Genomic DNA, 52,161 nt, shown 5'->3' on the forward strand with positions numbered 1-52,161 from the left:
CCTCAAAATAAAATAAAAGCTCTATCTAATAAGTCTATTTGTTCTTCGAATTGTAAAATGTTTTCATGTCAAATAAAGGATGGATAATTTGAAATCTTATAAACTGCAGAACGTATTTTATAGACTAAAAGCACATGTAATAATTACTACTCACAAATTTAGAGTAAATTATTTTATATTCTCGTATTATAATATACTTATATTTTGTAGAAGTTTTAACTGTAAAAAAATAAATAAGGATTGGAAAGTTAAACTTTCTTATCAATGGAGCGAATACTTACATAATAAATGAAGCATATAACTTCTAAATTAAAAGTTATGTTATATTGATTCAATTTTCAATTTTTCTCAATAATTAAGTCCTTCAATATAAAATACATCATTTGTTAGTTTAATAGCTAATGCGTGGGAATGATAATTTCTTTATATAAATGAAAAAAGTCATTTTACTTTATGCATTGATTTCACAAACACAAGTAATTCCTCTATTTCTAATTTATTTGAAATTGACTTTTCTTTTCTTCTTATTTATCCCTAACCTAATAAATTACTTAATAAACATTTGAATAGATTAAAATAATTTATTTGATTAGTATATTTAAGTAGAAAAAATAAAACAATTTTCTTCTGCCACACGGTACATAACATTCATTTTAAGAAAGCGTAATAATTAATAAGTTAACTTTTTATCTTAATTGAAATGGTGTTAAAATCATGACAATATCGTACATTTTATTTGAAAATCTTCTGCCGATAAATTTTTGTCATACCAAAAGGATCTCAGGACCAAATTTAATTGCACATTCTGTATCACATTATAGATTAAGCATCATGGCAAAGCTAATTTCTCTTGTCCCGTGTATTTTCTTTATTAGAGACAGGAGAAAGGAGCATAATGTTAAAGACCATATAGATTTTCATATAAATGGGGTAACTAATTGAAAATTTAGACCAACCTTTGCACTATCTACAAAAGAACATCCTCTCGGCATATCACACTGAGGGATTAAAAGGTGGAAGAACCACACATCTTTTATCTCCTATAAACTTGTGTTGAATCACACCAAAAAAAAAAATAATAAATAAAAAATGAACATTATAGACAATCAACATCCTTCAACACTAGCCCTCCTAGAGGCTGAGGATGATGACTTGCGGCTTTCTTGCCTATCAAGCTCCTCCAAAGAAAGAGTTGAAGAACAAGCACGCGGCGGAAGGACAATTGGCACTCCAGACCATCTTGGAGGAGAAACAGATACTGGGGCTGCTGATGGTGGTGATGGAGAGAAACTCAACCTAGGTGCAGGACATATGATACCATTAAGACTTGGTGATCTTGACATGTGTTTTCCAGAGATTGATGCTGGTTCTTTCAGAGGGAACCTGCAAGAGTACTTCAAATCCTGTATCATTTTGAGATGCTTAACAACAGTTCTCATTGTTGGTCTTTCTGATGGCTCCTTTTGAAGGCATCTTTGTGCAATGTCAGCTATTGTTCTTGCTGCTTTAGAAGGAAAACGACCTTTGAGTTGAGGATCCATTATCAATGACAGACGATACTCATCAGCTAGGAAAGGCCTGCTCCACTTCACCAAGTTCCTCTCTTCCTTGGGGTGACGGCTATCAAGATTCTTTCTTCCTGTGAGTAGCTCCAGAAGAAAAATTCCAAAGCTCCATACGTTGCTCTTTGGAGTGAGCATTCCTTTCTCCAGTGTCTCCACTGATAGGTTTCCAACAGCCTGGACAATAATATATTCTTCAATATAATGAATGGGAACAAAAATTATGGAATAAATATTCATGTAAAATATGAAGATAAGGTAGATGATATTAGCTGAATATAATAAACATTAGAATAACACAAAACACTTTTAAGTTGAAGAACATACAGATGAACTGCTCGAAATCTCTTCCTCAGGAATATGTCCCACACAACCATATCCTGAAAGCTTTGCACTGAAATCTTTGTCAATCTGAATGTTGGCTGTTGAAAATTCATTATACATTGCCTGTAGATATAAAGAGGTATATCAGCAAACATTAAAATGTACACTTAATTGAATTCTAATGTACTAAAGGAAGGTCAGTGGAAACAAAGCATCTAATCATGACATCGTTCAACCATATTATGAAAAACACAACGACTCAGGTCCTTTAGCACCACTCACTTGGTGAGATCTAAAGTCCCCATGCAAAAAGGAAGGGCAGACATGACAACACGAGGCTTCTTCAGTTTAATATAATTTTATGCTAATTACCTGAAAAGGCCCTTCTTCATGCAAAAAAGTAAGTCCTTGTGCAGCACATATAGCAATTTTCATTCTTGTATTCCAATCAATTGATGGTCCATCAGATCTCCCATACAATAAGCGGTCCAAGCTTCCGTGATATAGCCTCTCATAAACCAACATTCTATGTTCCGAATTATCACGAGCATGGAATCCTAGCAATTTACAGAGGTTTGGATGCTGTAAAGATGCAAGAGTATTAACCTCATTTATGAATTCCTTCAAACCCTGAAACAAGACAGAAACTTTTAAGACCACTTCAGAAAGTTCTCAGGTGATTTAGAATATTTTAATGAGAGAAAACATAAAAATCACAACATATAATTATGTTTCAATCAGCAAGTATGCAACCGATAACAGCTTTTAAGCACTTCAATTTGCAATGGTTTGACAACATATTCATACGAATGGAGACATAACAGAGTAAGGAGGATAGGAAGTAGAACAGGCATTAGACACTGATAAATAGCAAGTTGAATGGCACCAGTTGAAATACTTGAAAAACATTTTGATGCCTGCCGTAATTCCTTTGAAGCATATATCGGTTCATTCAAAATAACAGAATATAAAGCTTACCTATAACACATCTTATATATTATAAAACACATAAAAACATTGAACTCAAGCCATTCTAAGATAATAAGTCATTGCTTCGGTATATTTAGTAAGTGTCCACTATTAAGAAGACCAGTCAGCAATTTCTATGCACATGAGGATATCAACAACTGAAATTAAAGTAATGCAATACGGAGAAAAGTACCTGAGATGATGGGTGGAGGCGGGTGACAGTAGCTTCAAATTTCTTTGAACTTGAAGCATCATCACCAAAGGAAGCTTTATATATGGTGGACGAAAGACATTCTGACATGCATCGATCTGAAGAGAAATTGTGGCAAGCAGCAGCAATTTCCTCATACACAAAGTTCCGGAGTGACCCAGTAGGAGGAAGCGGCAAAGGTCCAGAAGCATATAGAGGACCAGTAGATGTCCCCAACTTAAAGCTGCCAACAGCCTTCAATGCAGCACCGCCCTGGGGAGATGGAAGCGGTAAAGGTTGTGGACTAGATGAACGTTGTTCCTTCATTGATCCAGTTCGATGTTTTGACTCTTCTTGTTCCTCATACTCAATTGAGGCCAAAGCATCTTGTTCTGCTGCATCAAGAGTTGATGGAGCAGATAATGCTCGTGCTCTATTATTAGTGATTTTATTAACGGGCTGAATGGGTTTCACTCTGGTCCTAAAACTAGGAGGTGCAGATTGGAGTGAGCGAGTATGAATTTGAGGTTCAGGCAGTACTGTAGGTATATGCTCGTTATGGGTTACACGTTTTGCATGCACGATCTGATCAGACTTTTTCTTCTTGCTCTTCAATACAGTGAAACACCCCATCCTTTGTACAAAATTTGGTTATTGTAGAGAAATGTTTATGTCTGCAAAAACAAAACAAAAAAGCCGCATAAATAAAAATTATATCTCAAACAAAGTTAGTGTAGTTAAACACGCCATAGTTTGACAACCCAGAAGAAATAATGCTAATATGTGTTTCCCAAAACCATAGTTTGACACCTTGATTTGATTCTCATTAATATAAGGTAGGCACTTGTTAGAGTTAAGTTTGAAACGAAAAACAAGAAAACAAGGGAAAATGGTGCATAATTTTCTCTCTATCAACATTAATTACTAGATAATTGCGACAAAACCCAGAAGCCATTTTGCAGACCTCTGTGCCAATGGGATTCCGGCCACACCCACCCATCACTGCCTTGGATCGTTGCTCCATAGTTTCTGCTTGGATCCTGTCCCTCTGACATACGTACCGTTGAAACACAACGGGATTGACACTCCAATGATTCCGGCACAATTCCAGCGATTCAACATGTGATTCCAAATACAAAACAAACCTCCATGTGATCTGTATCAATGGAGTGAGGAATCGAATCGAATCATGATTCCTGTGATTCTGATCACCATGTGCCTAACTAGTAATATAGGTGCATCGTCGTTTCGTTGTTTAATTTTGAGTAAATGCCCATTTTGATCTTCAAAAGATTTTCAGAACAACAATTTAGTCTTTGAATGACGATTTTGGGTCATTGCACAACATCAATTTGGTTTCAGTAAACAACAAATTTTTGGACTATTTTGATGTAATATATATATCATTCAAGAACCAAATTGACGATCTGAAAATCTTTGGAGGACCAAATTAGCTGTCTAATCTATAATTTTTCTGAATTATATCTTCTCCACTGAGCACAACTTAAAACAATAAAACATAAACAATCTTTCCTTTCTTCTTATTTTCATTTCCCTTTTCATTCCTTGCACCCAATTGTTCTTAAGACTTCATGTTCACATAGGCACCAGCCACAGTAAATTGAATGGAAAACAATACAACTAATCAATAATTGATTAACTGATTGCCTTATAAACCTCATTTCCAACTTGTGTACATCACATTTCCATAAAAAAGAATAATAAAATTACTTCAATTTTCCCATCCCACTTTCCAATTTCGACAACAAATATATATTTATTTAAAAAAAAAGGGGGGCTACATGCTTTTTTACAAATGAGGAGAACTACTGAACTTCTAAAGACTAACTCCACATACACAAAGCCCTGAATCTCCATATATTCAACTACATGAAAAGCAATTCAGATCCATAACATCAAAGAGATTTTACAAAAACCCATTTATTCCATTTAGTTTCCAAATATTAATAAGGTAAAAAGGAAAAAGAAAAAGGATTTTCCATGCCTTAAAACTTCGTTCCAACCAACAATTTTCCAAATAAAATGAAATAAAAAATAAAATCAACAAGAAAATGAACAACGAACTGGCGAATGAATCAGAATGCAAAACAAGCCCATAGCAAATTCCCAAGAAAATTTGCATCAGAAAACGCTCAAAATTACACGAATCGAAAGCAAAGGAAGAAGATTGAACGAACCTGCGGAAGAGATGGCAGCTCATGCAACTCAGAGTGAAGCGATCCAGCGGCGGTGAAATGGGTAAAAATCGAAACTTTTTGTGGTTTTGATTTGTCCACAAAAACCCCTTTGAGTCAAAGAAAGCAGATTAGAAAAAGCTGAGAAGTGAAGATTTTAGAGAGAGAAAGAGAGAGAGGGAGAGAGAGAAAAGTAGGGAAGAGTTATTTAGAATTGTAGAGAGAGAAAGAAAAGGATGATGAGAGAGAAAATGGAACCCAATGAGCATTGAGCAGTGGTCAAACTTAACCAAAACCCACATTTAATTTATGTGATTAAAGTAATATTTTCATTAAACACAAAACGTATCCATTTTCCTCTTTCCCAACTTTGCCCTTTTTTTGTTTTTTTGTTTAATTTGGCTTCTATTTTTGGGTTTACCTTGAATGCCCCCTTTGTATTAAACCACAAATAAATGTATTTTGAATTTGGTTTTGAATTTTGACTAATTCAATTTTTTAAGAGTTCATTTTTTTTTACCGTCAATTCTTTAAGATTTGGTACACTTTGCTATAGTTTTTACTTTTTATTATATGTTTTTTATTGCCGTACTGAAAATTTTGTTACTACAACATTCATTACTTCAATCCTAACATTCTTATCCAAAAATTCACATTTTTTAACTTAGTTGAAGATAAAGTGACGCATTTTTAATCTGTGATACAATTGTCTTTATAGATTTTTTTTTTGAAATAATAATGTTTCTATATCTATTTCAAGAAAGGATTTTCATTGCGGTAATAATTATATGATAAATCATTTTACAAATTATATATATATATATAAGAAAAATATTTTCTCATGTTGCATGACAATTGAATTCTCATACAACATGAGAAATGAGTTCTCATATTGTGATCTTTCGATTTACGTGTAAAGTTTTTTTTTCTCTTTTTAATAAATATAGGACTCACCATTAATTGAGTCACAATATGAGAATTCAATTATCATGTAACATGAGAAAATCAAATTCCATATATATATGAGTTTGCTTTTTTTGCAGTTACTGCAGATAAGTTATCTGCAGTAAGTCAATACGACGCCGTTTTGGGACGGAAATCATGGTGTTTTTGTAATTTTAATTTATTTTAGGGTTATAACAGTCTTTATATTTATAATTTTTTAAGATTTCAATACTAAAACGACGTCATTTTGGGAATAAATATAGATAACTTCTCTGCATTAACTGCAAAAATATTTTTCCCTATATATATATAACTAGTCGATATTGCTAATTTCTTTTATAATTATGGTAATTTAAATTAAACTAAATAAGAAACATACAAGAATAAAAAAATTTATTATCATGTTTCTTAGAGAGAATGACCTTATGAACCAACTATTCTTATTGGTAAAATACCTTTTAACAAACTTTAATTCAAATTCTACTTTGCCCTATATGGTCAATTGATCATAGGTAAAGGGTAGTTCTTTGTTTTCTATATTATCAAGGACGAAGGACCTCTTGGACATTTCATAGTTCAAAGCACACCAAAAAAAGTTGAAACTTAAAAAGAAAAATGGTGGTGGGTCCATGGCATGTTTGGTAATTTCAGAGTGCTCCACGACTTTCAACGAAGTTCACCTCGATTGAGGGTGACAGCCCGGTCAAAGTTGTGAATTTTTTTATTTTGTTTTCTAATAATAATTAAAAAAGAAGAAGAAGAAGAGCATGCGTTGGTCAAACAGAGCCATCAAGTAGGTCTTTGACTCTAAACTTATGCCGTCCGATTCGGACTAAGAGCTCAGATCAACGGCCTTTAGAACTTCGGTGGGTCCTTCCTGACATCAACCTATCTGTCTTTCTACGCGCTGTGAACGCGTGGCATGGATTTTCTTATTCATTTCAATTATCAAATTAGAAGTGTGGGTCCCAGTCCAAACCCTCAAGTGCCCAACTCAACAACTAGCCTTTTGTTGTTTCGTGTAATCAAGAAATATGGACCAAAGTTTGACCACCTTTAAACCAAAAAAAATAGTATATACAATGGTTGTTATTATATAGGGTTTTTTCATTTTTTTATAAGAATTTGAATTCTTCCGTTGTGACTCAATTAGTTGTGGGATTTATACTTATTAAAAATAGAAAGAAAAAAAGAAGTTTCGTATGCAAATTCAAGGGTCTCAACATGAAAACTTATATTAAATATATCTCCGGTCATCCCAAAACTACGTCGCTTTGTTTATTTATTTTCTTATATTAATTGATTCACCTTTGAATGGTTATGATTCCCTTTTTCTCTCTCTTCCTTTATCACCATCGATCAATCTTTTTATGGTTATGATTTAGTAGCCGGAGATAATGTTATATCAAACAGCTTGAAAAATATTTTTTCATATATATATATATATATATATATATATATATATATATATGTATGGGGTAGGATCCTTTGATACCAGTGTCAAAATTAAAGTTTGACACCAGTGTCAAATTTAAAGTTTGACACCTTATCTGAGAGCCGTTACATTAAAAAAATCAACGACTCTGATTTGGAAGCATGTGATACCATTGATCTTTTTTGATATAACGGCTCTCAGATGAGGTGTCAAACTTTAAATTTGACACCGGTGTCAAAGGATCATACCCCTATATATATATAAGGATTAATATTTCTCATATTATAATAAATAATTATATCTCCTATATACACATAAAAATATAAGATTCATGTTTTCTTTTTCTCTTTATTATCTTCATATGGCCCCACATGTGCTCCACACATTTTATATATGTGTAGGAGATAAAATTATCTCCAATAACATGAGAGACATTAATCTCATATATATGGATTTAATGTCTCTCATGTTGTAAGAAATAATTTTATCTCTTATATACACATAAAAATATGTGAAACTCATTTTTTCTCTCTCTTTTCTCTTCACGATGCCCTACACAGGCTCCTCACATTTTTATGTGTATGTTAAAAATAATTTTATCTCCTATAATATGAAAAATATCAAATCCTATATATATATATATATATATATATATATATATATATATAAATAATTTTAATGTTGTAATGCTATGTGTAATGTAAAATAACACTTTTAATATAAAAAAATTAATGACATTTATTCATTAATGGTGAATTAGATATGATATTCATTGATTGGACAGAAAAAAATGGTTATCGACGAGGTGACTGTCAATCCCACTTTCTATTATTACTAGATCGTAATCGGCTGAAGATAAGTATTTTGTTCATTTCAAAAAAAAAAAAAAAAAAAAAAAGAAAAAAAGAAGAAGAAAGAAGTTAAGTATTTTGCTACACTAGCTCTCAATCTTGTGGAGAAACAGCAAATCCTAATCTACCATAAAGGTCCATTTCACCGCTAAAGCCGGTGATAACTATTAACTAGAACATTTTTGATGCAATTGCAGTAGATAACTCTTTTATTGAACAACTGATATTTGGATAAAAAAATATTTTTCTTTTTTATGTGTATAAATATCACAGTCATTTATAAATTTTTATTGGATGATAATATCAAACAAATATTGCGACATTAGTATATTAGATATTTCTGGTGACAAGATGTCATTTCCTCCTCCTTTCTTTGTTAAGATCTAGACGTTTTAGAACGGTAGCAAAAACTAATCGCCCAACAAAGATTCTATATGGAATACCAATAATAACTTACGGTCTGTTTGATTTTTGTTGTTAAAAATAGTTTTTTATTTATATTCAGAATAATAACATAAAAAGATATTTGATAAAAACCTATTTTGTAAAATTAGTTCTAAAAAGCTATACCTGTTTTTTAGTTTTTAGAATTAAATTTAGAAAATATATTTGAATTGTTTTGTTTTGTGTTTTGATTTTTAACTTTCAAAACAAAAATAAATAAATAGAAAACACATATTTTTTTTTAACTTTTCTAATAAACAATTTAAAAAAAAATTAAAACACAATCAAACAAATCCTTAATATTAAGCTTATGTGTCAAAACATCGATGTGTACTTCATGATTAGCAATTACACACATATATATATACGTGTGTGTGAGAGAGATGTTATAGTTACTGCATCTTATTCTTCATATCTCTCTTACTACTATATCTTAACCGTTGAATTGCGTCAATCTAACGTTTATAATTTATTGGAAATTAATAATTAATTAATAAGCATGACCCAATAAATTATAACAGTTAGATTGATAGAAATCAACCATTGATTTAATAGTAAAAAGTAGTAAGAAAATGAGGTAGTAACTATAATCTTTCCCTATATATATATATGAAAAAAATTACTCTTATGCAATATAAGAGTAGTTTCATCTCCAATAGACCCATCGAAAACCATGACAGTTTTTTTCTTTTTTTGTAAGGCAGACCCTATCTATCACATGTGTGTCTACAACATGAGATTATATGAAACCATATATATCTATATATATGGGAAAAGTGTTTGTCATTTTAAATGACATAAAGTTATGTCATTTTAAGATAGAGATAGACACAAGAAAATATTTTTTATTTAAAATTTAAATTAAAAAAAATCACTCACTTTCTCTCACATGATTTTCATTCGTTGTGTTCATCTCTCTCTTAAAATGACATAACTTATGTCATTTAAAATGACAAACACCAAACCCTATATATATATATATATATATATATATATATATATATATATATATATGAGGTAGGATCCTTTGACACCGGTGTCAAATTTGAAATTTGACACCTCATATGAGAGCCGTTAGATAAAAAAAGATCAATGGTGTCACATGCTCACAAATCAGAGTCGTTGATCTTTTTTTATCTAACGACTCTAAGATGAGGTGTCAAATTTCAAATTTGACACCGGTGTCAAAGGATCCTACCTCTATATATATATATATATATATTTATATAGGGCTTATCATTTCTCAAGCTGCCGCACATAAAGTTATCTCCGGCTGCTAAATCATAACCGTACAAAGATGGATCAATGGTGATAAAGGAAGAGAGAGAAAAGGAGAATCATAACCATTCAAAGGTGAATCAATACATATAAGGAAATAAATAATCAAAACGACGTAGTTTTAGGGTAACCGGAGATAAATTTATCTCAAACAGTTTGAAAAATATTTTTCCCATATATATATAAAGGATATGATCATTTTATATAAGAATAATAAGCTTTACATCAAATCTTAACTATTAATTTTCGTGTATCTAACGATTATAATTTATTATAAATTAATAATTAATTAATAAGTAAGATCCAATAAATTTCAACAGTTAGATATATGGAAATCAACGATTAAGTAAATTTATCTTATATATATATATATATATATATATATATATATATATAGACACAAAAAAAAAAAGATGTATAGACTGTTAAGGGTGGAACCCTTAAGAAGAGAAGGAAAAGGAAAAATTGAAGAGAAAGAACTCTGATTTTATTCAAGATACCTCTGAAAAAGCATTCGATACATCTTTATACTCAACTAACTACTAACCACTAATGCTTTCTGTCCATACACGTGTCACCTAATCCTACTCTCCTGGTTATTTTATTAACACGTAATTATACGAGCACAATAGGTGCCAATGCATCAGTAAATTCCTAAACCACTAAGTGATGAAATCAGCTAAAAGCACCGAGTCTCTTCTCTTGCGAATGGAACTCCTTCTGGTTGTAACATTCCCTCGCTCTTCACAATTGACCTTGTCCTCAAGGTCAAGATTGGGATATCAACGTTGGAGATCTTCTTCCTTCTCCCAGGTAGCATCTTCAGGCACTGAGTGGGACCATTGGATGAGGAATTCACGAACTTGCTTGTTGTGAGAAGTTACAATGCGTGTGCTTAAGACAGCAAGAGGGACCTGTACTGGTTTGTTGTCAACAACAAAGGATGGCAAGGGATCGGCGTTGATTTGCTGAGTTCCCACCCAAGGTTTGAGCTGTGAAACATGGAAGACAGGATGAATTTGACATCCAGATGGTAACTTCAATTCATACGCAGCAAGCCCCAAGAGACAGAAGATTTCAAATGGACCAAAGAAACGTTTACTAAGCTTATGATTAGCTCTACGTTCCACCGTAACTTGACGGTAAGGTTGTTATCGGACCCATACCTGATCTCTCACTTGAAAGGTTCTCTCCTTGTGGTGTTTGTCATATTGTATCTTCATTCGGTTTTGAGCTCTCTATAAATGCAATTTCAGTTGCTTCATGATGTCATTTTGCTGTTGTAACATAGTGTCAATGGCTTCGATTTTTATGAGCCCCCTTGGATAAAAAGGAATCAATGTAGGAGTCTTCCCAAATACTGCTTGTTAGGGGGTCATGCCAATAGCAGAATGAGTAGCTGAGTTATAGTGGTATTGAGCCAAAGCCAGAAATTGAGACCATAAGCTTGGCTGTTCATAACAAAAGCAGTAAAGGTATTGTTCTACGTACCGATTGGTAACTTCGGTTTGGCCATCCGATTGTGGATGATAAGATGAAGTAGTCCTCAACGTGGTACCACTTAATTTGAACAAATGGATCCAAAACTGACTAAGAAATATACTATCTCTGTCAGTCAAAATCGAAAGGGGAAAGCCTTGAACACGAACAATGAGGTCACAGAACAATGCAGCAACCTTAGCAGCTGTATAAGCTGCGGGTAAACAGCCAAAATAAGCAAACTTGGAGAGTCTATCTACCACTACTAAGATGGTGGTGAATCCCTTGGAGGCTGGTAACCCAGTAATAAAGTCCTTAGACAACTCTTCGAACACTCCTTCTGGTATAGGTAAAGGTTGCAACAAGCCAGAGGATTTGGAAGTCTCATATTTAACTTGTTGACAAATTTGACATTCTCTAACAAATTGCTTCACATCCTTGCGCATAGTTGACCAGTAGAAGGTAGCAGAAAGGCGCAGGAAGGTGTGTAAAACTGCCTTTGAAGAACATGATTCCATCTCGAACCAAGAATTCTGGGTTAGCATTGGGGTTGTCCTTAAACTGCTGATGATGTTGTAAGAGGTGTGGAGCTGTTGTGTTCTGTTTCTGGATCTCAGTAACTATGTCAAAGTCTGGTTATGACAAAATGGCATTGAGATGACCCTCTTCAAACTTCCTAGATAAGGCATCAGCAACCAAATTTGTTTTTCCTTGTTTGTACACAATACGAAAAGTATACCGCATTAATTTCCAGAGGTATTTTTGCTGCTCCTCCGTGTGAATTGTTTTAGTGAGAAGCTCCTTGATACTTCGATGATCAGTGCGAATCACGAACTTGGAGCCTAATAAGTACTGATGCCATCTTTTAACAGCAACTGTGATGGCATATAACTCCCCTATGTATGTTGAATCATTTGCTAAACGAAAACACAATTTCTTACTAAAATAAGAGATAGGTTGTTCATGTTGGAGGAGGAAAACACCGACTCCACTACCTGAGGCATCAGTTTCAAGCACAAATGGGTCTTCAAAATTTGGCAAACGTAACATAGGAGTTTGAGTCATGGCAGCCTTGAGTTGTGAGAAGGCTTCATCAGCTCTATCTATCCATACAAAAGTATCTGATCCTTTAAGAGTTCTGTCAGTGGGAATGCCAAAGTAGCATAGCTCCTAACAAATCTTCTATAATAGCCAGTGAGGCCCAAAAATCCCCTCAACTGCTTAAGTGTTTTAGGAACAGGCCACTCCACCATAGCAGATATCTTCTTAGGATCAGCAAAAATACCATTGGCATCAACCACATGACCCAAATACTCTATTTTTCGGGTGCCAAAGGAACACTTACTGAGCTTAACAAAGAAACAATGTTGTTGTAAGCAGCTTAATGTCATTTCAAGATGCTGAATATGTTCTTCCACGGATTTGTTGAATACTAATATATCATCAAAGAACACAATGATGAATTGCCGAAGGTCCTTGAAGAGATGATTCATGACTGCTTCGAAGGTAGTATGAGCATTGGTCAAGCCAAATGGCATGACTAGGAACTAAAAATGACCATCATGAGTGCGAAAAGCAGTCTTGTGTACATCATCTGGAAGCATTCGAATTTGGTGGTACCCTGCTCTGAGATCCAGCTTTGTAAACACAGTGGAGCCCCCTAATTCATCCAGGAGTTTATCAATAGTTAGAATAGGGAAACGATCCTTGATGGTGACTGCATTGAGGGCTTTATAGTCTATGCAAAGCCTCCAAGAATTATCTTGCTTCCTAACAAGCAAAACAGGAGAGGAAAATGGGCTTTGTGAATGTTGAATAAACCCAACACTTAACAAGTCAGATACCTGCCGTTCAATCTCTGACTTTTGGCTGTGAGCATATCGATAAGGCTTGACATTAATTGGTGAAACATGATCTACGAAGTGAATTGAGTGATCCAAGCCCCTAAAAGGAGGTAGGCCACATGGTATTGAAAACACATGTTGGAATTTGACCAAAACTGGCCAAATATCATTGGAAACCGAATCCTTCAGGACTAATAATTCGGACCCAATGGTATCCTGCTCTTGTAGTTTGGTTTCAACCTGCAGAACATCACAAATTCCCCATTCAGAATGAGCAATATCAGGGTCTGTTATGTGAACAGAACCAAGTCTATGGCCTTGTAAACATTTTGGTTGCCCTTCCCAAAAGAATTCCATGAACTTATTAACATAATAATGGGTGACCTTCTCCAACTTTTCCAGCCATGGCATGCCTAAGATGACACTCAAATCTGCCAATTCCAACACCCATATATCGCAAACAAAACAAGTACCTTGAATCACCAAGGGTACCTTCAAACACTTTTTGTCAGATATCATAACCTCACCATTTCCCAAAAAACACGAATTTTATGACTATGGGACATAGGTAAAGAAAGTTGAATAGCCAATTGCTTTTGTATGAAGTTGTGGGTACTACCTGAATCAACCAGTATTGAGAATTCCATACCCTTTAAGGTAGATAAAAACATCAAAGAACGATGATGATTTCCATCATTCAAAGCATGCAGAGAAGCATCTCGTGATTCCCCACCTGGATTGTCAGCTTTCCAGACAATGTGTTCCTCCTCCATTTCTGGATCCGGGTCAGATTCCTCACCCACTAACAGCATCAATTTATTTTTAAGATATGCTTTGAGGTCCATTGTTCATCACAAGTATAACACAGACCCATATCCCTATGTTTTTGAAAATCAACATGAGAAAATCGTTTGCCCTGGTTAGGGGCAGGAAGGGCCAATCGTTGTGTTGTAGACACAGGAGGTTGGGAAACTACCATAGTAGTAGGAGAATATGCAGTAACAGGGGTAGTATCAGCTGCCGAATTATACCGAGAAGCAAATTTCCGTTGTGTACCTTGAAAAGAATTCTTCAACTCACCGAAATGATCATCGTAAGCCATGGCAAGCTGGATGGCTTGGTGCAAGGAAATAGGTTCCCGTAATTGAACCGCACCACGAAGCTCTGATTAGAGACCCGAAGTGAATTTTTTTTTGAGAAGGCCATCATCTAAATCTGGAGTTTGATTCACTAATGCCTCAAATTGCTGAATGAAATGGCGAAGAGAAGATGTTTGGGTCAATTTAGATAACGACCCTTTCAAATTGGTAAACCCAGGAATGCCAAACCGATGACGAAGTGCAGCACTGAAATCACCCCAAGAACGAACGCTACCTGATTTGAAGGTCCATTGAAACCACGAAGCAGCCATCCCATCCATCTTCAACCCAGCTAATGGCACTTTAGTATCCTCCGGAATCGATTGAAGAGTGAAGAAAAGTTCATCCTTAAAGATCCAATTATTGGGGTCATTGCCATTGAACAGAGGCATCTCCATGCGAACCCCTTTGAGTAAGGAACGTGGATCGGTGGAATCTGGACGTGAAAGAGGCGAAGATGAAGCATTGCCATTGGAAGTTTCACGGCGAGGAGAATGGGTAGCACGCACCACCTCCTGGAGTTGTTGCATCTGATTAACCAGCAAGGAAATCTGGTTGCGGGTGTTCGTTGCTTGCATCGTTGCTTGCACACGTAATTCGTCAAATTAGGTGTCTACACGTTGCTGGAAAGAATGGAGCTCCTCCGACAATTCTTGAACCCTTGTCATGGCGTCCAGAACAGTGAAAGTGTAGAATGAAAGCACCAATGTTAATGGTGGAACCCTTAAGAAGAGAAGGAAAAGGAAAAATTGAAGAGAAAGAACTCTGCTTTTATTCAAGATACCTCTGAAAAAACATTTGATACATCTTTATACTCAACTAACTACTAACCACTAATGCTTTCTGTCCATACACGATTCATCTAATCCTACTCTCCTGGTTCTTTTCTTAACACGTAATTATACAAGCACAATACGTGCCAATGCATCAGTAAATTCCTAAACCCGTAAGTGATGAAATCAGCTAAAAGCACCGAGTCTCTTCTATTGCGAATGGAACTCCTTCTGGTTGTAGCATAGACCCAAGAACTTTATTAGCAAGGTGATCGTCGATCCCACTTTCAATTTCTAACAAGTTCCTGTTCAGTAGAAGATGGGGATTTCGCAGCACCGGCTCTCACTCTATCTCAGAAACCTTTCAAAGAAACCAGTGAATCTCAATCAGCATAAAGGTCTATTTCACTGCTACAACATGTGACAATGTGTCGCTTCCTACTCCAAAGTGGCCAAAGTGTCACTGTTGGCAAAAAAACACACCAAAATGCCATGCCAACAGTAAATTTTGCCAAAATACCACGTGGCATATTTCGCTACACTGTGTAGAGAAATACGTGTGCAAATAATTCGCTACACGGTGTAGCGAAATATGCCACGTCAGAACCAAAAATGCCACGTGTCAAACAAGAAGAATTTCGCTACACAGTGTAGCAAAATTCTCCCTGTCTGACACGTGGCATTTTTGGTTCTGTGCATTCTGATGCGGCATATTTTGCTACACCGTGTAGCGAATTATTTGCACACATATTTCGCTACAGAGTGTAGGAAAATATGCCACATGGCATTTTGGCAAAATTTACTGTTAGCGTGGCATTTTGGTGTTTTTTTTTGCCAACAGTGGCACTTTGGCCACTGTTCTCGTTTTTAAAGGGTAACAGAAACAAGCCACGCAACAAAGATTCTACATGAAATTCTAACAACAAATTAATATAAAACTTAAGTGTCAGAACGGTGTTGTGCCATTCTGAATTTGGTGCGACAATTAACAAATTTTTTTATATAATATAAATGGGAAGCATTAAATTTATAAATTTTTTATTTATAAATTTTTATCAACTATATTATGTATTTTGAAAAATACACTCACTTAAAATGTATTTCACAAAATACATAATATAATCTGTAAATAATTTTTTTTATAAATATAACATTCATGTATAAAAAAAACATTATTTCACGTGATGATGTAGGGTTTTAGAATGTTTTTAGAGAGGAATGAAGAGGGGTAGCGAGAGAGAGAGGGGATAAGAGAGCTAGAGAGAGAGATTGTGAATATTTCTGACTTTTCATTACTTTCCACTCCTATTTAATTCAGTACATAACAAACTTAATAAAATTAAGATGGTCTGAAATAAGAAACTATAAAAGCAACAGAAGTTAAGAAAATATCCAACAATTCCTCTACTGGGCTAAGTCCTTTCTGCATAAAGATACTTAGTTAAATAATCCTTTAGATGGGCTGGTTTCCTTTTGTTACGTGTTGCCTCGTTGCTGCGAAATCTTGATTGGTTTGCTCTTTGTCCCAATTGTGTTGCTTGGGTTGTGGATTGGTTCACACAGGTGCCTTGCCTGGTGAGTGTTGACATGGAATAACTTCTAACACACATAACTTGACCATATCGATCGACAAGACAATGCCATATTGGCATTTTGTTACTATTTTGTATTTTATAGGTAACCAAACATTGGCTTAAAAATTATTATGATTTTTTAAAGTAGTAAAAAATATATAGAAATAAAAAAATTATAAGCTCCAAACTTGTTACATATATAATCTATTCAAGGACCCCTCAAGGACTCAATAAAGACATTTCTTAGTTAATCATTTGAGTTGACAAGCTCTATAACTATCTCCCCTGATAAGATTTTCTCTCTAATGAAGTGACAATCTATCTAAATATACTTAGTTCTTTCATGAAATACTAGATTGGAGGCAATATGCAAGGCAACTTGATTATCACAAATGAGAGTTGCTGGCTCAGTGTGACCAAACTTCAATTCCTTGAGCAGTTGCTTTAGCTAGACAAGTTCATAAGTGGCTGTGGCTATGGAGCGATACTCTGCTTCAGCACACGATATAGCTACCATGCTCTAGTTCTTACTTTCATAGGAGACTAAATTATCTCCAATAAACACACAATATCCATAGGTGCATCTCCTAACATTAGGAAAACCTGCCTGAGTATCCCACGACTCTAGTATGACCTTTGTCCCATAGAAGAGACATTTCCTTGTAGCTGATTTGATGTGCTTGAGAATATGAATTGTTGCATTCCAGTGATCTACATAAAGAGAGTTAAGGAACTAACTCACTACACAAATCACAAAAAAGATGTCTGGTCTAGTGACAGTGAGGTAGTTTAGCTTCCCAAATAATCTTCTATACCCTTATAGATCAGAGAATGACTTCCCTGATTTGGTAAAAGTTTGACATTTGGATCTACAAGAGTTTCAATTGACTTTGCATTCAACAGAGTTGTTTTCTTAAGAATATCCACAACAAACTTCCTTTGAGATATCACAATACCATCCTTAAACTAAGCTACCTTATCCCTAAGAAATATTGAAGTTTAGCAAGATACTTTGTCTGAAAGTTATGTCTCAGATGTTGTTTTACCTGAGTAATGCCATGATGATCATTACTTGTAATGATAATATTGTCAACATAGACCATCAAATAAACGGATCCTGAAACTGAGTGACGATAAAATAGTGAGTGGTCATCTTTACTAAGCGTCAAACCAAATTGTTTAATAATAATGATAAATCTCCTTAACCAAGCAAATGGAGAATATTTGAGACCATATAGAGATTTGCAGAGGCAACAAACCAAACCAAACTTCCCCTAAGCAGTAAATCCTTAAGGTTGCTCCATATAAATTTCTTCTGCAATATCTCTATACAGGAAAGCATTCTTAATATGCAACTGATAGAGAGGTCAATGATGGATAACATCTATGCTAAGAAAAAGGCAAATCAATGTCATTTTTGCCATAGGGGAGAATGTGACCCCATAATCCAAATCAAACACCAGAGTGTATCCTTTAACCACCAGCTGAGCCTTGAGACGGTCCACCTGACCATCAGGACCAACCTTGATTGTAAAGATCCACCTAAAGATGTTTGATATGGGAATAATATGTCTGGTGAAATATTCCATGAGATGCAAAAAATATTTGAAATTGATGAGATAAATATTGACTGGCATTATTGCTATGAAACATGCGACTAAAAACACCAAATTGAGTAAATATTTTATTAAAGAAAAAAGAAAAATGGAAAATATTTCAAACCAATTTTTCATTAAGGGGGTGTTTGGTAAAAGAGATATTTTTTTTGCCGAGGAAATTTTTTTTCTAAGAATATGGTGGGAAATTTTTTTCCCCAAAAAAGTAACAAAAAGTGTTTGGTATACCAAAATTTTACTGGGCAAATGAGGTTAATTTTATTGATGGGATGTTTGGTTGATGGTAGAATATTGATGGGAATCTCAACAAAAATTACTAAATTACCCGTAATTTTTAAATTTTGTATCTCTGTATGTTCTTTTTGTGCCTTGTTTCCCTATGTCTAGGTTGAAATGGTTGTTTCAGAAAATCAGAGAAATCACCCTCTTCCTCCATCCGGTCGAGATACAAAACCCAAACCATAAAGGAATGATTCCATTGGTCATTTATTTTTTTATTCTTGTGTGAGCCGTCGTTAATTCATCGTTTGTTCGGTCTCTTACAAGTTTTTTGGCTCTTAGGATAACCAAGTCACCATCACCAAACTCCTCCTCCAAGCTCCAGTTACTGGGGTGTTGTTTTTATCACTGGCAAATGCGCTAGGCTGCCTTGTGTCTCCGTCATCCACACCATCTGGTTGTCCCCCATCTTTGCACCTATCCTTGTATTTCCATACTTAAGATCTTGGTCTGTTAAAGGTTCCATCAATATTCCACAGTCGGTGGTTGTGAATTCGATAAACATCCATAAATAGAATCAGAGGGCATTATCGTCTGAATTCGCTAGAATCACAATTGGAGTACATGGGGAAAAAAATACCATAGGCTGATGGGGATTCTTTTTTTTTTTTTTATGCTCAGTGCAAATGTGGATTGACTGGAGATTTTTATGCAGGGACTAAATCAAGATACCTCATACCAAAAATGGACAAAAAACATTCCCCACTTCCCCATCATTCTAAACAAAAGCTTCATACCAAACACCCCCTAAGAGTAGTCATGCACATCTAGGATAATCATCAATAAAACTCAAAAAGTACCTAAAACTCATAATGGATGAGGTACGACTAGTACCCCAAATATCTGAATGAACTAAAGTAAATGGAGACGAAGATCAATGATTGACTCGATCGAGAAATGAATTACGAGTGTATTTTCCTAATTGACAGGTCTCACAAGATAAGCTAGATAAAGTAGATAAATCTGACACCATCTTTTGAAGTTTACCAAGGCTTGGATGACCCAACTGAGCCTGAATAATAAGCTGAAAATCCATAGCAGAGCACACTGATGATGAGGTGGAAAGCTAAGAAAGGTCGTTGGACTCAGATTCAGTGCCAATCATCCTTCTTAAGTTCCAATCTTGCGAAATCACAAAGTCTTAAGCGAAGGAAATAATACAAACAAGAGATTGGGTTACTCGGCTAATGAAAATAAGCTCAAAAGGAGAATTAAGGAAATAAAGCACATTATCAATAGAAAGAGAGGGAAAAACTAGAACTGTGCTAATCCCACAGGGATAAACCAACGAACCAGATTTGGAGAGAAAAGTAAATAGGGACTTATTACCTAAGATATGATTGGATGCACAAAAGTCTAGAACCCAAGGAGCATGTGATTGCGGTTGATTAAGACCAACAAAGGAATCACCCATATGTGCAATAGGGGCAGTGGAACATGGGACGTGATTCTCCTCATACCATTTTCATGAAGCCAGTGAGAATAATCGGAGGTGGTGCAACATATAATTGAGAATTAGGAGAAACTTGTGCAACCTGAATCGAGTAGGGAAGGTGTCCATGAAGTTTCCAACAATGATTTATAGTATGGTCGAACTTGTTACAATGAGAATGACCTTTGGAAGGTTTACGGCCATGACCATAACCCTTTGATACATGCAAAGGAATCAGTTAGAGGGGGAACATAACCTTTGGAAACAAGTGTAGATGAATTCGCAGGTGACAGGGAAAGAGCCACAGGTTCGGCGAGGTGCTTAGGTGGAATCCGTAGCAATGTAGACCAAATAGAGGTTAGTGTCAGCATTGTGGTAGATCCCAGAATCTGGTCATGATTGGCTAAGTGCTCCTGAGGCATGCAATAAAGAGCCAACAACATAAAAAAGGTGTTTCGTTGTTCAAGATCCTTAATACGATCCTCAGTTAGAGGAAGAAGCTCATTAAAGTCATGGACCATGCCATGGATCTTCCCTAAGGATGCAGACATATGGCCATCAAAATGCCAGGGTTATATAACATTCATCAGGTTTTTGCACACACTATAGAGACATTGAGTGTCATTAGTATACAACTCCTTAACCTGATGCCAAACAAATTGACATGTAACATGAGAACAAAAGATCTGCTTAAGGGTATGGTGAATAAAGGATTTAATGACACTGTATAATTGGGCATCAATCTTCTTACACCTAGGGCGCAATGCAGTAGTTACAGATTCAACAGTGATGGCGAGATGGTCAGTGTAATCATGTTCCTTAAGCCAAAGTTTAATGCCAGATGCCCAAAATATTGGGGTGTGTTCCTCTATTTAATGCTTGGTGGATAGGAATGCACCACGTTTAAGGGTGCATGGATCAATATCTGCTCAACCACCTCATTATCGATTAAGATTCTAGAAGAAGGTGTGGGGACTCTCTAACCTTTATAAGCTTAAGAAAACCTTTGTAATAGGTCAGCCTAGGTGAAGATAATTTTGAATGAAACCTCTGAAGAGAAGTTTGAGTGTACCTCTAGTGTGACTAGAAAAGTTTGAATTTGTAATTCTATTATTCATAGTGGAAGACTTGTTGGACTAGCGTCCCATGGTTTTTTCTCATCTGACTTAAGGGAGATTTTCCACGTTAAAATTTGTTTCATCTTTCTCTTTATCTCATCTCTTGCATTTTTTTGTTTTCTGCCTCTTTTGAATTGATGGTGACTTCAGACAATTTGCTTGTGTTCGCCTATCAGTAAGCTTATAGTGTCAACCAGTGACCTTGTAGTGCAGAGCGGCAAGTTCTAACTACCAATTGGGAAACTGCTTCAGTGTGAACTGTTTGAGGGGCCTCGTCCCAACATAAAAGTCATAATTAGAACCGTCCAATTTGTCCATGCATAATGGAACATAAACATAATTCTTGAAAATGGGTGCCTCGGGCTTCAAAACATCAGAGGACACATTACTTGAGTAAAAGGCAGCCATGGAAATAGATAAAGGCAACAAAAGCATACCAGAAAGTCAAAAAAATGTGTGCGGTCAAGGGCGTGTACCACGAAATAATCTCCGATCAACACGTAAACTACAGATTCAGGACAAGGAGAAGAAGGTGAGCACATTTATGAAAATCGCATGGCGAACGGAGGCTCTAAGCATCACCACAAGAATTTGGAGTGCCGCGACTTTCTTCGACACGTGAGATGACAGCTAATGGTGAGACTGACAAAGATGGTCGTCGAGACGAGACAAGTCGAACGGTATATGGTTCGGTCCATAACCTTGGAGGAAAAGGTAGTGGTCGACGGCGGATGTCGATAGTGGCAAGATAGGAAATGAGATTGACTGAGATATTAGGCATTTGCAAATATGGAGAGATCGAAATATGAGGGGACGACATGGTTTTCAAAAAATTTGGAAAATGTTTCAACATGTTTTAATATCATAAAACATTTTCCTAGAGCCAATTGCAGGTTTTCATGATGTTAAGAACTTGTTTTAGATGAAAAAAATGCATTTATTGCCAGTTCTAAGTTTTCTTATAGATCGAGATAAATCAAACACGTATTAGAATATAGGTCATGATTTATTTGTATAATTTGAGGAATTTATCCGAATAAATTAATATACTCGGATAAATGAAATGATTACAATATACATATAGCGGCTATAAACTACTTGTTTTCAATTGAAACATTATACAACCATTTCTAACAGCTCTAAAAGATTTATGGGGCATCATTGTTACACATCTTAAGCACATTTTGAAAGTATTTTGATCGTTATTTACATATCATACAACCTTTTACAATGATTAGACATTCTCGAGCTCATTTTATGAAAAATCATATACCCATAGTTCTTCAAGTTGAATATTCACACTTTGAGAGTGTAAATTTATTTCCTAAACACCGCCATATTGTAATCTTGTATTTGAAGGTAGTGAGACCCATAAGTCAAAAGGTTTCCAAGCACCCATGAAACTTATAGGTTATACGGTTACCAAGTATCTAAAAACTTGGTGGTTATAAGGTTTCCAAGCACCTGAAAGCTTGGAGGATGTAGCAGTTTATCAAGCACCCATGAAGCTTGATGGACAGTGAAAGATTTGATCGAACGACTTCAATCTGGACGTAGATGGAGGTGACTGAATTGGGATTAATCTTTGTTTACAATCTCTCTATCCTTTAACTCTTTTATTCTTTCATTTATTTCATTTTTTATATGTTGTATGTCCTGTTGTAGGTTATTTAATTGTAAGAAATTGTGAATCTTGATTTTTTTGAATGTGTTGAAATTTTTTTCAAATATCAAAGTAGCATGAAAAGGTAAATTGGAAATAAGAATGAGGTATTTGCAAAAAATTTATAATACTCAATTCACCCCCACTTTATTATAGTAGTCATATTCCTAATAAATGTTTCTTTTGTTATCCGAGATAAAATTATCTCTTCCATCCTGAAAATAATATGATAATTAAAATACATGACATGAGGTTATAGAAACACTTTTCTCTCAATATATTTAACTCTATTTTATCATTGATTATATATATATATATATATATATATATATATATATATATATATATATATATATATTATCTCACTCAATTGAGACTGAATCTAAGTAATCTAGTGAGGTCCACGTAGAGGGAAATAATTTACATAATAGACTGAATAATAATCATCAAGTAATTCAAAAATGCATAATCCAATAATAGGGTGTGTCCTTAAGAAAAAAAAAATGCAAGAATAAAATATGAGGGTATGTTTTGAAAATACTTTGCCATTTCTATGTTGCGTAAGAGTGGATGACAATTATCTCGTGTGATGGAACAAATTGCCTTTGTTTGTTGATGACATTTTCGTACAAACAGCCACATAAACTCAACCTTGATCGATTTGGTAAACGAGGAAAACGAGAAAAGTGATCGCTTTATTCTTATTTCCTTTGGTATTTATAAATCATGCATAGCCGCAATGAAAGGTCTTTAATTGTGTCTGCTGGGCAACCAATCATCACTTCTCGATAAGAATTAAATAAAAAAAAATATTACTTTCATTTTACATTTTACATGAGGTAACCATCTCATGTTATTTTACTTTAAAAATTTTACCCACTCTTTTTCTTTTTTTCTTTTAATAGTGAGTCTCACATGACTTCTCTAACTAACATGAGAGAACTACTCTTATGTGAAATGGGAGTAGCATTATCCTTAAATAAAATACCATGGATATTATGGATAAAAAAATAATAATTAATAAAAGATTGTTTTCGAGCAAATAATGTGCATGTGGTGGACAAGTGTTGCATAAATCCTCCCTTCTTCACAAAATTGAGATGTCCCAAAGGAAAATATAAGGGAATGGGGTTGAGGATTATGAAGCCCCTCTCACCTTCCTCTTTGTCCAATGTCAACTTCTTCCTTTTTACATTCAACTTCTTATTCGTGACATATGCATAAAGTTTTTAACACTAACCATTAACCTTAATAATTACACTTATACTATGCGTTGATAAAATGAAAGACTCCAACAAATGAAAAAAGAGGAAAAAATAAAAAATGTAAAATTAACCAATCAATCTACGCAAAAACATAATACTTTATTCATCACTCTTTATTAAGAAGAGAAATATGCAAGAACAACATTGAGTTCTCACATCCATTTGTAATAATAATATATAATAACATCATACACAAACTTTTTCTAATTATTTATTCCACGGATAACAATCAGATTTCTCCTCAGATACTCTACATGGTTTATCTTGCTTTATAATCCAATCGCAATCATCGCATGCAGAGTAATCCCTATCTACTGTGTATATTTCAAACCAGTGAAAGGCACCTTGCCATTGAAAGGAACAATAAAATAGCGTTGACCGAAAAAAGTTGACTGAAAATTTCCATTCAAAAGAAGCACCTGGATGGAGAAGTTGCACTCCAAGATCATCATCTTTAGATTTGCAGTGAAGGGTTAGATCTAGATTTCCTTCCAAAGAATTTGTGACCTTCACATGTGTTTTTTTTCCAAAAATTGGTGTTATAGCACTTGTGGTTGAAACCAACGTAAGCACCCATAGTAAGAGAATACATTTGACAAATAGGGCCATTGCACCTTTGTTAGTCTTTTTTCAATATTGAACCTTTGTTATATATAGGGTGAAACAGAGGAGTTGGGGTAATGTTGGAGGGAGAATTAAGCATATATTTATGAAAGATTTTTAGGTAAAAATAATACATAAATATATTATACCTAAAAAACTGTGTAATTAATTTGACAAAATCTTTTTCATAAAAGTTAAAATTTAAATTGTTTAATACTTTTAAATAACCTTCCCAAAAATATTTTTAATTAGCTAGATCAATAAAAAGGTAAAAAGTTATTGAATAGATACGTGTTTTTGCTTAAAAAAAATATTAAATTTCTATTATAAGAAAAAAGATATTACTTACCTTTGCCTTTTAAGTCTTTTACTTATTTTTTTGAACAATTTTATATTTGGTTAGGATTTTGATATAGTAGGTTTTACAAATTGGGGTAGGATATTATAACAATCAACTAGTGTTACTATTAATGTTACTACCAATCAATTTCACCGTTAGATCGATTATGTTGATCCAACGGTTATATTTATTTCCATCTTTGTATGATTATGATTCCTCATATTTAATACTTTATATTTATTTTCATCTTTGTATGGTTATGATTTTTTATATTTAATGCTTTCACATTAAATATGGGGAATCATAACCATACAAAGATGGAAATAAATATAACTGTTGGATCAACATAATCGATCTAACGATGAAATTGATTGATAGTAACATTAGTAGTAACACTAGTTAGTTGTTACAATATCATTCCCCTTAGAAATTAGCTTAAATTATGGATGAAAATCTTTGTTTAGATATATATAAAACTAGAATTAATTTGATTTTGAAATTTTTTAAGTTAAGTTGTATGTATATCTAAATTCACTCAAATAAGTTATAAAAAATAGAGATTTTTTCTTTAAAAATATTAAATTCTTTATTACCAAGAAAAATATATATTAAATGCCTTAGTCATTTAAGTCTTTTATGTTATTTTCTTTAAATCTTTTTTACAGTTAATTTGGATTTTGGAAGAAGAAATTTTAGGAATTAAATCAAATTCTAAATGAAATCATATGTTTATGAAGTTATAAATCTAGAATTAATTTGATTCTGAAATCTTCTTCATTCATGTTGTATGCTTGTAGAAATCCACTAGAGTAAATTATGAAAAATATATATGAATTTTTGCTTAAAAATTATGAAACACCAGTTAAAACAATAAAAAAGAAATTAAATGTCTTTGTCTTTTAAATATTTTTCTATCTTTTACAATCAGTATGGATTTTGAAATGAAATTTTTTGGAATTAATTTAATTCATAAATATTTTTTATTTTGTTTGGAAAGTTACAAAATTTGAGTTAATTTGATTTTGAGATTTTTTTCATTTAATTGTTTTTTATTTTCAAGGATATTCTTATAAGAGGAAGGTTATACTTATAACTTTTTTTTTATAACCTCTTACAATCATATATCATAACCGTTGATTTCTGCCAATCAACGATTGTCATTTATTATGAATTAATAATTAATTAATGAGTTTAATTTACGAAAATCATAACCGTTGATTAGCGAAAATCAACGGTTATGATATATGGTTGTAAGAGGTTGTAAAAAAAAAAAATTGTAACTATAACCTCTCCCTTCTTATAATAAATGAAATACAAATTTCCCATAAAACGGTGCTCATCAATTCATCATTTTTTTATTATCCTGTCCCTAATTATTCTTTCTAAGAGGGTGTTTACCTTTAGGGGGTGTTTGGTAGAAGAGAATTTTTTTTTTATTTTGGAAATAATTATTACTGGAATGTATCGGGGAATATATTTTACTGGAATATAACTAAAAAGCTGTTTGGTAGACTCATATTTTTCCGGGAAAATAAAATTAACTTTACTGAATTTGTGTTTGGTTGGTTATGAAATATTAGTAGGAAAGTGAGTTTATTTTACCAAAATAACCTCACTTTACTTTTTCCATGCACAACCTTTTCTATTTGTGGTACCTTTTTGCTTTTTGCTTAAACCATAAACATAGGGTTAGCTTTATCCACTTGTTCTTGCATTGATTTTCCCTTCCATGGGATGCGAACAATTCCATTTTATATTTGGAATTCTGATTTCACATTCGGTATCATATTTATCAAATAAAACCATTTCCCAGAATGAAATGTAGCCCAAAAAATTTAATTGAATGCGTATAAACGTGGTGTACATATTTCTCCATCTCAACTTTCCCGTTCTTTCTCTGAGAATCCGCATACCAAACGCGCTGTTAAAGTAAATGTAGGGAGGCATGGCGTGATAATCCCTATATGTAGACAGTGGATAGTATATATAAGCTATTTGAATAAATTTATAATATTATCAAATAAAATAAGTTAAATCAGATTAATTTAATATTTAATTATTTTTACGTCAAAACTAATCTAAAATTGATTTGATTCTCACATTTATGATTAACTTTGTGTCTATTAGGGCCCGTTTGGATGAGCTTTTAAAAAAATAATATTTTTTAAAAGATAAAATTATTTTACGTTTGGATGTATGATCTGAAAATCACTTTTATATAAAAAATTTATTTGGATGTTAAAATAAAAAAAAAACACTTTTTATATATAAAATTACAATAAAGGAGAGATAAAATAGCATGATCGTAGGATAAAGAGATAAAATAGGTATGATATAATAAGATTAAAATTGTATTTTAAAAATGTATATTATTTTTCTTTCAAAAAAAATTTATATTATCTTTTAATTTCTGCTTTTTTTAAAAGCAACCAACTACTGGCTATAAAAAAAGCAGCATTTTAAATTTTTTTAAAATTTTTATTTTAAAAAATTGTTATCCAAACATCTAAAAATTCTCAAAAAGACTTTTATTTAAAAAAAAAAGCAACTTTTTTAGTAATAAAAGCCCATCCAAATGGACACTTAGTCTATATACACACAAAACAGTGGTTAGAATCGGTGACACCTGGTTACATGTTGTTTGTTTAAAATAATTTTTTATATCATTTATGAAAAATTATCACTTTCAATAATGGTGCATCACTTAATTATGATGTTTCCAACTTATTATTTATATTCACTGTGGTCATAACATTTATTACTTGATCCCCAATGCATTTGTATCACTTGAGTGAAATCCAATTGTACGCAACATCACCGGCGCAATTGTTTTGAGCGTATAGTGTTAGTACCAAATTTGCCAAGTGGGTATTTTTGGATGGATTTTTTTTTTAATAAAAAGAGCTGTTTTTTTAAAAAGTCCATTTGAGTCATTTTGTGGGAAGAATTTAAAAAAAAAAAATTTAAAATAATATTTTTTTTAGAAGCCATGCTTCCTTCCTTATGAAAAAAGTATAAACCAAAAAGTTAAATAATATTTTTGAAAATTCAATTTTATCACGACTCTAATCCAACTACTCCACCCACTACCATCATTATTAGCATATATATTTTTTTTCATAATTTTATATATAAAAATTCTTATTAATCTGAATATCTAAATAACTTTTTTATTTAACAGTATTTTTTATGTATTTCATCCGAACGTAAAATACTTTTTAACTTAAAAAAAAAAGCACTCTAAACAAACAAGTTATAAATTTTTTTTAAAAAAAAAGTCCATCCGAACTGACTTTAAGGCTAAAATTATAAAGACATAATAATAGAAAAAAAATTCTTATCATAAACCCAAATTTAAATTCAAGTCCATTTTGTTTCTTCGGCCTAAGTTCTTTTTCTCATTCTCATTTAAAAATCATGCAACCTAATTTAAAAATTATAGCAAATATAGAAAATTAAGAAAATGTGGCTTTATAGAGGAGGCCATCACATAATTAGGAAGTGAAGCTTTTGGTCAAGAAGAGAAGATTTTTGATTCATATGTTTTATCAACACACCTCTTTAATATGTGATTATTTGGTTCTAAATTATGTTATCTAGCATCAACCAATTCATTGTACTTAGGTGTGTACATGAGCCAGACAAGACAAACTTTAGTCTAAATAGGTTAGTTCTATGTTTCAAGCTTGACTTGGCTTATTAGCTTGATGTAAGCCAAATTATAAATTTCACTTAAAAGGCTCGGTTCAATCCCCATCAATACAATTTTGGGGAGAGGCAGAAGATCTTAATCCTGGACTAGCTCCGCACTCAGATCAGTCTCATAGACAGCTTAAAAAGTTGAAGTTTACGGGAATGCCCGGAGGAACCTACTCGCTTCAAAGAAATAATTAGGGTTGGTATAAAAAAATAAAAATACAAGACTTGGTCTGCCCTATCAACCCTAACAAGCATTCAAAAATAATATATCGCAATCTGTGAATTATAGGTTATAATTATTTTGTACAATAGCTGAACACAACCAAAAATATTGATAATTTAAGGACTTTGTTGAAAATAAAAAACAATCAATCGAATCAAATTGTATTGATTTGTAATTATAACATTAAATTTAATTTAGTTTAAAATAAATTAAAAGTTTATACATGCACATGTGCACACACATACACACATGCACATGTGTGTGTGTGTAGGCTTTAATACTTTTTACGTTGCTGCAGATGAGAAATTTTGCATCAAAAGCCAGGATTCGCATGCGGGTCCTAGTATAAATATGTTTGCTGCAAAATTTCTCATCTGCTTTGCTGCAGAAGTGGCGAATCTATGTATATATATATATATGTATGTATGTATGTATGTATGTATGTATGTATGTATGTATGTATGTATGTATGTATGTATCGAGAAATGAAAGTGTTGAGAACTTATACATCTGTAACAGTAAGTCTAATTTGTCGATACTGTATAGGGGATCAAGAAGATATCTTACAATTTGTTGTTTATTTACGTTAAAATCTTAAGGTAATGCTCAGTTGATAAAAATAATTTAGATTTATCTCTATCTTCTTATAAAACTAAATGATGGTAATGATACTATGGGGAATATATATGATATTTGCTATTATGTTTAAATTTCTCTCTTTCACGCTTTCTTTTAAATCTTCTCAACCCTCTTCTTCTTCAATACAAGAACATCAATTAAAAAAATCCTCAAAAAACATCTTCAAGAAGGAAATCTCCTTTGAAAACATCTTCAAGGAGGAAATCTCCTTTGAAAACATTAATCAAGATTTGGATAACTGGGAAATTCCCAAAATTGCAACCAATGAATTGTACAAACCCGAGGGAAGATTCTTTAGAAAATCTGATTACTTAGTCATATCGGTAGAAAGAAATATTCCTTTGGACATTGAATTTGAAGAATTCAGACTCCTTTCAAACTCATCAATCAATGTTCACAAACAAATAATAATTATTTACACATCGAATGTGTCCAATTGGCCATCAAACCCCTTATTGGAGAAGGATTAAATGCATATGTTCTCTTTTGTCTGAGAGACACAAGACATAATAAATTTTCAGACTCACTGCTAGCAACTGTTAAAACTAGTTTAAGTAATGGTCCAATCTTCTTCAATTTGTTCCTGCTTCAATCTCCTAATCGTATAGTCAGTCTTCAAGATAGGAATATCTTAGATGTCTTAGTCTTAAACATCGAGATGCATGGTATGGACATGAAACCCGAATTTGTTCCTGCTGCTCTAATCTACAGAATTCAATACATGGTGATGAATTCTTCAATCTCTAGGGTTCTTAAACCTAGAAAACTGGAGAGACAACTTTGTTTCTCACTTATATGTCTCGTGCAAACGTGATTGTTCCTAAAACAATCAGATGGACAGACGTAGTTCTTCCAGAAAAGTGGCAACTAGAGAAGGCAACTCCTGTTCAACCTAGGGTCACTCCAAACTTCAGAGAAATCAAGTAGTATCCTTCTAGTGCTATTGAAATCATTTTTGACAAAAGAAATTTTTTCAGTTCTGCGAGTTCTTCCAGATCTGTTCAAACTCAAGATTTTAATTCTAAACATTTCCAACCAGCTCTCTCGAGAAGATCATTCTCTACAATATCTGAACCTAATAGTTTTAATTTTCATCCTCAAGGATTAGACACTTCTTCTTCCATTCCTAAACCAACTTACCAAAAGGACGAAGAAGCCGAAAAAAATCCATTCAATCTCCAACCTACTCCTCTATGAATGAACATTATGATGTTATCTGAGTTCATAATAGATAAAAGAATCCCTTAGGAAAAATTTCATTTTGAGTATCAATCTCCTCAAATAAAATGGCTTTTCCAAGATTATAAGGAAATTAACAGAAAACTAATTCAAGAAGAATTTTATAACTTTCTTAACAAAGATGCGTTAAATATTCCTTTTTTTGATTGATTTCAAGCTTATTCTGTCCAATTGGACATTGTCAAATCTGAACTTCTTCCAATTGTTCCTTTTCAACTCCCAAATGCTCGTGACGACAAACATAGATCTATCTATGCTTCGCTTTAAAAACTAAAGATGAAACTGAAACAATCTCTACAAAAGATATTAAAAATCTTGTGGAAAACCATCAAATTATCCTAATATGTATCTTTAATTTTTAGGTGAAAAACTTAATAATTCTGTTAAAGGTGAATCTTATTCTTCTGACAATGTTTTAGAAAAACCTTTATTCAAACTTATCAAAATGACTAAACAACTTGATAAAGATTTTGCAAAATTAAAATCTTTTCCAACAACCAGTCAAACTCAATCTCAAATTGAATTACTAAAATAGATTGATGAGAAATCCCTGATACACCCCAATCTTCTGAGCAAGAGACTCAACAGTCTCATAAAATCATTACAAGACAATCTTTCAAACAAGTCAATACTTTGAGTCAATGTGATGAATATCTTGAGTCAGATACTAATTATGAAATTAAAATTAATCTCATAACTGGTATTAATAATTGGAGAAATTCGTCCAAACTCTATTATCAAAAGGTCACTGCTTCTGATCTTCTACTTAAAGAAAAGAATACAAACTTAAAAAGTTTCAATGCCAACAATGTCTATGAATGGAACATAGATGGTCAATCTGAGTATACATACTCAACATTCTGCAACACATGACTATGGTTGCGACTGCCTATCAAAATTCTCACGACTGTTCCGAGGAAATCATCGTCAACATTCTTGTCTCTGATGTCTTTGATTTCTCACGACTGTTTCGAGGAAATCATCGTCAACGTTCTTGACTCTAATTTTTGAAGAAGAAAAATTACAATTCTTGCTGCCATTAAAATTGATTCTGATGGTAGTCTAATCACAATTGACGAAAAACCTATTCATGATGTTGTCAATCAATTAATCTTCACCATTGTTCAACATTTCATTGGTGATCCTACCTTATGGAAAAAATTATTCTGCTGAACTCCTATCAAATCTTTAGTGCTGAACCTTAGCTGACTTTCATTGGTATAAAGATACCTTCCTAACTAGGGTTTACACTCGTGATGATTGCCAGCAACCATTCTGAATAGAAAAATTCTTAGTTGGTCTTCCAAAATCCTTAGGAGACAAGGTTAGGGACAGAATCCGTTATCAATCACCAACTGGTGATATTCCTTATGACTATAAGCAATTAAGCTATGGACAATTAAATGCTTGTATCTAAAAGGTCGCTTTAAAAATCTGTCAAGATGGCAAAATCTAGCCTCAACTTGCCAAAGAAAAAGCTCAAACTCATAGAGATTTAGGATCATTTTGTGAAAAAATTTGGTCTTCCTTGTGATACGATAGCTCAATATTTGGTTTAGGACTTTCATTTTTAAACCTTTTATTGTAATTAGATTTTTTTCAGAAATTCCTAAAAGTTTTAACCTCCTTAGGCTCATGTTTTTTTTTATGTTTTTTAGTTTTCATAGCACAGGGAAGACCAAATTGTTCACAAAAAGATCCTAAGTCTTTACAATTTTGAGCTTTTTCTTTGTTAATTTGTCGTTGGATTTTATCATCTTGACAGATTTTTAAAGCGACCATTTGGATATAAGCAACAAGTTATCCATAACTTTATTGCTCATAAGAAATATCACCAGATGGTGATTGATTGCGAATTTTATCTCTAACTTTGTCTCTTAAGGATTTTGGAAGACTAGCTAAAAAAATTTCTTTCTAGAATGGTTGCTGACTATCATCACGAGTCTAAACCCTAGTAAGGAAAGTATCCTTATACCATCTGAAATCAGCTAGAGTTCAACATTTAAGATTGAATAGGAGTTCAGCAAAACGATCTTTCTAGAACGATGGATCAGCTGGTTGATGCGGGTTGAAGAATAATGTCTTTTGTTTAGAACTTTCAACTTCATCCTCTTAGAGTAATTGAAGAATACTTTGTAGATTTTTTACAACATTTTCCTTGCTAGTTGATGCGGCTAATGCTGCTGTGATTTGAGCCTACTGATTCAAGAAAATGGGAGGTTTCTGGATCAGCTGGCTTGATATATTTTGGGTGTTTTTTGAACCAGAGCTTGACATTTTCTGGGTAAGCTCTTGAAGCATCAAATTCTTACCACCACTTGACGAAAGCTTGTCGCCTGAGTAAAGGAAGTCTGGTGCCTGTTTTCTTGTCACAGTTGTACTATCATGCAAATATCCATGCCAGAGAGAACTTTGAGAAATAATGTAGATCTATTGGAAAGGGATATGCTAATATGTGAATTTTTTTGGAAAAAATTGTCATTCCTTCAAAAACCTGTGGAGGAAGGATGTCTATGATTGGTCCAAAATAATCCCACCATTTATTAAACCATTGCGGGAAATTATATTGAACATTTTGTTTGAAATAAATTAACCATGAATGTTTTTTTTTCTTTATTTTGCATGAAGAAGACATTGGTCTAAGCTAATTCATAGTCCCAATAATTATATCCGATTTGATCATATGGTTGGGAAATTTTGGTGATTTTGTTTGGGTTTCCATATTCTGCTGGGGTGATTATCTTGAGAATCTGGATGGTTGAATGAGTAATAAACTCACAGTCTTTTGGATTTTTATAGTGTTTGAATCAAGTAGAATAAACTCATAAGTTTTTGGGATTTAGATGAGAATGTGGTTTGAAATGAAATTGGCGTCCTTTGAAGTCTTTAGGAAAAATCTTCGGAGGTACCTTGGTTGGTTTATATCCCAATAGGATGGTTCCATTTGGATCACATCTAGAAACTTGTTCTTTGAGACGTACAACGTTTGAGGTTTTGGTTTCTGGATAAAAACAGGTTTGGATTTGATTTCTAAGGCTTTAGATGGAAGATTAGAAATCTTTTTATTTTATAAATTGGATGAAGCTAAAAGTTCTAAACAGAAGACATGTTCTCCCTCTCCATCCATCTCCTCTTAAGTAGAAGACTTCTACCAAAATGAAGACGATTGTTTCGGTATAGACTTGGCAGAAGATTGTTGAATATGATCACTGTAGCAGAGCTGATGACATAGTGACATGAGCATGATGTCAGCAAAAGTGACGCAACTAGTGATGCAATTAGAAATGTCGGCATATACTGTAGCAAAAAGTCTTGTAGCAGTTTACTGTAGCAACACGTGGCAGTTACTGTGCACTCAAACCTGCCCTATTGAAATAGTTTCGGTCGTGTGACCTATACTATAGAAATAATGTTTTTTCCATCTATATATAAGACTCCTTCAGAACGTTGAAGGCATCCCATAATTTTCTTATCTTTTAGAGAGATAGATTAGAGAGAGAGACTGCGAGGTACTTCTGAGTTTTCTCTTTTTCTCTTAATTTCTGTTTCTTTCAATCTGTAATTTCAATCTTTATGCTTTAAATAAAATTTGTTTCCATATCTGCATATGTAAAATCAATCTTTCTCTTCTCATCTCCTCACGCTAGTGGAATTACCCCAACGTTCACCTTAAATTTATTTTTATAATCTTTATTTGAATTACCTGTTGTTCATACATATATGTAAGCAGTTCGTCTGCATCCTACTTTCCTTTCCTGCTTCTTGGTTCTTCCCTTTCTCCCTTTCCTTTTCCGCACCCCTTCTGACTTCTACCAATTGAAGACGATTGTTTCAGTGTAGACTTGGCAGAAGATTATTGAATATGATCACTGTAGCAGAGTTGATGACATAGTGACATGAGCATGATGTCAGCAAAAGTGATGCAACCAGTGATGCAATCAGAAGTGTCGGCAGATACTGTAGCAAAAAGTCCTATAGCAGTTTACTGTAGCAGAACGTGGCAGTTACTGTGCACTCAAACCTGCACTGTTGAAATAGTTCCAATCGTGTTACATGTACTGTAGAAATAGTGTTTTTTCTTGTTCATACATATATGTAAGCAGTCTGTCTACATCCTACTTTCCTTTCCTGGTTCTTGATTTTTCCCTTCCCCCTTCCCTTTTCCGCACCCCTTCTGGTATCAAAGCCTAATAGGGAAGTAGGAATATATGGGTGGATCTAAATTACCTGTTATTTATTTGAGCTTTATGTTAACATTGTATGATTGTATGATGAGAAATGAAGGTCTTGAGAACTGGTTCAGATGTAGCAGTAAGTCCTGTGTGTAAGGGCAGTAAGTCTAATTTGTTGTTGCTGGATCGGGGATCAAGAAGGTCTCTGACAATCTGTTGTTTATTTACGTTAAAATCCTAAGATAATGCTCAGTTGATAAAAGTTAATTTAGATCTATATCTATATTACTATGGAACTAAATGAGGGTAATGATATATTGGGGAATATATCTATTTTTGATATTATGTTTCAATCTTTCCCTTCCAAGTTCTCTTTCAAATCCTCTCAACCATCTTCTTCTTCCATCCAGAGGGATCAAGCTAAGAATCCTTCAAAAATATCTTTAAAGAAGAAATCTTTTTATAACAAACGAACTTTATGAAAAATATCAATCAAGATTTGGATAACTGGGAAATTCTCAGAATTCCAACAAACGAATTGTACAAACCCGAAGGAAACTTCTTTCGAAAATCTGCCTACATCATCCGAACAGTAAAAAGAAATATCTCTCTAAACTCTGAATTTGAAGAATTTAGACTCCTTTCAAACTCATCTATATAAACTCATAAACAAAGTTATAATTATCTTCATATCGGATGTGTCCAAGTGGCTATCAAATCCCTTAGAATTGAAGGGCTTAATGCCTCTGTCCTCTTATGCCTCCGATACATAAGGCATAACAAATTCAAAGATTCTATACTTGGAACTGTTGAAAAAAGTCTAAGTAATGGACCAATCTTTTTCAATTGCTATCCTGATAGAATGGTCAGTCTTCAAGATAGAAATATCTTGGATGTCTTAACATTGAACGTTGAGACAAGTGGTCTGTACATGAAATCCAGATATATTCCAGCAGCTCTACTATATAGGATTCAGTATAAGGTATTGAATTCTTCCATCTCTAGGGTTCTTAAACTCAAGAAAACTGGGGAAACAACTACTTTGTTCCTCACTGACATGTCTCGAGCACACGACACTGTGCCCAAAACTATCCACTGGACTGACGTAATACTTCCAAAAAAATGAAGCCTCGAGAAGGCAACACCTGCTCAACCTAGAGCCGCTCCAAACTTCAAAGAAATCAAGCAGTTTCCAAATGATGCTGTTGAAATCACCTTCGACAGAAGAAATTCTTTCAGTTCTGCGAGTTCATCCAGATCTGTTTAGACTCAAGATTTTTTATCTAAAGATTTTCAATCTGCTCTTTCAAGGAGATCTTTTTCTACAATCTCTGAACCTAGTAGGTTCAATCTCCATCTTCAAGAATTGGACACCTCTTCTTCTATTCCTAAACCATCCTATACCCAAAAAGAAGAAGAAGATGAACAAAACCCTATCCAATCCCCAAAATCTATTCAATCTCCAACCTATTCCTCTATGCATGATTCTTATGATGTTATCTAAGTTCATTATAGATAAGGAAACCCTTAAGAAGGACTTTAATTTTGAGGAACGGTCTCCTAAAAAAGAATGGTTCTTCCAAAATTATAAGGGAATAAAAGACAACTAATTCAAGAAGAATTTTATAACTTTCTTAACAAAGTAAAGTTAAGCATTCCTTTTTTTGAATGCTTTCATGCTTATGCTGTCCAACAGGACATTGATTATCCGTTCAAAACTCCTCAATCTGCAAAAGTCATCACTGTTTGGCACCTGAAAGAAGGAGAAATTGTCAAATCTGAACTACCTCCAACTGTTCCCTTTCAACTTCGAAAGGTTTGTGACAGACCTGTCTTTGCTACTCCTTTCAGATCTAAAAATGAAGCTGAAGGCGTAACTTCAAAAGATATTAAAAATCTTATTGATTAATCAAATTATACTAGTAATTATCTTCAAACTTTAGGTGATAAACTTAACAAATCTGTTAGATATAATCCCTCAACTTCATCTTCACTTTCTTCAAAGAAAATCTTAGAGCAACATTTATTAAAACCTTCAAAATGACTGATCAACTAAAGAAAGAGTTTGCAAAATTAAAACCTACTCAATCTCAATCTCAGGATGAATTTCTTAAGAAAATTGATGAGAAATTAAGTTCTTTAACCATTCCTGATACTCAGCAACATTATGATCAAGAGACTCAATAGTCTTATAAAATGAACACTCGGTCTACAAAGCATGTAAATATTTTGAGACAATGCGATGAATCTCCTGAGTCAAACAATAATTCTAAAATTAAAATTAATCCTATAACTAGTATTAATAATTGGAGAAACCCATCTAAACTTTATTATCAAAAGGCAACTGCTCCTGATCTTCTACTTGAAGAAAAGAACACAAGCTTCAAAAGTTTCAATGGTAACAACGTCTATGAATGGAACATAGATGACCAATCAGAGTATAACATACTCAATACCCTACACCGTATGACTATGGTTGGAACTACCTATCAAACTTCTCATAACTGTTCTGAAAATATCATTGTCAATATTCTTGTCTCTCGCTTCTCTGGTCAACTAAAAGGTTGGTGGGATAATTATCTTTTTGAAGATGAAAAAACTTCAATTCTTACTTCCATTAAAGTTAATCTTGATGGCATTCCAATCACTTCTGACGAAAAAATGATTCTTGATAATGTTAATCAACTAATCTTCACCATTGTCCAACATTTCATTGGTGATCCATCTTTATGGAAAGATCGTTCTGCTGAACTCCTATCCAATCTTAAATTTAGAACTTTAGCTGACTTTCATTGGTACAAAGATACCTTTCTTACTCGGATTTACACTCAGGATGACAGTCAACAACCATTTTGGAAAGAAAAATTCTTAGCTAGTCTTCCAAAATCTTTAGGAGACAAAGTTAGGGATAAAATTCGTCATCAATCACCAACTAGTGATATTCCTTATGAGCAATTAAGTTATGGACAATTAGTTGCTTATATCCAAAAGGTGGCTTTAAAAATCTGTCAAGATGATAAAATCCAACGTCAACTTACAAAACAAAAGGCTCAAAATCGTAAAGATTTAGGATCATTTTGTGAACAATTTGGTCTATCCTGCACTACTAAAACTAAAAAAAAATAAAAAATAGGAACACAAGCATGTTAAAATTTTTATGAATTCTCGTAAAAAACCTAATTACAATAAAAGGTTTAAAAATGAAAATCTTAAGCCAAATACTGAAACAAATAAATCACAAAATACTTCCAAACCAATTAAGCCAACAATTTGCTATAGCTGTGGTAAACCTGGTCATATTAGTAAATATTGTAGGCTTAAGAAGAAACGAAACAATTTAAACTTAGATCCATCTGTTGAAGAACAAATCAATAATCTTCTAATCCAAACTTCAGATGAGGAATCTGAAAAAGAATCTTCTGAAGACTTATCTTCTACTAAGGATTAACAATCCTCGCAGGAAATTAATGTCTTGACTAAAGAACAAGATCTCTTGTTCGAAGTCATAGATTCAATCCCTGATCCTCAAGAAAAGAAAGCTTACCTAGCTAAGTTAAGATCTTCTTTAGAAACCAGTTCTTCTAAATCTAAAGAATTGTTGGTTCCTAATAAGTTTAATCTTAAAGACACCCTTAAAAAACTTGAAAAGAGTATTACAATCAAACCAATAATCATTCAAGATCTTTAGCATGAGTTCAATCTTCTCAAAACTGAAGTTAAACAAATCAAGGAACATCAACAAACTCATCATAATATCTTTCTTCAATTACAAAATAAAGAATCAATAGGAACGACTACAGAAAATACTCTTTCGAAACAAGATAAAGATCTTAAAGATGAAGAATTTTTAGGTTTAATTAATCAATTAACAATTCAAAAATTCTACATCCCAATCAAGCTTAATGTAGGTAACTTTGACCTTGAAATTGAAGCTCTGTTTGACACAGGAGCAGATTCAAACTGCATTAAAGAAGGTCTAATTCCTACTAAATACTTTGAAAAAATGTCTGAACGTCTTAGCACTGCTAGTGGTTCAAAACTTCAAGTTAATTACAAACTTCCTAAAACAATCATAGAAAATGATAATTTAAAAGTTGAAACACCGTTTCTTTTTGTTAAAAATCTGAAAAATGGAGTTATTCTTGGTACTCCGTTTATCAAATCTCTCTTTCCTCTAACAATTACGGATGAAGGTATAATTACTTATCATTTGGAAAACCAATTCTTTTTAAATTTCTTAAAAAACTCATCATAAGAGATTTGAATTTCATTAATTACAAACAAAAACAAATCAATTTCCTTAAAGAAAAAATTTCTTTTAAAAATATTGAAAATCAATTAAGACATCATGAAGTTCAATAAAAAATCAAAGTCTTGTTTGAACAAATCCTAAATACAATTTGTTCTGATCTTCCAAATGCTTTTTGGGAAAGGAAAAAACATATCGCAGATCTTCCCTACGAAAAAGACTTCAATGATAGGTAAATTCCAACCAAAGCTCGTCCAATTCAAATGTGTGGTGGACTTCTTGTCTTCTATCAAAAAGAAATTGCTGATCTTTTAGCCAAAGGTCTCATTCGAAAAAGTAAGAGCTTGGTCATGCTCTTCTTTCTATGTCAACAAGCAATCAGAAATTGAGCGTGGTACACCCCGCTTAGTTACCAACTATAAGCCTCTTAACCAAGCCCTTCAATGGATTCGCTATCCGATTCCAAATAAAAAAGATCTTCTCAATCGTTTGTACTCAGCAAAAATCTTTTCTAAACTTGACATGAAATTTGGGTTCTGGCAAATTCAGCTAAATGACAATGAATGTTACAAAACAACTTTTACTGTTTCGTTTGGTCAAAACGAATGGAAAGTAATGCCTTTTGGTCTGAAGGATGCTCCCTCTGAGTTTCAGAGAATCATGAATGACATATTCAATCCATACTCAACCTTCACCATCGTCTACATCGATGATGTTCTCATCTTTTCTCAATCTATTTATCAACATTTCAAACATCTTCATATTTTTGCAGATGTAATTAAGAAAAGTGGTAATTAAGAAAAGTGGTCTAGCTCTTTCCAAATCAAAAATCAATCTTTTTCAGACAAAAATCAGGTTCCTCGGTCATACTATTCATCAAGGGCTATTACTCCAATCTGTCGAGCCATTGAATTTGTTGACAAATTTCCAAATCAAGTTATTGATAAAACCCAATTACAAAGATTTCTTGGTTGTTTAAATTATGTAGCTGACTTCTTTCCTTAGCTTAGTAATCTAATCAAGCCTCTCCATAATCGTCTTAAGAAAGACCTTCCTCCCTAGACTGATGTTCATACTGATGTAGTCAAACAGGTCAAAGCTAAGGTAAAAGGAACTTCCTTGTCATTATCTTCCCAATCCTCAAGCTTTCAAAATTGTTGAAACTGATGCCTCACACATAGGTTATGGTGGCATTCTTAAACAGAGAGCCTCGGACAAATAGCATATCATTGCATACACTTCAAAGCATTGGAATTCAGCACAACAAAAGTATTCCACTGTAAAAAAAAAAAGTTTTAGCAATTGTTTTATGCATTTCAAAATTTCAATCTGATTTATTAAATCAAAAGTTTTTAATCCGTGTTGATTGCAAATCTGAAAAAGACATTTTACGAAAGGATGTAAAGAATTTAGCATTTAAACAAATTTTTGCTAGATGGCAAGCAATCTTAAGTGTTTTTGATTTTGAAATTGAATATCTCAAAGGAACCTCAAACTCTGTCCCTGATTATCTTACTACTGAATTTCTGCAGCGAAGATAAACAGTGTTATGAAATGCCAAAATCGGCAAAATCAACCTCTTCAAAAGATAGGAAAGGAAAGCTAATCCTTGCTGGGTTAGCTAAAAAATTAGATAAAACTGGGTCTCCAGCCCTACAACAATCTGGGTCATCCACCCAACCCCAAATTGGGTCATCTACTCAAAGAGTTGAGGATACTTCCTCTTCTAAACAATCCAAGGCAGACTATGCAATGCCATTCCAAACCCTTCAAGCCTTCCAAGACCAAGATTTGACCCATCTCCCAAAGGAAACTTAGGCTGAAATAGCCTCAGAAGATGAGCGGGAAAAATTAAACCTTTCTGTTTTAATTTCCAATCTAAAAAATATTCAAATTTCTAACCTTCCATCTAAAGCCTTAGAAATCCATTTCAAGCCTGTTTCTATACCCAGAAACCAAAACCACAAACACCATACGTCTCAAAGAACAAGTTTCTAGACGTAATCCAAAAGGAACCATCCTACTGGGACAATAAACCAACCAAGGTACCTGCGAAGATTTTTCCAAAGACTTCAAAGGACGACAATTTCATTTAAAATCACATTCTCCAATTATATCCCAAAACTTTTATGAGTTTATTCTACTTGATTCAAACTCTATTTCCATCAAACAATATAAGAATCCAAAAGACCCTGAATTTATTACTCATTCAACCATCCAGTTTCTCAAGGTTATCACCCCCGTAGAATATGGAAATTCAAACAAAATCACCAAATTTTCTCAACATTATAATCCAATTAAATATAATTATTGGGACTGTGAATTAGCCTGGACCAATGTCTTCTTCATGCAAAATAAAGAAAACAAACATTCATGGTTAATTTACTTTAAGCAAAATATCCAATATAATTTCCCGCAATGGTTTAATAAATGGTGGATTATTTTGGACCAATCCTCCACAAGTTTTTGAAGGAATGACAATCTTTTCTAAAAAATTCGATAATTTAGCATATCCCTTTCCAATAGATCTCCATTTTTTCTCAAAGTTCTCTTTGGCATGGATATTTGCATGGCAGTACAACTACGGCGAGAAGACAGGCATCAGACTACCATTACTCAGGAGACAAGCTTTTGTTAAATGGTGGATAGAATTTGATGCTTCAAGAGCTTACCCAGAAAATGTCAAGCTCTGGTTTAAAAAACATCCAAAAAACATCAAGCCAGCAGAAAATGTCAAGCTCTGGTTTAAAAAACATCCAAATAACATCAAGCCAGCTGAACCGCCCTTTTCTTGAATCAAAAGGCTCAAATCACAACAGCCGCATCAACCAGGAAAGAAAATTTTGCAAAGAATCTACAAGGTATTCTTTAATTACTTCATGAGGATGAAGCTGAAAGCTCTAAACAGAAGACAGGTTCTTCCTCTCCATCTATCACTTCTTCAGCATAAGACTTCTACCAAAATGATGATGATTGTTTCTGAAGAAAATCACTATAGAAGGCTGTTGAAGAAAATCACTATAGTGGTTCTGATGGCAAAATGACACGAGCATGATGTCAGCAAAAGGTGATGCTTGAGCAGTGATGTAATCAGAGTGTCGGCAGACACTGTAGCAACACACGTCATTTACTGTTCACTCAACCTGCACTGTTGAAATAGTACCGATCATAGAACTTGTACTGTAGCAATAGTGAGTTTTCAATCTATTTAAATGGTTTCTTCAGAATGTTGAAGGCATCCTTTCATTTACCAAGTTTTAGAGAGAAAGTCTGGAGAGAGAGACTGCGAGGTACTTCTAAGTTTTCTCTTCTTTTCTGTTTTCTCTTTAATCTTTCAATCTTTAACTGTAATCTTTATGTTTTGAATAAAAGTTGTTTCCATATTTGTATATGTAAAATCAATTCTTCTCTTCTCCTCCCTTCACGCTAGTGGAATTACCCCAGCGTTCACCTTAAATTTTTTTATTCATTTAAATTCTGCATTTTAATTTACTGTTAGTATTCATGTAGTAGTCCATCTTCTTTCCTGCTTTCCATTTTTGCTCTATTTTACTTTCATTCCCCCCATTTCACTTTATCCCTGGTATCAGAGCTCAAGTGGGTTCCGTAATCAAAGTCAGGGATAAAGTGAAAGGGGGAAATGAAAGTAAAATAGAGCAGAAATGAAAAGCAGAAAAGTAGACAGACTACTATATTAACAGTAAATTAAAATGCAGAATTTAAAGGCATAAATAAATTTAAGGTGAAATGTTGGGGGTAATTCCACTAGCGCGAAGAGAAAAGAAGAGAAGAATTGATTTTACATATACAGAAATGGAAACAAGTTTTATTCAAAACATAAAGATTAGATTAAAGAGAAAACAGAGAAGAAGAGAAAACTCAGAAGTACCTCGTAGTCTCTCTCTCTAGACAATCTCTCTAAAACTTGGTAAATGAAAGGATGCCTTCAACATTATGAAGAAATCCTTTAAATAGATTGAAAATTCACTATTGCTACAGTACAAGTTGTAAGACTGAGACTCTTTCAATAGTGCAGGTTGAGTGACAGTAACTGACGTGTGTTGCTACAGTGCCTGCCGACACTCTTATTACCTAAATCCTAAACCCTAAAACCCTAAAAAATAGACAAATTTCTAACCTTCCATCTAAAGCCTTAGAAATCCATTTCAAGCCTGTTTCTACCCATAAACCAAAACCTCAAACACCATACGTCTTAAGGAACAAGTTTATAGACGTAATCCAAATAGAACCATCCTACTGGAACAATAAACCAACCAAGGTACATGCAAAGATTTTTCCAAAGATTTCAAAGGACGACAATTTCATTTAAAATCACATTCTCCAATTATATCCCAAAACTTTTATGAGTTTATTCTACTTGATTCAAACTCTATTTCCATCAAACACTATAAGAATCCAAAAGACCCTGAATTTATTACTCATTCAACCATCCAGATTCTCAAGTTTATCACCCCCGCAAAATATGGAAATTCAAACAAAATCACCAAATTTTCTCAACATTATGATCCAATTAAATATAATTATTGGGACTGTGAATTAGCCTGTACCAATGTCTTCTTCATGCAAAAATAAAGAAAACTTCATGCAAAAATAAAGAAAACAAACATTCATGGTTAATTTACTTTAAGCAAAATATCCAATATAATTTCCCGCAATGGTTTAATAAATGGTGGGATTATTTTGGACCAATCATTGATATCCTTCCTCCACAAGTTTTTGAAGGAATGACAATCTTTTCTAAAAAATTCGATAATTTAGCAGATCCCTTTTCCAATAGATCTGCATTTTTTTCTCAAAGTTCTCTCTGGCATGGATATTTGCATGGCAGTACAACTACGGCGAAAAGACAGGCATCAGACTACCATTACTCAGGAGACAAGCTTTTTGTTAAATGGTTGATAGAATTTGATGCTTCAAGAGCTTACCCAGAAAATGTCAAGATCTGGTTTAAAAAACTTCCGAAAAACATCAAGCCAGTTGATTCGCCCTTTTCTTGAATCAAAAGGCTCAAATCACAACAGCCGCATCAATCAGCAAAGAAAATTTTGCAAAGAATCTGGAAGGTATTCTTCAATTACTTCATGAGGATGAAGCTGAAAGCTCTAAATAGAAGACAGGTTTTTCCTCTCCATCTATCACTTCTTCAGCATAAGACTTCTACCAAAATGATGATGATTGTTTCTGAATCAACTTAGTAGAAGGTTGTTCAAGAAAATAACTATAGTGGTGCTGATGGCAAAATGGCACGAGCATTATATCAGCAACAAGTGACGCAAGCAGTGATGTAATCAGAATGTCGGCAGGCACTGTAGCAACACGCGTCATTTACTGTTCACTCAACCTGCACTGTTGAAATAGTACCGATCATACAACTTGTACTATAGCAATAGTGAGTTTTCAATCTATTTAAAGGGTTTCTTCATAATGTTGAAGGCATCCTTTCATTTACCAAGTTTTAGAGAGAAAGTCTAGAGAGAGAGACTGCGAGGTACTTCTGAGTTTTCTCTTCTTCTCTGTTTTCTCTTTAATCTTTCAATATGTAACTGTAATCTTTATGTTTTTAATAAAACTTGTTTCCATATCTGTATATGTAAAATCAATTATTCTCTTCTCCTCTCTTCACGCTAGTGGAATTACCCCACCTTAAATATATTTATGCCTTTAAATTCTGCATTTTAATTTACTGTTAATATTCATGTAGTAGTCCGTCTACTTTCCTACTTTCCATTTATGCTCTATTTTACTTTCATTTTTCCCCTTTCACTTTCGGAACCCACTGGTATCAGAGCCCAAGTGGGTTCCGTAATCAAAGTCAGGGATAAAGTGAAAGGGGGAAATAAAGTAAAATAGAGCAGAAATGAAAAGCAGAAAAGTAGACGGACTACTATATTAACAGTAAATTAAAATGCAGAATTTAAAGGCATAAATAAATTTAAGGTGAAATGCTGGGGGTAATTCCACTAGCGCGAAGAAAGGAGAAGAGAAGAATTGATTTTACATATACAGATATGGAAACAAGTTTTATTGAAAACATAAAGATTACAGTTACAGATTGAAAGATTAAAGAGAAAACAGATAAGAAAAGAAAACTCAGAAGTACCTCGTAGTCTCTCTCTAGACTATCTTTCTAAAACTTGATAAATGAAAGGATGCATTCAGCATTATGAAGAAATCCTTTAAATAGATTGAAAATTCACTATTGCTACAGTACAATTTGTAAGAACGGTACTATTTCAACAGTGCAGGTTGAGTGAACAGTAACTGACGCGTGTTGCTACAGTGCCTGCCGACACTCTGATTACCTAAACCCTAAACCCTAAAACCCTAAAAAATAGACAAGTTTCTAACCTTCCATCTAAAGCCTTAGAAATCCATTTCAAGCCTGTTTCTACCCATAAACCAAAACCTCAAACACCATACGTCTTAAGGAACAAGTTTCTAGACGTAATCCAAATGGAACCATCCTATTGGAACAATAAACCAACCAAGGTACCTGCGAAGATTTTTCCCAAAGACTTCAAAGGACGCCAATTTCTTTTAAAATCATATTCTCCAATTAAATCCCAAAACTTTTATGAGTTTATTCTACATGATTCAATCTCTATTTCCATCAAACACTATAAGAATCCAAAGGATTTTGAATTTATTACTCATTCAACCATCCAGATTCTCAAGGTTATCAACCCCTCAGAATATAGAAATCCAAACAAAATCACCAAATTTTCCCAACCTTATGATCCAATTGCATATAATTATTGGGACTATGAATTAGCATGGACCAATGTCTTCTTCATGCAAAATAAAGAAAACAAACATTCATGGTTAATTTATTTTAAGCAAAATATCCAATATAATTTCCCGCAATGGTTTTATAAATGGTGGGATTATTTTGGACCAATCATTGATATCCTTCCTCCATAAGTTTTTGAATGAATGACAATCTTTTCTAAAATTTTTGATAATTTAGCATATCCCTTTCCAATAGATCTGCATTTTTTCTCAAAGTTCTCTCTGGCATGGATATTTGCATGGCAGTACAACTACGGCGAGAAGACAGGCATCAAACTACCATTACTCAGAAGACAAGCTTTTGTTAAATAGTGGATAGAATTTGATGCTGCAAGAGGTTACCCAGAAAATGTCAAGCTCTAGTTTAAAAACATCCAAAAAATATCAAGCCAGTTGATCCGCCCTTTTCTTGAATCAAAAGGCTCAAATCACAATAGCCGCATCAACCAGCAAAGAAAATTTTGCAAAGAATCTGCAAGGTATTCTTCAATTACTTCATGAGGGTAAATGGAAGCTCAAAACAGAAGACAGATTCTTCTTCTCCATCTATCACTTCTTCAGCATAAGACTTCTACCAAAATGATGATGATTGTTTTGGAATCAACTTAGCAGAAGGCTGTTGAAGAAAATCACTGTAGTGGTGCTGATGGCAAAATGACACGAGCATGATGTCAGCAAAAGGTGATGGAAGCAGTGATGTAATCAGAGTGTCGGCAGGCACTGTAGCAATAACACGCGTCATTTACTGTTCACTCAACCTGCACTGTCGAAATAGTACCGATCATACAACTTCTACTGTTGCAATAGTGAATTTTCAATCTATTTAAAGGGTTTCTTCAGAATGTTGAAGGCAATCCTTTCAATTACCAAGTTTTAGAGAGATAGTCCAGAGAGAGAGACTGCGAGATACTTCTGAGTTTTCTCTTCTTCTCTGTTTTCTCTTTAATCTTTCAATCTTTAACTGTAATATTTATGTTTTGAATAAAACCTGTTTCCATATCTTTATAGGTAAAATCAATTCTTCTCTTCTCCTCCCTTCACGCTTGTGGAATTACCTCAGCGTTCACCTTAAATTTATTTATGCCTTTAATACTGCATTTTAATTTACATTTAATATTCATATAGTAGTTCGTCTACTTTTCTGCTTTCCACTTATGCTCTATTTTACTTTCATTTCCCCCCTTTCACTTTATCCCTAACTTTGATTACGGAACCCACTTGGGCTCTGATACCAGTGGGTTCCGAAAGTGAAAGGGGAAAAATGAAAGTAAAATAGAGCATAAATGGAAAGTAGGAAAGTAGACGGACTACTACATGAATATTAACAGTAAATTAAAATGCAGAATTTAAAGGCATAAATATATTTAAGGTGGGGTAATTCCACTAGCGTGAAGAGAGGAGAAGAGAATAATAGATTTTACATATACAGATATGGAAACAAGTTTTATTCAAAACATAAAGATTACAGTTACATATTGAAAGATTAAAGAGAAAACAGAGAAGAAGAGAAAACTCAGAAGTACCTCGTAGTCTCTCTCGACTATCTCTCTAAAACTTGATAAATGAAAGGATGCTTTATACATTATGAAGAAATCCTTTAAATAGATTGAAAATTCACTAATTCTACAGTACAAGTTGTAAGACCGGTACCATTTCAACAGTGCAGGTTAAGTGAACAGTAACTGACGCGTGTTGCTACAGTTCCTGCCGACACTTTGATTACATCACTGCTTGCGTCACCATTTGCTGACATGATACTCGTGTCATTTTGCCATTACATTGATTTTCTTCAACAGTCTTCTGCTAAGTTGATTCCCAAACAATCATCCTCATTTTGGTAGAAGTCTTCTGCTGAAGAAGTGATAGATGGAGAAAAAGAACCTATCTTCTGTTTAGAGCTTTCAGCTTCATCCTCTTGAAGTAATTAGAGAATACCTTGCAGATTCTTTGCAAAATTTTCTTTGTTGGTTGATGCTGCTAATGCTGCTGTGATTTGAGCATTTTGATTCAAGAAAAGGGATGTTTCTGGATCAGCTGGCTTGATGTTTTTTGGGTGTTTTTTAAACCTGAGCAGAAATGGAAAGCAGGAAAGTAGACGGACTACTACATGAATTAAATGACTGAAATTAGAATGCAGAAATGAAAGACATAAGATAAATTTAAAGTGAACGCTAGGGTAATTCCACTAGCGTGAGGGGATGAGAAGAGAAGAATTGATTTTACATAAGCAGATACAGAAACATATTTTATTCAAACATAAGGAAACATAACGATTACCGTTACAGATTGAAAGAGAAAACAGAGAAGAAGAGAAAACTCACTCAGAAGTACCTCGCAGTCTCTCTCTCTAGACTATCTCTCTAAAACTCAGCAAATGAAAGGATGCCTTCAACAATCTGAAGAAATCCTATATATAGACTAAAAAAAACACTATTTCTACAGAACAGGTCATGCAACCGGAACTGTTTCAACAGTGCAAGTTTGAGTGCACAGTAACTGTCAGACACTTTTGAGATTTTTCGACACTTTTGATTGCGTCACTGATTGCGTCATTTCTGCTGACATCATGCTCATGTCATTCTGTCATCAGCTACTTCAACAATCTTCTGCCAAATCTATGCCAAAACAATCATCTTCATTTTGGTATAAGTCATCTGCTGAAGAGGAGATGGATGGAGAAGGCGAACCAGTTTTCTGTTTAGAATTTCCAGTTTCTTCCTCTTGAAGGAGTTGGAGGATGCTCTGCAAATTTTTTGCAAAGCTTTCCTTGCTGGTTGAAGCAGATAGTGCTGCTGTAATTTTGGCCTTCTGATTCAGGAAAGTGCAATTTTCTGGATCAGCTGGTTTAATATATTTTGGATGTTGTTTAAACCAAAGCTTGACATTTTCTGGGCAAGCTCTAGATGCATCAAATTTCGTCCACCATTTAACAAATGCTTGTCGTTTAAGTATTGGAAATTTGGTGCCATATTTATCTCCATAATGATACTGCAATGAAAATATCCATGCCAGAGTAAATCTAGAGAAAAAGTGCAGATCTATTGGAAACGGATCTGTCAGTTTGTCAAATTTTTCTGAAAATATTGTTAATCCTTCGAACACCATAGGTGGAAGGATATCAAGGATTGGTCCAAAATAATCCCACCATTTGATAAACCATTGAGGGAATCTATATTGAACATTTTGTTTAAAATAAATTAACCAAGAATGTTTATTTTCTTTATTTTGCATAAAGAATACATTAGTCCAGGCTAATTCATAATCCCAGTAATTATAACCGATTGGATCATAAGGTTGGGAAAATTTGGTAACTTTGTTTGGGTTTCCATATTCTGATGGAGTAATTACTTTCAAATCTGGATAGTTGAGTGAGTTATAAACTCAGGGTCTTTTGGACTTTTATAGTGTTTGATTGACATAGAGTTTGAATCAAGTAAAACAAACTCATAGAAATTTTGGGATTTATTTGAAGAAAGGGGTTTGAAATGAAATTCATTGCCTTTGAAGTCTTTGGGAAAGATCTTCGCAGGTACTTTGGTTGGCTTATTATAACAGTAAGCTGGTTCCATCTGAATAACTTCTAGGAACTTGTTTTTTGGGATATATGGTGTTTGAGCTTTTGATTTTTGGGTAAAGACTGGTTTGGGTTGAATTTCTAGGGCCCTGTTTGGACGGTTAGAAATCTGCATATTTTTTAAGTTATCAATCAAAACAGAAAGACTTTCTTCCTCTTCATCTTCAGAGGCTATTTCAGCCCAGGTTTTCTTTGGTAGATGAGTCAAACCTTGGTCTTGGAAGGCTTGAAGGGTTTGGATTGGCATAGCATAATCTGCTTTGGTTTGTTTAGAAGAGGAAGTATCCTCAACTCTTTGGGTGGGTGACCCAGTTTGGGGATGGGTTGATGACCCAGATCGTTCCTGGGATGGAGACCCAGACTTTTCTGATTTTTTAGCTAACCCAACAAGGATTAGCTTTCCTTTCCTCTCTTTAGAAGAGCTTGATTTTACCAATTTCGGCATTTCAAGACACTGTTTACCTTCCCTGCAGAAATTCACGAGTGAGATAATCAGGAGAGAGTTTGAGGTGCCTTTGAGATATTCAATTTCAAAATCAAAAACACTTAATATTGCTTGCCATCTAGCAAAAATTTGTTTAGATGCTAAATTATTTACATCCTTTTGTAAAATGTCTTTTGCAGATTTGCAATCAACACAGATTAAAAACTTTTGATTTAATGAATCAGATTGAAATTTTGAAATGCATAAAACAATTGCTAAAACTTCTTTTTTGACAGTGGAATATTTTTGTTGTGCTGAATTCCAATGCTTTGAAGTGTATGCAATGATATGTTCTTTGTCTGAGACTCTCTGTTTGAGAATGCCACCATAACCTCTGTCTGAGGCATCAGTTTCAACAATTTTGAAAGCCTGAGGATTGGGAAGATAAAGACAAAGAAGTTCCTTTACCTTAGCTTTGACCTGTTTGACTACGTCAGTATGAACATCAGTCTAGGGAGGAGGGTCTTTCTTAAGACGATTATGGAGAGGCTTGATTAGATTATTAAGCTGAGGAAAGAAGTCAGCTACATAATTTAAACAACCAAGAAATCTTTGTAATTGAGTTTTATCAATAATTTGATTGGGAAATTTGTTAGCAAATTCAATAGCTCTACAAATTGAAGTAATAGTCCCTTGATAAATAGTATGACCGAGCAACCTGATTTTTGTTTGAAAAAAATTGATCTTTGATTTAGAAAGAGCTAAACCACTTTTCTTAATTACATCTACAAAAATATGAAGATGTTTAAAATGTTGATCAATAGATTGAGAAAAGACAAGAACATCATCAATGTAGACGATAGTGAAAGTTGAGAATGGATTGAAGATATCATTCATGACTCTCTGAAATTCAGAGGGAGCATTCTTCAGTCCAAAAGGCATTACCTTCCATTCGTATTGACCAAACGGAACACTAAAAACTGTCTTGTAACATTCATTGTCATTGAGTTGGATTTGCCAAAACTCAGATTTCATGTCAAATTTAGAAAATATTTTTGCTGAATACAAACGATTGAGAAGATCTTTCTTATTTAGAATCGGGTACCGAATCCATTGAAGAGCTTGATTAAGAGGTTTGTAATTGGTAACTAACCGTGGAGTTCCACGCTCAATTTCAGATTGCTTATTGACATAGAAGGCAGAACAAGACAAGGACTCTTGCTCTTCCTGATGAGACCTTTAGCAAGGAGATCAGCAATTTCTTTTTTGACAAAAGGCAAGAAGTTCACTACTCATTTGAATTGGACGAGCTTTGGTTGGGATCTGCCTTTCATTAAAATTCTTTTCATAGGGAAGATCTACGATATGTTTTTTCCTTTGCCAAAAAGCATTCGGAAGATCAGAACATATTGTATTCTGGATTTGTTCAAGCAAGAATTTGATCTTTTGTTGAACTTCAGGCTGCTTTAATTGATTTTCAATATTCTTAAAAGAAATTTCTTCTTTAAGAAAATTGATTTGCTTTTGTTTGTAATGAATAAAATTCAAATCTCTGATGATGGGTTTCTTAAGAAATTTAAAAAGAATTGGTTTGTCCAAATGATAAGTAATTATACCTTCATCTGTGATAGTTAGAGGAAAGAAAGATTTGATGAACGGAGTTCCAAGAATAACTCCATTTTTGAGATTTTTAACAAGGAGAAACGGCGTTTCAACTTTTAAATTATCATTTTCAAGGATTGTTTTAGGAAGTTTATAATTAACTTGAAGTTTTGAACCACTACCAGTACTAAGTCGTTCAGAAGTTTTTTCAA

The 52,161-nt window shown here is 33.6% G+C and overlaps 2 protein-coding genes across 3 annotated transcripts; both read right to left on the reverse strand.

The window, feature by feature from the left end:
- Positions 1–889: 889 nt before the first annotated feature.
- LOC133295144 (probable serine/threonine-protein kinase PBL1) lies at positions 890–5,395 on the reverse strand. 2 transcript variants are annotated; one of them, XM_061493944.1, is made up of 5 exons: positions 5,244–5,395; positions 3,049–3,719; positions 2,259–2,516; positions 1,890–2,009; positions 890–1,739 (listed from the first exon to the last, which is right to left on the reverse strand). In XM_061493944.1, exons 2-5 carry the CDS (start codon positions 3,676–3,678, stop codon positions 1,107–1,109), a joined length of 1,641 nt encoding a protein of 546 aa, XP_061349928.1. In that variant the 5' UTR covers positions 3,679–3,719; positions 5,244–5,395; the 3' UTR covers positions 890–1,106. The 2 variants fall into 2 exon arrangements, with proteins under 2 accessions (XP_061349928.1, XP_061349934.1); XM_061493950.1 differs by lacking the exon at positions 5,244–5,395 and adding an exon at positions 4,010–4,088.
- A 7,380-nt stretch (positions 5,396–12,775) lies between these two features.
- Positions 12,776–13,210, reverse strand: LOC133295122 (uncharacterized mitochondrial protein AtMg00860-like). The gene has a single exon (XM_061493923.1). The coding sequence runs from the start codon at positions 13,208–13,210 to the stop codon at positions 12,776–12,778; it is 435 nt and encodes a 144-aa protein (XP_061349907.1).
- Between the last annotated feature and the right edge of the window lie 38,951 nt (positions 13,211–52,161).

This window comes from Gastrolobium bilobum, unplaced genomic scaffold (assembly GCF_033153095.1).
Source record: "Gastrolobium bilobum isolate Gb01-03AN ecotype WA unplaced genomic scaffold, APGP_CSIRO_Gbil_v1 utg10722, whole genome shotgun sequence".
Taxonomy (NCBI): domain Eukaryota; kingdom Viridiplantae; phylum Streptophyta; class Magnoliopsida; order Fabales; family Fabaceae; genus Gastrolobium; species Gastrolobium bilobum.

Coding starts and splice junctions, on each gene's coding strand:
- LOC133295122 (XM_061493923.1), bottom strand. CDS start 13,210: ATGCCATTTGGCTTGACCAATGCTCATACTACCTTCGAAGCAGTCATG.
- LOC133295144 (XM_061493944.1), bottom strand. CDS start 3,678: ATGGGGTGTTTCACTGTATTGAAGAGCAAGAAGAAAAAGTCTGATCAG. Junction 2,010..2,258: donor ATGAAGAAGGGCCTTTTCAG/GTAATTAGCATA, acceptor TTATATCTACAG/GCAATGTATAATGAATTTTC. Junction 1,740..1,889: donor AGATTTCGAGCAGTTCATCT/GTATGTTCTTCA, acceptor ATTATTGTCCAG/GCTGTTGGAAACCTATCAGT.